Raw genomic sequence first — 72089 nt, forward strand, 5'->3', positions numbered from 1 at the left:
AATACCAGAATTGGCCCTTCCATGGCAATTAAACATTCTTAAATTATATCAAATAATATTGCTATCACCATCCAAATTCCAATGTTTGGTCACCTAAAACCTCCTCATTGCTCAGGATTAAGTATAGCAATTTCTGGTTGCTTTATCAACCATCTGAGAGACAAACTCTACATCAAGAAAAGCTGATAATCATATATATATATATATATATATACACACACACACACACACACACACACACACACACACGCACGCATCATATACATATAGATATACATCATATACATATAGATATATATATATCTATACCCAGAACTAAAGTATACATCTTTCAATGTCAAAGATACTATCATACTCAATTGTAAATTCTATAATCTTATTGAAGAAGAAACAAGATAAGATGCTCTTCTTCATCACCAGTTTTATCATTCTTCTGAAGTTTTTTTTAATCAGTGCCATCCCTAAATAGAAAGATAGAAAAATAGAGTTGGAGGATAACACAGTCAGTGACAGATGATTTGACTGATTTATCTGAAAAACCCAAGACAATTAAGTGAAAAGCTTAATTGTAGCTGGGAACATAGATAATACACAGAACTCAATAGTTTTTATTTCTCCTTTACTTTTGAAGATTAATTTTACTGAATATAGAATTCTTTGCTGGTGATCTTTTTCTTTCAGTGCTTTCAAATATTTTACTCAATTCTCTTCTTCCTTGCTTGCTTTCTGATGAAAAAAAAGTCCTCTGAAATTCCTACCCTTCTTCCTCTATACATAAGATGATTTCCCCTCTTTAGCTTCTTTCAAGATCTTCTCTTTGTCTGGTTTTCTGCAACTTGAATATGATAGGCTTAGATGTAGGTTTTGGTTTGTATTATCATACTGTGCGCTTTCTGAATTTCACGGATCTCTTGTTTGGTGTCTGTCATTCCTCTTTGAAATGTCTTTTTCATTATTATTTCAAATATTTCTTCTGCTTCATTCACTTTTTCTTCTTCTGGTATTCCAATTATATTTTTTTGCAGTTTCCCCACAGTTTTTGGATATTCTGTTATGCATGAGCTTTTTTTTTTCCATTCTTTTTTTTCCTCTGTGCATTTCAACTTGGCAAGTTTCCAATGACCTATCTTCAAGCTCACTGATAAGGTCCTTGGCCATGTTCAGTCTACTGATGAGCCCATAAGAGTCGTTCTTCATTTCTGTTGTAGTTTTTTATTTCTAGTACTTCCTTTGGATTCCTTCTTAGTATCTCCATGTCCCTACTTATATTACACATCTATTCTTGCATGTGGTCTACTTTTTTCATTAAGGCACTTAGCAAATTAATCATTAAATTATATTAATAATTATTAGTTATCTTATATTTCATGTCTGATAATTCTAACAGTGATCTTTTCTCTGAGTCTTCCGCTGTTGCATACTTTCTCTCTTCATATTGTTTTTCTTCTCTTTGGCATGCCTTGTAATTAAAAAAAAATGTTTATTTTATATTGGAGTATAGTTGATTTACAATGTTATGTTAGTTTCAGGTGTACAGCAACATGATTTAGTTATACATATACATATATCTATTCTTCTTCAGATCCTTTTCCCATACAGGGTATTATAGACTATTGAGTATATTTCCCTGTGCTATACAGTAGATCCATGTTGATTATCTATTTTATATATAGTAGTGTATATATATTAATTCCAAACTCCTAATTTATCCCCCCCCCACATTTCCCCTATGGTAACCATAAGTTTGTTTTCTGTCTTTGAGTCTATTTCTGTTTTGTAAATAAGTTCATTTATATCATTTTTTTTAGATTACACATATAAGTGATATATGATATTTGTTTTTCTCTGTCTGACCTACTTCACTCAGTATGATATCTCTAGGTCCATCCATGTTGCTGCATTATTTCATTCTTTTTAATGGCTGAGTAATATTCCATTGTATTTATGTACCACATCTTTATCCATTCCTCTGTCGATGGATATTTAGGTTGCTTCCATGTCTTGGCTATTGTAAATAGTGCTGCTATGAACATTGGGGTGCCTGTAGCTTTTTGAATTATGGTTTTCTCCAGATAAATGCCCAGGAGTGGGATCGCTGGATCATATGGTAGCTCTATTTTTAGTTTTTTGAGGAACCTCCATACTGTTCTCCATAGTGGCTGTGCCAATCTACATTCCCACCAACAGTGCAAGAGGGTTCCCTTTTCTCTACACCCTCTCCAGCATTTATTGTTTGTACACTTTTTGATGATGGCCATTCTGACCAGTGTGAGATGATACCTCATTGTAGTTTTGATTTTCATTTCTCTAATACTTGAGCATGTGCTTTTTGGCCATCTATATTTCTTCTTTGGAGAAATGTCTATTTAGATCTTCTGTCCAGTTTTTGATTGGTTTGTTTGCTTTTTTGATATTGAGCTGCAAGAGCTGTTTGTATATTTTGGAGATGAATCCCTTGTCAGTCGCATCATTTGCAAATATTTTCTCCTATTCTGTGGGTTGTCTTTTCAGTTTGTGTATGGTTTCCTTTGCTATGCAAAAGCTTTTAAATTTAATTAGGTCCCATTTGTTTATTTTTATTTTTGTTACTCTAGGACAGGGGTCCCCAACCCCTGGGCCGTGGACCGGTACTAGTCTGCAGCCCATTAGGAACTGGGCTGCACAGCAGGAGAGTGGTGGGTGAGTGAGCGAAGCTTCACCTGCCACTCCCCATCACTCACATTACCACCTGAACCATCCTCCACCCCCAGTCCGTGGAAATACTGTCTTCCACGAAACTGGTCCCTGGTGCCAAAAAGGTTGGGGACTGCTGCTCTAGGAGGTGGATCCAAAAAGATAGTGCTGCGATTTATGTCAAAAGAGTGTTCTGCCTATGTTTTCCACTAAGAGTTTTATAGCATCTGGTCTTATATTTAGGTCTTTAATCCATTTTGAGCTTATTCTCTACGGTGTTAGAGAATGTTCTAATTTCATTCTTTTACACGTAGCTGTCCAGTTTTTCCAGCACCACTTATTGAAGAGACTGTCTTTTCTCCAATGTATTGATATATTCTTGCCTCCTTTATCATACATTAATTGACCGTAGGTATGTGGGTTTATTTCTGGGCTTTCTCTCCTGTTCCACTCATCTATACGCCTGCCTTTGTGTCAGTACCATACTGTTTTGATTACTGTAGCTTTATAGTATAGTCTGAAGGCAGGGAGTCTGATTCCTCCAGCTCCAAGCTCATTTTATGAGGCCACCATCACCCTGATAGCAAAACCAGACAAAGATATCACAAAAAAGAAAATTACAGGCTGATATCACTGATGAACATCAACTCAAAAATGCCCAACAAAATACCAGCAGACAGAGTCCAACAATACATTTATCCAAATCCAGTTGATCCAATGATGGATTTATCCCAGGGATACAAGTATTTTTCAAGATCTGCAAATCAATCAGTGTGGTACACCACATTAACATATTGAAGAATAAAAATCATATGATCATCTCAATAGATGCAGAAAATGCTTTTGACAAAATTCAACACTCATTTATGATAAAAACTCTCCAGAAAGTGAGCATAGAGGGAACATAACTCAACATAATAATGGCCTTATATGACAAATCCACAGCTAACATCATACTCAACAGTGAAAAGCTGAAAGCATTTTCTCCAAGTTCAGGACAAGGATGTCCACTCTCACCACTATTTTTCAAAATAGTTTTGGAAGTCTAGCCATGGCAGTCAGAGAAGAAAAAGAAATAAAAGGAGTCCAAAGTGCAAAAGAAGTAAAACTGTCACTCTTTTCAAATGACATGATACTATACATAGAAAATCCTCAAGATGCTACCAGAAATCTACTAGAGCTCATCAATGAATTCAGTAAGGCTGCAGGATACAAAATTAATACACAGAAATCTGTTGCACTTCTATACACTAACAATGAAAGATCAGAAAGGGAAATTAAGGAAACAACCCCATTTACCATTGTATCAAAAAGGACAAAATACCTAGAAATAAACCTACCTAAGGAGGCAAAAGACCTCTACTCCAAAAACTATAAGACACTAGTGAAAGAAATCAAAGATGACACAAACAGATGGAAAGATATACCATGTTCTTGAATTGGAAGAATCAATATTGTCAACCTGACTACACTACCCAAGGTAATCTACAGATTCAATGCAATCCTTATCAAACTGCCAATGGCATTTTTTCAGAACTAGAACAAAAAATCTTAAAATTTGTATGGAAACACCAAAAACCCTGAATAGCCAAAGCAATGTTAAGATGTAATTTTTTAAAAGTCATATGTGTTGTACTGGGTAATAGGAACATTATTAATAGGACTTTGGTGTGGGTATTTAGTTAATTTTGCTAAGAGTTTAGCTGTGAGTTTGCTAAGAGTTTATATTTGCTGTAGTTGTTAAGTATCAGAGACTTCATATTCCTCTCGCATATTTGGTTTTGTCTCCTTAGTTGACTTTGGGCTCCACTAAGTACTCCTCCTGAGAGAGTGTTCATTGCAGATCTTTCAGCAGAAATCTACTGTTCTGTGCTAGAGCCCTGTCAGTACAGTTCTAAGGTGTGTGGAGGGGGAGGGGGAGATGTCTTAAAATCTTATGATTATACCTCAGTCTTTTACTGTACCTATGTCCCTGGGCTCTGACCTTCAAAGTATCCCTTAATTTTTCCCACCTTAGACAAGCCTGGAAAATTAGAGAGGACTAGACTGGGAGAAATGCCACCTGCAGCAGATAAGACTCCAGTAAAGTCTGTTTACCTGAAGACTAGGATTTTGTTAAGGTGGATGCTCTATGAGTATTTCAAAGATTTCTCTTCCTCTCCTCCTTCCAGAGCCCAGACGGGGTCTTTTTGACTCTTCGCCATGAGAACTGGGTAGAGTTCCTGAAGGTAAAAATACCTGAAAGGGTGGGTGTCCCCCTAAGACTGAGGCTTTTAGAAGTTTCTCACTCACTCCAGTTCCCAATCAGTCTCCAACAATTTATCAAAATAACCATTTAAGTTCACTTATCACTTTATGGGTCCAGAGGCTTATTCCACATAAACACAGCTCAGCTGTGACACCCTAGATTTGCATATCTCTACAGGAAAACTCAACTTTCTGAGAAATCCATGAAAAGTTGCTGACTTTCAGGTTTTTTCAGCTTTTTCTTTCAGGACAAGAGTGACAACTTATAAGCTCTTTATATGTCAGGGCTAAATCTGAAAGTAACTATATATATACACACACATATATATATACTTCCGTGTGTGTGTGTATGTGCAATTAGAAGATATTATTATGGGAAAAATACTTTTTAATAACATCATAAAACTACCTAGGATTGAGCTTAAGAAGAAATGTGCAAATTATATTATATTTAAAAAGCATCAAATGCATACAAGGAAGATCAAACACTCATTAATCAGATGCCAGTTCTCCTAAATGAATCTCTAAGTTTAATGTAATTGCAACAAAAACACCAAAAGAGTTTTTTGGGAGTGAATAAGCATATTCTAAAATTTTTATGAAAAATAAACCAAAAAGAATACCTGGCAAAATTCTGAAGCAAACGCATAATGCAGATGAATCAAGTTCTACCATATTTTAAAATATCATAATAAAATACAGTAAATAAAAGTGATAGAATACAGAATTATCTTTTCATTCAATAAATATTTAATGTGTATCTACAGTAAGTCAGACACAGTTCTAAGCATTTGGGATAGAGTAGTAAAGAAATCAGGAAAAAATTTTTTTGCCCTCATGGAGCTTACATTCTAGGTGTTGAAGACAGATGAAAAAAATTAAAATGCAAAATACCAAATATGTGAAACAATGATAAGTGCAATGGAAAAAAATAATAAGTCAGGAAGGGGAATGAGAAATGCTAGAGAGGGGATGTTAAATATTAAATAGTGTGGTTAAGAAAAGCCTTACTGATGAAGTACTTTCTGAGGAAAGATGTGAAGCAAGTCATGGAGTGTGACACGTAGATACTTGTGGGAAATTTGCCAAGTACTGAAAACGCTAAATGAAACGTTTCTGAGGCAGAAGCATACTCAGTGATTCATAGTAGCTTGAAGGAGAACTAGGAGTTAAGAGAACCACAGTGAGAGTACTAGGCAATGAGGTCAGAGAATTAAGAAGTCAAGGTCATCTGTAAAATTCTAGGTCATTATAAGGATTTTGGCTTTCCATCTGAGTTTGAGGAGAACCCACTGGAGGGTTCTGAGCAGAGCAGTGACATAATCTAACATGAATGAAAAGGACTGCTCTGACCTTTGTGTTGTTGTGATGTGAATAAACTGTTGAAGAGGAAAGGCAGAAGCAAAGAAGTGAGTTAGGATAATAGTACAGGTGAAATATGATTTTATGTAGACAAGGACAGTAGCAAGAGAAGCAGAGCGAAGAGGAGGTATTGTGAGAGCAAGGAGAGTAAATTCATGGAGAAAAGATCCGAAGTTAAATTTGGGGCTTGTAAAATTTGAGATGCCTATTAAATGTCCATGAAATGTCATGTAGGCACTTTCATGTATGATTCTAGATTTGAAGGAGGAAGTTTGGGCTGCATATATCAATTTGGGTATGTTTCAGCATATAGATGATATTTGAAGATATAAAATTGATGAGATCATCAAGACTGTACAGAAATGGGACAAAATTCTGGGATAGCCCAGTGTTAGCAACTGCAGAGATTAGAAAGAACCAGGAGAGGGCACAAAGAAGGACTTGCCAGTGACATAAGAGGAAAACCAACATAGTGTGGAAAGCTGAGTAACACAGAATTTGGCTGGCCTGTATCTCCAGTTCCTAGGAGGTAACCCCTAAATCCTTGGAATTTCCTGAGTGATAGGAGTGTCTTTGTTATTCATAAAGGGTCGCTTGATAGTTTATTCTAATGAGATGACTCAGGATGGGGACTAGTCACACCAGAAACACTAACCACGTGATTAGAAGGTGGGTGAGTTTTGAGTCATGTGATTATCAGCCTGACCTCTGGTGAGGGGAGGAGGGTTGAACGTTGAATTCAACTGAGTAGCCAGTGATTCAGCCAAGCGTGGCTACTGAAACCCCAATAAAAGTTCTGGACACCAAAGCTCAAGTGAATGTCCCTAGTTTACAATACTCTGCCTTACTCTCTCTGCACATCAATGTGCTGGTAGAGTAATGGGTCCTGAAGACAAGGAAGCTCCATGACTGGGACCCTCCCAGACCTCAACCTATGCACCTTGCCCTTTAACTGGTACTGATTTGTATCCTTTTGCTATTAAAATTGTAAGTATAACACTTTCCTGTGTTCTGTGAGTAATTCTGAAACCGGAGGTCCCTGTGGGCCTTCTGGGCCTTCTTTGGTCACCAATTTCTTGTAGGCAAGACTCCAGCCTCCATGACCTTCCCTGAGTTCCAAAGGGTGGATTCAAGCAGCTGCTAATCAAGGGAGGAGCAGCCAAGAAACCACCTGAGGCCAGATTAAAGGAACCAGAGAAGCTCATCGAGATTAGGAGACTGCTGTGGCCCCCTCTGCCTGGCAAAGCAATAAAGCTATAAAGATTCCACTCAGCACTGGTGCAGAAAGGCTGAGCTTTTGGCATCAATTCTAGCAACTTATTGAACCTAAGGGAATAGTGGGAACCCATAAAATTGTAGACAGCAGATGGAAGTGAAGGTGGCCTGGAAAACTTCACACTAGCACTGGTGCCTGAATTGAAAACACACTTATGAAACAGGAGGGAAGAGGGCAGGGCACAACCTTTAAAAGAATGACAGAGCCTGAGGACACAACATAAACTGATTAGAACCAAATAGGTCCAAGATGGCAGACGAGTCAACCTGCACTAGACCTTGCGCCTCAGTATAAGCTCATTGTAACATCAGCAAGCTAAACGACACACCCACAGGTGCCATGACAGTTCCAAGCCCAACCATAAAGGTCAAAAAGTGGGCGGTGATCCAGTTCCTGGATGTCCCCACCCCTCCCCCAAAGAGCTGGAGTACTCCTCCCACTCATTAGCCTATGAAATTACCCACCCCTATGAAAACTGATTATCCCGTACCCTGGTGTTGCTCTCGCTTTCTGAGATAGCCCACCCTCTGTCTGCAGAGTGTGTTTCTCTCTAAATAAATCTACTTCTTACCTATCACTTTGTCTCCCACTGAATTCTTTCTGTGACGAGACATCAAGACCCTGAGTTTCATTAAGTCCTGAGATCAGGTGTGTGATCTCAATTAAAAGACCGTGGTTTCCAGTCCCAAGCTGAGATGCACGGTTTCACTTACAGAGAACTGTGCCTTTAACCTGGGGAGCCTGGTCTAACTCTGTTGGTGTCAGTCACTGCAGAGACCAAGGAAAGCACATATTTCAGGAAGCAGGTAATGGTCATCTGAATCAGATTACATGAGGTCTAAGAACTACTCTATCTATTCAACAATGTGGACATCACGGGTCACTTTGAAAAGAGAACGTTCCAGAGTTAAGAGAGTGAAATCTTGATTTGCAAAGCATTCTATCTAGACTAGGAGGAGAGGAACTGTAGGCAGAAAGTGTAGACTACCCTTTGAGGAGTTTTGCTGTCAATAGAAGTGAACAGCACTGGAGATAAATGCGAAACCAAGGAGTATTTTTTTTTTCTTTTTTAAGATGGGAGATTTGATAGAATGCTTATGCTGATGGAAATAATCCATTGGGAGGAAAATATAGATGAGGTAGGAGATAGTAGCAATAATGTCTGGACAATGTCCTTGAGTGTGCGGGAAGGCACTGGATTAGATAGGGGTTGGCCTGGGAAAAGAACACAGATAGTGCTTCCATAGTAGCAGAAGAGAAGGGAGGGCATAGACATAGATGCCTTCAAAAGGATAGATATGATAGTGTGAACTTGCAGAGACATCCTCTTTTGATTGCTTCTATTTTTTGTGGAATACAAAACATGGAGTGAGAGTGAAGATAGTGTAGGAATTACTGGAGGCTTGAGGAGAGAAAAGCAGGTATGAACCCCTGGCAGCACTAATGGCTTATGAGAAGAAAGTGGTCATGAATTTAAGTGAAATCAGTTTGCGTGGTGGCAGGCGTAGCAATGAGGAGCATGGAGCACGCCTGTCCCACAGAGTTAGAAGTCGTGGTAGGAATAAAAACTATTATCACTTGAGAGCATTCCCAGGGAAGATATTCATTTATGGTACTGTTGGGTTTCTCTTAGATTAAAAAGGTGAAGTGAACACTTAGAAAAGAAAGTGGGGATATAAGCATGTTTGCTCATAATAGATCAGCAGAACAGAATAGAAAATCCATAAATAAGTCTGTGTGGTGTGTGTTTAACAATGGTAGAATTTCACATCAATTCAGGAAAAAAAATGGATGATTTAACATGCATTGTTATAACTGGAGGAAAAAAGGTGGATTTCTATATTACATTTTGCAACAAAAAATTAGAGCAATCAAATATTTAAATATGAAAAAGTAAATAATAAATTTGCTGTAAAATACATGAAAATTGAAAACTAATTTTGAAATGGGTAAAGCTTTTCTAAATATGACACAAAATACAGAAATTATTATAAACTGTATTGATCAATTTTACTACTTAAAGTTTAAAAAAATTCATTACAAAGCATGTATAAGCAAAGGCCAAAGACAAATGTTAAAATGAAAAATAACATTTCTACTTCTATTACAGAAAATGGCTAATTTCTCTCATTATTAGTCAATAACCACCATTCACATTCAACAAGACCATCACCCAGTATAAAACTGGACAAAGAATATGAACAGACAATTTATTTTAAAAAAATACAGAGGTTCTTAGGCATATTCCAAGATAATATTAGCCATATTAAAAATGCAAAGTAAAACTATGAACCTACAAATTTCACTTATCAAACTGTCAAAGATCAAAAAGTTTGACAGAATACTGTCAAGGAATAGAGATTATGCACTGCAGAATAAGAGTGTAAGATGGGAAACACATGAAATATCCATTAATAGGGTGCTTTGTTAAATAAAATAGGGTCTATCATTTCAATGAAACACTAAGTAGCCAATCAAAAGAATGAGATAGTTTTATATGCTGCTTTGAAATGTGCTAAAAGAAAATTTTGTCATAATAATTTAAAGAGGAAGTAATATTACAAATACTGTAAAGCAATACTTTGAAAAAGGCAGCTCAAGACTCAGAACATTGTACATAATAGTCTCTCTGAATCAAAGTAAAAGAGCAAGTATAAATCAGGTCATACAACTCAATAACAAAACAACAAACCACCCAATCGAAAAATGGGCAGAAGACCTAAATAGACATTTCTCCGAAGAAGACATGCAGATGGCCAGGAGGCACATGAAAAGATGCTCATCATCACTAATTATCAGAGAAATGCAAATCAAAATTACAATGAGGTACCACTTCACACCAGTCAGAATGGCCATCATTAAAAAGTATACAAACAAATGCTGGAGAGGGTGTGGAGAAAAGGGAACCCTCCTACACTGCTGGTGGGAATGTAAATTGGTGCAGCCATTATGGAAAACAGTATGGAGGTTTCTCAAAAAACTAAAAATAGAGCTACTAGATGATCCAGCAGTCCCACTACTGGGCATATACTCAGACAAAACTATAATTTGAAAAGATACATGCACCCCTATGTTCATAGCAGCACTATTTACAACAGCCAAGACATGGAAACAACCTAAATGTCCATCAACAGAGGAGTGGATAAAGAAGATGTGTTACACATATACAATGGAATATTACTCAGCCATAAAATGAATGAAATAATGCCGTTTGCAGCAACATGGATGGACCTAGAGATTATCATACTAAGCTAAGTAAGTCAGAAAGAGAAAGACAAATACCTCATAATATCACTTATATATGGAATCTAAATATGACACAAATGAACACATCAACAAAACAGAAACAGACTCACAGACACAGAGAACAGATGCATGGTTGTCAAGGAGGAGGGGAGTGGGGGAGGGACGGATTGGGAGTTTGGGATTAGCAGATGGAAACTATTATATATAGAATGGATAAACAAGGTCCTACTGTATAGCACAGGGAGCTATATTCAATATTCTGTGATAAAACATAATGGAAAAGAATATATATATAATATGTATAACTGAATCACTTTGCTGCACAGCAAAAATTAACACAACATTGTAAATCAACTATACATCAATTTTAAAAAAGCAAGCATACATATACCCAAGCGCACACACACACAAACAAATATGTATGTATACTTGATTTGCATAAAATAGGTAGGAATATATAAAAGTGCTAATTGCATCTGAAATGAGCTTGGTTTTCATGGCACAATGGGATGAAGGACAGCCTTTTTACTATACACCTTCTTGGAACCTTTTGAGTTTTATACCATAATCATGTTATCCACTTTAAAAATTTTAAAGACATATTTAAAATTCATAATACATTTTCGAAACGCTTTAAACAGGTGAGTTTTAAAAATATAAATTGGGCTTCCCTGGTAGCGCAGTGGTTGAGAGTCCGCCTGCCAATGCAGGGGACACAGGTTCGTGCCCTGGTCCGGGAAGATCCCACATGCCGCGGAGCAGCTGGGCCCATGAGCCATGGCCGCTGAGCCTGCGCGTCCGGAGCCTGTGCTCCGCAACGGGAGAGGCCACAGTAGTGAGAGGCCAGTGTACCGCAAAAAAGAAAAAAAGTAACCCAGTACTGACTGAGAATAAACACTTTTGGAATTTTAAAACCATAGTATTAAATGTTAGTAAATAAAAGTAATAAGACTGTGTGGGTGAATTCATGAGGAAGCTGAAAAATATTGAAGTGGACTTAAGAAGAAAAATGTGGTTTGTTTAATTCTATCTTGGTTAAAATATTAAGTTAAGAATGACTGCTAAAATTTTTCAGGCAGTTGGTAGAAGAAAGTAAATAGAATGTATACCTTCCAAACTTGAGACAGAAAAAAATAGAAAATATTAGAATGTTGATTAAGAAAGAGAAAACAGGTAACAAAAATGTGGGACAGTGGGACTTCCTAGGTGGCCTAGTAGGCAGGACTCCGAGCTCCCAATGCAGGAGGCCCAGATTCGATCCCTGGTCAGGGAACTAGATCCCACATCCATGCCATGACTAAGAGTCCACATGCTGCAACTAAAAGCTCCCGCATGCCTCAGCTAAAGATCCTGCATGCCTCAACTAAAGGTCCTGCATGTCGCAATGAAGATCCCGAGCGCAGCCAAAATAAATAAATAATAAAATAAATATTTTTTAAAAATGTGGGACAGTAAATAAAAGTCAGAATATACAATAGAAAAAAAGTCCAAATATGTCACTAACCACAATAAATGTAAATGCAGCTAATTCAGTTAAATTCAGAGCTACTCAGCCCCCCTCGCTTTCTCTAAGAAAAAAGCAAAAAGTAATTACAGTGCCCCTGCTATTAGAACCAATGTGGTTTTGGAGATTGTATCTTGTATTTAGTGAAATTCTTTGGTTGCATATTTCCCCCCTAAATATGTGTGTTCTGCTGCTTTTTTTTTTTTAATTTCTTTCTTTTTTTTTTTTTTGTCCTCAGCAGAAACCTAAAATGTACAGACAAAGGTCATGTGGCAGGTTACAATTAATGACTCAGATTCCTCCCCTCCTCTGAATACATGTCCTTGCCATGTATCTGTGCAGAGCCCTCTGCTCTGGTGCTGGTCACATGACTGCCTTTGGCCAATGAAATATTAACAAACATGACACAAGCCAACTTGAGAAGTGCTTGTATAACAGGGTTTTCCTGCTCCTGCAGTCTGCCTTCACTGTCACAGCAAGGCTGCTTGAGGACGAAAGACATGAGGACAGAGCAAAATCACAGCAGTCATCCCAAGCAAGGCCATCTTAGTTCATCCAAAAGCCAGCCATCCCCCACAATATATGAACGATTCCCACAAGAGAAGCAAAATCAACCAGTTAACCCACAGATGTGTGAACTAAATACATGCTTATTGTTTTAAGTCACTGAGTGTTAAGGTAGTTGGTTATGTAGGGTTATGGCGATAAAAGATTCCTGGTGGAGTTGACAAGACTTTTTGGACTGGCTTTTTCAGTGAATGTAGAATAAGTGCAGTGGTGCAATGCCACGTGATAATGTTAAAAGGCCTCATACTTCAATGTAAACCAATGCTCTCCAGCAAGTCAGACACAACCCACTCACAAAGTCATTGAAAGACCATTTTACAACAGTTCTCTCCACCATATAATCAAAATACTATTGACTTTTAAAAAGCACCAAAGGTCTAATAACCCTTGCTTGTCTATACTTCCTATTAGCATCAATTTATGTTCTTTCGACTGTTTCTTTTGAACTGCAGTGTAATTCTCATTTGCCAGTCTTACCCGGCTTCTGTCAGTTGCCTTCTCTTTTCTGGCTCTCTTGCCTCTGTTTAACCTGCCACAGTCTCTTGTTTCCCCTCCCCCCTCCCCCCCCCCCCACCCCAGGCTTCAGGAAAAGGAAGATAACTTGGCATACCTGCCAAAGACTTCTGACAGTAATATATGAGCAGGGTGCTCCCCTGATGTCTTAGAATAAAACAGTACCCTCAAGAAGACAAACCCTCTGTCATTTGGTTTCCAGGGATACAAACATATCTAAAAATGCAGAGCTAAATACATTTTAAAGTAAGAAATTCTTTTTAAAATGGAAGTGAAGAGCATGATCTAGAGGAAAGAACATGGGCTTTGGAGTCAGAAAATCCTGGGACTGAATCATGACAGCCATTTACCTCTAGCAAGTTACTTAGCTGCTTGAGCATCCTTTTTTTTCTTCTGCAAGATGTGAGGATTATATGAGATAGAATAACTAAATTCCTAGCACAACTACATGTTTCTTCCCCCAAATTTCTCTGGCCTCACCAACAACTAAGATTTTTTTTTTAACCTCACTCCTAAATATGCCCCAAATCCTTTAGCAATTCTGCTCTGTCTCAGCCCCTCCAAACTGGTACTCTTTCTGAGCCACCACTCTTTCTGAGCAAAAGCCCTATGGTGACTGGGATCCAACTGCTAAAGATATGGAGAAGAGAAAGCTTTAAATAACATTTAAATTTTTTATTTGGATGTAATTTCAAACTGGAATCTTTTATTCTTCTTATATAAACAATGCTTCCATTGTTTATTAACAAAATGATATTTTAAATTCCACAGAACTTGCAGAACTCATCTGGAAGTTTACTTTAGTAGAGCAATTGTGAAAACATTGTTAGATGAAATTATGTGTCACAATAGGATATAACGAGTCAATTTTATTTATGGATCTATCAAATGATGACCATTTCCTGAAGCACCTTTTCATGCAACAGGTATTTGACAAAGTATAAAATTCACATCTTGGTTGCTGATAATAGCTTTTTTTCAGTTGTTGATTTCACTGGATTACCATTCATTTAAATATCTTCTTAAACTTCACAGGCATTAAATTGTAGATGATGAAGTGTGCAACTCTTACTTTTACCCAATAAGGTCACTTTCTTGTTGTTACACTATTCTATAATAGGCCAACTACAAAAAGCAACAAAATCCTGATAGACGAGGTACCAAGCACTTATCCTATGGCTCAGAGATAAAAATAGAAGCTACCATTTATTGAATGCTTCAAGTGTGCTAAGTAATTTGTGCATGTTATCTTATTTAATTCTAGTAAAACTCTTCAGGATAAATATTTTTAGCCCCATCTTCTAGGCTAAATTCTCTATCAATGCTTAGAGAATAAGTAGTTTTCTCAAGTTAAAAACAGCCACTTTAATATATATTTGGATGCAATACTAATAAACCAACAACAAAATAACTATAACAACCACCACCCAGGTTCCTCTTTTGCTGCATCCATCTGAAAACAATGCCTGTAAAAATTCCTCTCTCCCACTATATAGTGGGATCCTTTTATATCTTAGCCAATTCCAGATGTTGAATTTCTCCTCATGTTTCTTCCTCTCAGGATTCACCTGCCACCTTGCCTTACTCATTTAACTTGCTACTTTTGCTTTTCAAGTGAACCACCTGTGGTATTCTTGAAGGATTTTAGAGAAGGATATTTTCATGTCAATGACCAGGTGAAGAGTTGAATTTTAAAATGAAGATGGGGGGCTTCCCTGGTGGCACAGTGGTTGAGAGTCCGCCTGCCGATGCAGGGGACACGGGTTTGTGCCCCGGTCCAGGAGGATCCTACATGCCGTGGAGCGGCTGGGCCCGTGAGCCATGGCCGCTGAGCCTGCATGTCCGGAGGCCATGCTCCGCAACGGGAGAGGCCACAGCAGTGAGAGGCCCGCGTACCCCAAAAAAAAAAAAAAAAAAAAAAAGAATAATAAAAAATGAAGATGGGAAGAAGTTAAAATGGGGGAGAGATTCTTCTCAACTTTTCAAAGTTGAAATACAACACAAATGTAAGGATAATGGGTTAAAAATCAGATTTGGGGATAAATTCAGTGAATAGGGGCTTGAGTTGCCATCATGAGGCATATAAGTACGTCGTTCTCTGTTAGTTATTTTGTCCTTGGCTGTAATAGTCAGGAAAGCGTCTAACAGTCCAATGTAACTAATCAAGGAATCATTTTAAAGTGTAGTTTTGGTACAAAGAAGCTATTAAAAAGTGAAGAATAGTTTACTGTAGCCATTCTTGAATCATATATCAGGAAAGAGAAAAATGTGGGAAATCAGACTAGCTTTTTATGGAATTAATCTTAAATTCCTTAGAATTTGGACACCAGATTTTCATGTCTATAGGGAACAAAAGAAGATTAACATACAAAACGCTACTTTCATTTGCTGTCTGATGCTATATATTTCTTCTTTGACACTATGCAGAACTAAACAGAGCACACTGGGTTCTCAGGAATTCTACAGTGATGTTGACATCTTGCTCTTATCCAATAATGATGATCCAAGTAGGAAGCTGCCATCAGAATATAATTCCTGCAGAATGATGATAAGCTACATCTTAGTGAGAAAATACAATCTCCAGGCATCCCCCAAGTTGAAGACTTCTTCATTTGTCCTGGGAAAGAACTATTTTTTTTAAGGAAATACTTTTTTTTTTTTTTTTCTGGTACGTGGGCCTCTCACTGCTGTGGCCTCTCCCGTTGCGGAGCGCAGGATCCGGACGCACAGGCTCAGTGGCCATGGCTCACGGGCCCAGCCACTCCGCGGCATGTGGGCGCTTCCCGGACTGGGGCACGAACCCGTGTCCCCTACATCGGCAGGCGGACTCGCAATCACTGTGCCACCAGGGAAGCCCACGAAATACATTTTTTCTTCTGTGTCACTCCTCTATTGGATTTCCCTGCCACTGCATTCTCAAACATGGCCTGAATCTCTACTTGAGATATTGATCCTTGATATTGCATCCTTTTTGACTTCCTTCTCTTCGTAGCCCTACTTTTTCATTTTCCCACCAGTTTTTCCAGGGAACACTTCTAATAAATCATTTTCACGGGAATCCTCATCTCAGCATCTGCTTTTGAGGCACCCAAACTGAGATAAGTATACAATAAAAATGTGAACGCTTCTGCTCATCAGGACAACCTAATTAGACCCTATGAAGCACCTGTTGTTTTGGCACTATCAAGATGTATTATTACATAGTTAACACTTAATGTTCTCTACATTGACATTTTTCTGGGGCTGATATCTCTGGGGTATCTCTCATTTGCTCATTTCAACTTTAGGTTCTAAGATTACAATCTTATACAATTTAGTGCCCCAAAGAACTTTTCAGACTATCTGACTAGTCCCAGCCTTTTATAGACACTTTAAGAGAAATTAAACAGCTTAGCCATAATTGTACAACTGGCTAGAGGTAAAAGCTGGATTGAGGAGCTTCTTCAGTGCTTTTTCTAGCCAGTACACAGTAGTGTCTTCGTGCTACAATATGAATACTTTTTTCCCTTTATCTGCCTTTAGTAGACACACAAAACAGCTGGTCACCATCTTCCTTATTTGGATAAAAAGTGCAAAAGCGGACTATTATAGAAATCACCTCCTTCCCTCCAGTCAAGTGGATGATGAGTCCACTTAAAGGAAGGAGGAATAGAGGGGGAAAGCGCAACGCTGCTGGCCTGCTTCCATATAGTCTGCGGATAATAGAGCTCTTTGATGTCTGGTACATTCATAACCACCAAACTCAGCTTTCCAGTCAACAGAAAAGCTATTTTACACTACTTTTGATGTGATGAAATAACTTAACTAGACATGGTTAATCACACTGCTGGTGATTATGCCATGCAACGAAAAGCCATTAAAATAAGCCAAGTGCCTCTAAAAAGAACAAAGGAGAACTCCCTAGCAGGCATACACATAGCTGACTCAAGTGCTCTGACATGACTCGGCTTTTCAACATCCAGATTCATTCCCACTATTTTCATAACATGAAACATAAGCATCACTGCTTCCACAAGAATTCTGCATTACCTGCCTAACTTGCTTACTGCTTATTCTGTGAGGCAGTCATAATTTGTCTTTACTCTGTTCCAGACATATCTGGCTTTGATCACACCGCCCGGCGGAACACCGACAGATTCTGGGACTAAAGCAGAGAAAGCTCTTTTGTAAAAATTTAATCCCACTTAGGTCATCTGTTTATTGCTTTGTCCAAAACATCTAGGTTTTCAGATGATTTGACCAGTATCACAAATGCAAATCCTATAATAAATCAGAGTACCTACAGGCTAGCAGCATCAAAGGAAAAATTGCTCTGGGGAAAACAGCCCTGACAAGTTGGTTTATTAGTTCAGCTGGTTTTAAAGACCAGCCAAGGTCCTGTTTTCAACTAGATTGTTTATTATTTGCTCAGCTATTTCATGAAAATAAGCAAACTAGATCTACTTAAGCAGACTTCTTTCTATGAAAAGGAAATACTAATTTTTGTAAATCTAAATGAAATGAAAGCTAATGAAATATGATATTTAATCCACATTCAAACATTTCCAAAAGCCTGGAAACTAAATGAATCAGTGGCCTTGAAATTAAGCTATTGATTGTAGTGTATGATTACATTTTTTTACTTAACCGTAGGCTAAATAAAACAATGAACTGTCTTTAAATAACCTAAGAAGTGTTTGGTGGACTATCTAATATTGGTTGAACATAGAGGGCACTGTTGTATAAAAACCATCCAAGGATGAATATGGATCTAACAACGTACAATTTTCAAAACTATGACTTCAAAGTAACTTGAGAACAAGTTAACCAGTGCTGTAAAAAGAATCTAGGCTTTGTGCTTAGACAATTAACCTTTTCAGGACTGAGTATGACAAATCACTGAAAAACTCATTCAATACCAAAAAAAGTATTTTTCAATAATGGACAAATTTGTTAACTGTATTCAAAAATAAATATCTACAGGTGATTGAAAGTTTAATTGCAGACGTTTTCAGTGCCTGTATCACTGTATGAATGACAAGGAAACGAATTCTGTTCCTTAGTTTCCTCTTCAATAAAATGATGAGGCTCTTTCACTCAAAAATATTTATAGGGTTCCCATTATGTACCACAGGATTTAAAGTGGTGAGCCAGACAAAGTCTTTGCATTCTTGGAACTTACACTCTGGTAAAGGAAAAACAGATAATAAAACGTGAATAAATGTTAATAAGGTGATTTCAGATAGCAATAACCACACTCTGAAGCAAATACAGGGGATGATGTGACAGGGACTTGAGGAGGAAAGCATGATTTTAGTCAGGAATAATCTTAAAGGGTGATACTTGAGCTAAGATCTGATGGGGGAGTAAAAGCCTTGCTAAGAGGTGATGTGGGTGAGGAGATGGAGGAAAGAATTCCAAAGAGCCAGACCAAACCAAAGGCCTTAGGCAGGCTTGAACTTGGTATGATAGAACAGAAAGAAAGTCCGCATGATAGAGCATGGTGAGTATGAGTAAAGGAAAGTGTGAGAAGCTAGGTCAAGAGAAAACTGGAAGAAACTAGATACATGGTATTTAGACCAGGGTATGGAATCTGGATTTGAGTCTAAATGTTTTGGGAAAGCATTAGAGGGTTTTGAGCAGGAGAGTGAGAGGGCATTTACGTATTCTAAGGATACTCCTTGTGTTTGATTGTAGATTAGATCTCAGAGTAGTGAGAACAGAGGGAGTGAGACAAGTTAGGAGGATAACAGTTATCCAGGAGTGAGATTAGATGGTTTGGATTAGCGCACTTAGACAAGATTAGAAGTTCTCGATTTCTTGTGCAGTGGATCATTTTGCCCATCTGTGGACACCTCTCAAATTTAATATTTTTAAATGTATAAAATACAACATAGAGAATTAAGAAGGAAAACTCCTATATTAAAATACAGTTATCAAAACACTTTTGAAATATATGATTAATACATTAAATAACAAAATTGAGTGTAAATAGTCTTTTGAAATATATGCACAAATCTTAATATGATATGAAAATATCTCAGATAATATTGATGACAAGCTCCTAAATATCTAACAGAATCAACCTAAAGAGAATCAGTTCTTGTAAACCTACCGTTAACCATTTCAATTAGCAATTTTAGTATCACAAAATTTGAAGGAAGTAGTGATTAAAGATATAAGTTAGCTAATACGGCTAGTGTAATACGATTTGGGCATTAAAAGGTAAATTTCTGTGATAGATAAAGAGCCACATGGCATTTACCAGAAAGATGCAGTCAAAGTGTTTAGGTGTGATGTGGACTTTTAACATTTACTCACATGTTGGAAACCGATAGGACTGGGTTACTGTGGAGAGCACTTCAATTTTTACTTCTTGGCCAAACTCAACAGGCATTCCCTCATCAGGGAAGTGAGCCCAGAACCAAAGCCAAGACTGTTAATAAGCAAGTAGTCTTATCAATCTAGATAAGAACCCTATTAATTTCTGCAGGAATGTGAGGCAAGAGGACAGGTATTACAAAGAGTAAATATAGCAGATTTATTATGTAAAGAATTTGAGAGAATTCATGGCAAGGAAGCTTGGCTATATGAATGTTATCTACGATAACATATATAGGATAAAAAAATAGGGTAAGACCAAAATGGCATAACTGAACCATGATCTTTGAGTACAGTTATATATTAATCCAATTCCTCATTCTACCAGGCTAACATCTTGGGCCAGTTACTTAAAATGGCTCAGTTTTCTAATCTATGAACGTAGCCATGAAAGCAGTGACTAACCAGATCCCCATAAGGAGCAATGGGATAATCCATGTGAGACAGTTCCTTGCAATTGAGTAGGCGGTCTGAGTTTTGATCTTATCAAAATAAGTGCTGCTATTTGTCAATGTGGACTAATAAAGATTAGAGTTAATTCTTAACTTTTAGGTATTATAACATAATAGGATATTCTGGATAAGATTCCATTTTTCCTTGGTTTGGACCTTTCATATTTTTATTTCCTCTTTTTCACACCATTGTCCTTCTGCTTTCTTCTTTCCCTTCTTGATGTTTCCTTTCCTGTTCTTCATCCTGGTCTATCTTATACCCATCATGCCTCAACCCTCCTTTCCCTCCTTTCCTGTTGATATTTTTTCTTCCTCCTGCTGCCCTTCCTCTTGCCTGCTCATCACTGCTCTCCTTCTCCTCTTCAGCTCAGCTTCAATGCTGATTTGCCCTGTGACCCTACAGGATGGAGTGTGCTTAGTTGCATGCTTTTCTTTCCAATCAATTCCAGAACACTTTGATTTTACAGAGACCTGCCCAACCAGGAAATTTCTTTGAACTCAGTGCCTTTGGCTTTTCTCAAAAGCTCTTCTTAACTTCTGCCTAGAATTCCATTTGTTGAAAGGTGCCAGTTGTATAGGAGCCAAATATTTGAGGTCTTGTTATGTAATCAGAAACTTGGATATTTTAAATCAGGGAATTTTAGCAGTGCTCTAGTGCTTAAATGAGTCTTAATGAATACATCTTCAAGACTTAAAGCAAAAAAACAAAACGTTCATATGAAAAAATTAACAACAAACTATGGCAGATATGAAATGGATGTTTATAGATGCTCATATTAAATTGCTTCTTATCAGAGCAATGTAAACAACTTTCTTAGCTCTGCGAAATTCCACTGTAGCCCCTTCCCTCAAATTGTAAAGTAAAGCAGCTTAATGATTTTATAAAATCCATCTTTACCATTCTCATGTGTTTATTTAAACCGGATTATAATTAAAATGGAGAAGTGGTGGTATAAAGGAGATTAGAAGATTACAACAAGCAAAAATATAGAAAAGCTATATAATAGCAAGTCCTAAAAAGGAATATTGAAGTAATTAGTAACACTGACTCAGAAAAGTTAATAATAGATTTGCATGTTACATTAGTCAAGATTTTTTTAATTTGCAAACTAGAAAAAATTTAACTCAATTGTTATTAATTCTCTCTCCCAATTATACTTAAAGAGCTGATTTAAAGATTTTATCTGGAGAAGGATTTAAAAAAAAATCTGATTGAACCCCCTACATAACCACAATATGAAATGATTTGTGACTCTGCATGGTTACCACACTGATTGCTGATGTGAAAAACAGTGGGATGGTGCTTAATGAAATGTAGGTGGAGACTCTCTGGATCGCCTTTCCTTACTGAAAAAAGGATGGGGGTGGTGGGGGGGGAAGGAAGCAAATTACATTTTTAATGTGTGTGGAAATTTCTCAAGAAAGGAAGAAAGGAAGGAAGCGGGGGGAAGCCAGACAGGCAAGAAAAGACAAGATTTTCCTCTCCCTTTCATTGACAGTTGAACCTAAAAGATACTCTAATAAGATTCAGTCTTTGGAACGTACTTGCTAAAATTGTACTGAGTTTGGTTATGTCTGAGGTCTGGACTCTATTGCTCCTAGAGAAGGAAGAATGAATATGTGTGTGGGAAAGTTCTGATAAGCTGAAAACTGTCCTTTGCAAATCACCCCATCTTTGGCATTGGCTGGAACCTGAAATTCCATGTGTTAAAAGTTACCCTTTTATTTGAAGCTGTTGCTCCTTTGTAAAACGTAACTTCTCCCATGATGGAAATCACTTATACCGTTTCAGTCACTTATAATGATTGCAAGAAAGAAAAGAAGGGCTCCAGAAGACAGGGTGCTACCAAAAGAATAAATATTGGAAAATTAAAAAAGGTATTCATAACAAACTTCACCCCCCCCTTTTTTTTTTTTTTTACAATTTGCCCATGGGTTAGATCTATTGAATCCATATCATACTGCGCTAAGATCTATATTCCTGCATATTTTTTTACTGAATAAATATCTATTGAGATATTTGATATCTATTGAGTTTTTACTATGTGCAAGCAATTGTTCTAGGGTCTGGTGAGACCAAGCATGGACACACACCTACATACCTACATACATACAAAAACTCACTGAGCTACGGTGTTCATTCCTCCAACCTTCTTTCAGTAAGTAGTTATGGAGTTTCTAATATGTTCCCAGTACTGATCTGCGTGCTAAGAATGCTGAGATGAATACTAGAGAAAATTTCTCTTCTTTCATGGAGTTTATTTTCTCTTGGGGGTGAGAGAAATAAGGAAAAAATGTCATAGTGTTGTCATATAAAAAATGGGATTTAAGATCAGGAAATAACTGAAGGAGAGTGGGCATTTCAGATGTAAACTGAATGAAAAAAATAGCCAATCACAGAAATCTGGAGATAGAGCATTCCAGCTAGAGCTTAAAAACTCAGAGACAGAAAGAAGTCTAGTATATTGAAATAAGGGCTACCTATGCTATAAGGACTCATCAGAGTGAGCTGGAGGCACATGGTATGAGTTCAGTGTAGCGAGGGAGGCGGTAGCCCGAGGACAAAGGGAATGGGTTGTGGGATGACATTTGGGTTTTAAGTGTGCTGAGAAACCACTGTAGAGGTTTTAAGCGGAAAAGTGACACGATAAAATATGTGCTTTCAAATTCTTATTCTGCCTGAAAAATAAACTATGCTACTGCTCACCAAATGCCCAAAAGGTCGTTGCCAGTTTCACTTCTGTTTAAGTGTAGAAAGCCACAACTGAACATCACTGTCACCCTAAGAACAAGAAAATCGATAATCTACAAAATCATGACTTTCTTGAACCCATCAGAGATCTGAGGTTGCAAAAGAATAAAGCAAAGGGAATTCCAAGGAGTTACAAACACCTCTGAAGAGAGATGAGACCCGTGGATTGTTTTACCTTTGGCAGAGTATGGAAGAGACGACTGCCATAGAAATTAATAAATAACCAGCTAAAATTGTAATACAACACAAAAGGCTGAATGTAGGCTAGCACATCAGTTTAGCATACCTGAGAGCTCCAAACACAACGGAAGTTCTTACATTTTCTTCATGGGCCTCCACCAGGTGATCATAAGAAAAATGGGTACAGAGGAACAGAGTGAGCTCCCTTTAGTGGCACACATGTGAAAGAGGTGACTGCCTGTCACTGAGGGACAAGCACACAACACTTATTCCCTGGACCCTGTCTTCATGCCATTGAGAAGGGGGCAGCAAATCTTCCTGCACCTAGGACTGCTGGGGAGGGGTACAAGCCAAGCCACTAGAGGAAGGGTAGGAAACCATCCTTTCCGCTTGAGCAACGAGGCAAAGGTTCACTGCCTCTGGGGGAAGGGTAGATACAAAAGCTGCTTGCCCCCTTGGGAAAGGGCAGGGAAATCCTCCCCAGGCTCAGAATCCTGACTATAAAGCAGAGCCTTAGGCAGAGCTGAGGCAGCAGCAGAAAACTCTTTCCTTCCTGAGACCTGTCAGAGATAGGTGACGTTGTCTAACTGTCATAGAAGGAATAGGCAGATATGGTGAAGAGATACCATTTCCTAAGCTCAGACACAAAGACTCTGCTTAAAACTAAATCTGGGGCTTCCCTGGTGGTGCAGTGGTTAAGAATATACCTGCCAATGCAGGGGACGTGGGTTCCAGCCCTGCTCCAGGAAGCTCCTACATGCCGCGGAGCAACTAAGTCCCTGTGCCACAGCTACTAAGCCTGCACTCTAGAGCCCGCGAGTCACAACTACTGAGCCCACACGCCACAACTACTGAAGCCCGTGCACCTAGAAGCTGTGCGCCTCAACAAGCGAAGCCGCTGCAATGAGAAGCCCATGCACCGCAATGAAGAGTAGCCCTCGCTCACCACAACTAGAGAAAGCCCGCGCACAGCAATGAAGACCCAACACAGCCAAAAATTAAAATAAATAAATTTAAAAAAGAAAACCTAAATCTGGACCAGGAGAATAGAGAGATGCATTGCTCCAATCACAAGCTTAGCAGGGCTACCAAGCAATAACAACACAAACAAGTGTTTGTTGAAGAGGTGCCAGTAATTAGGAAGCTAGAGAAAGCCCCTCAGTGTTGTTCAGGTATCTAGGATCTACTGAAAACTGTAGGTGGAACAGAGGAAAAAAAACCACCTCTAGCACCCTCAGTCCCACACTAAGCACAAGATGATAGAAACCTATCATGGGAAGAATTTTAAGTTTATGGTGCATTGAAGGTAAAAGTAGTAACCACAAAATCTATAGCTAGCTAAACTACTGAATAGAATGGCTCAAACTTCCACACTAGCAGTCTGACAGAGAAAGAGACATGTCCACTTCCAGGCATAAATACAATCTATTCACTTTCATCTGATTTCCATACACATGATGTTTAGCATTCAACTAAAACTAGGAGACATTAAAAAAAAAAAGCTAGGGGAAAAATAAAGATCCATTCTCAAAAGAAAAAGCAGGACTTCCCTGGTGACACAGTGGTTAAGAATCTGCCTGACAATGCAGGGGACACAGGTTCAAGCCCTGGTCTGGGAAGATCCCACATGCCGCAGAGCAACTAAGCCCATGCACCACAACTACTGAGCCTGCACTCTAGAGCCTGCGAGCCACAACTACTGAGCCCGCGTGCCACAACTACTGAAGCCCGTGCGCCTAGAGCCCGTGCTCCGCAACAAGAGAAGCCACCGCAATGAGAAGCCCGTGCACCTCAACGAAGAGTAGCCCCCACTTGCCGCAACTAGAGAAAAGCCCACGCGCGGCAAAGACCCAATGCAGCCAAAAATAAATAATTAAAACACACACACACACAAACACACACACACACACACACAGAAGAGCTATTAAAAAAAAGAGAAAAAGCAATTAACAGAAGCAGACTCAGGAATGACTCACCTTAAAATAACTATAAGTAATATATTAAAGAGTCTAATGGAAAAGATGGCTCTCATGCAGGAACAAATAGGGAATTTCAGCAGAGATGGATACAACAAAAAATGTCAAATACGAAAGTGTGAAATTAAAAAAATCTAACTAGTTATCAAGAATTCCTTTGATAGCCTTATCAACAAACTGTGCAATGGACAGAAACAATGGACTTGGACTTGAAGAGAGGTAAAGAGAAATTACCCAAAATGAAACAAAAATGAAAAAACAGTGCACCAGAGTTATGGGACAATATCAAAGAGTTTAATGTATAAGTAAGTCAAGTTCCAGAAGAAAAAACTTAGGAGATTGGAAGAAATCTGAAGAAATTTAGGCTAAGAATTTTCTAAAACTAATGAAATACTACAAACCACACATCCAAAAAGGTCAGAGAACAGCAAGCAGGATAAATACAAATGGAAAAAATATATACACAAGTAAAGAAAAATGTAAGCACATCAGAGTTGAACTTTGGAAAGCCAAATATAAGGGAAAATCTTGGAGAATAGCATACACACACACACACACACACACACACACACACACACACGGAAGAAAGATAAGAAGTACAGAAGACTTCTCATTAATTACAACAGCCAGATGAAGTACATCTTTAAACTACTGACAAGACTACAACAAAACTATCAACTCAGAATTTTATGCCCAGCAAAATGTTTTATAGAAAGGAAGGCAAAGTAAAGACTCCTTCAGACAGAGAAAAGCTGAAAAAGTTCATTGCTAGCAGATCTGAATCAAAAAAAATATATTAAAGGAAGTTTTTAGGCAGAAAGAGTATAATACAAATAGAAATTTTGACCTATAAAGAAGAGTACCAGAAATAGTAAATTGCAAGTAAATATAAAAGATATCTTTTCTCTTATTTTTAAATAGGCAAATATAAAAGATAACTGAGTGTTTAATGAAAATAGTAACAAAATGTTGTGAGGTTTATAACATAGGGAGAAGTGAAATGCACAATCAAAGCAAAAAGAACAGGAAGGAGGAAAAGGATTTACAATTTTTACTGCAAAGTTCTTGTACTGTAAAGTGGTAAAATACTATCTGAAGTTAGACTTTTACAAATTATTTATATTAATTATTTATTTCACCAATTATTTATATTATGTATTTATAAATGATAAAAATATCATTTATATTATTTATTTAGAAATAAACTTAAGAGCAAACACACACACACACAGTATGAACCTGTGAATGTCACCTTATGTAGCAAAAGGGACTTTGAAGATGTCAGTAAGTTTAAAATAAAAGGATAGAAGATATATGATGAAAATAGTAATCAATAGAAAGATGAAATGGCTATAGTAATGCTAAACAAAGTAGTCTTAAAAACAAAGAGTTTTAGTAGGAGTTCTAAAAAAACTCTTTCACAAAATAGAAAACAAGATAGCATTTCCAAACTCATTCTGAGGTCAGTATTACTGATAACAAACCACACACACACAAAAAGAAAATATAGAAGGAAAAAAAACTGTAAACCAATATCTATCCATCATAAACACAAAAATTCTTACCAAAATATTCAATAAGTAAAAATATAACTTATCATGACCAAGTTAGAGCTACCATAAGAATGTACAGTTGATTTACATAAAAAGTCAATCAATGTAATTCACCATATCAACAGAGTAAAAAAGAAAAACTTTATGATATTTTCAATAGATGCAAAAAAATCTTTTGATAAAACCCAATCTCCATTCATAATAAAAAAAACTTCAGAAAACTGTAAGTTAACGAGAACTTTCTCAACCTGATAAACGGCATCTGTAAAATATCTACACCTGCCATCATACTTAATGGTGAAAGATTGAATGCTTTTCCTATAAAATCAGAAAAAAGCAAGAATGGCGGCTTTCACTACTTCTACTTAACATTGTACTGTGCAATAAGAAAGGAAAATATTAAAGTTATGCAGTTTGGAAAGAAAGAAAACTGTCTTAATTGAGACAACATGATTATCTATACTGAAAATGCTAAAAAAAAAAAATACCAGAATTAATAAATGGGTTTAGCCAGTTCTCAAAATACAAGGTCAATATAAAAATTGTACTTTTATACACTAGTAATGAACAATTGGAAATTTAAATTAAAATTTAAATACTACTTACAATATCATCAAAAAACAGAATACTTAGAGATAAAGCTAACAAAATATGTGCAAAAAAAAAAAATATATATATATATATATATATATACTAAAAAGTACAAACCACTGATGAGAGAAATTAAAGAAGACCTAAATAAATGGGAACATAAACCATGCTCATGGATTCAAAACCTCAATACTATTCACATATCAGTTCTTCCCTAATTGACCTATAGATTCAAGACAATTTCAATCAAAACTCCTACAGGCTTTTTGTACAACCAGTTGATCTGCTTCTAAAATTTTTATGAAAAAGTGAAAGAACTGGAAGGGTCAAAGCAATTTTGAAGTAGAAAAGCAAATGTGGAAGACTCACACTACCTAATTTCAAGACTAAGTATCAAAAGCTACAGTAATCAACATAGTATGGTACTGGCATGATGGTAGATGTAGAGTTCACTTTAAAAGAATAGAGTCCAGATATATACCCACACTTATTTAGTTAATAAATTTCTTAACAAAGTTTTCAAAGTAATTCAATATAGAAAAAGTAGTATTCCAACAAATAGTGCAGAAGCAATCAGATATCCACAAACAACAATAACAAAAAATAAACTTCAACTTGTACCATATGTGAAACTCAACTTGAAATGGATCCTAGACCTAAATGTCTAAAATGACAAAACTTATGGTTAGAAAACATAGGAGAATTGTTTTCATTCTTGGGATAGGCAAAGATTGTTTTTATACAGGACACAATATGCAAATTATAAAAGAAAAAACTGATATATTAGCCTGTATAAAAATTAAAGATGTCTGCTCTTTGAAAGATCTTGTTTAAAAGATCTTGTTTAAAAAGTTGAAAGAGGGGCTTCCCTGGTGGCGCAGTGGTTGAGAGTCCGCCTGCCGATGCAGGGGACATGGGTTCGTGCCCCGGTCCGGGAAGATCCCACATGCCGCGGGGCGGCTGGGCCCATGAGCCATGGCCGCTGAGCCTGAGCGTCCGGAGCCTGTGCTCTACAACGGGAGAGGCCACAGCAGTGAGAGGCCCGCGTACCGCAAAAAAAAAAAAAAAAAAAAAAAAAAAGTTGAAAGATAGCTAGAGATTGGGAGAAAATACTTGCAAAACACATACCTGATAAAGAACTTATATCCAGAATATATATATAAAATGCTTACAACTCAACAATGAGAAGAAAAACAACCCAATATAAAAGTGGGCAAAATTCTGAGCAAACACTTATCCAAGAGAAGAGAAATGGTTGGGAAATATGCACATGATAGGACATTCTGCATCCTTAGTTGTTGGGAAAATGCAAATTACATTAAAAATACCACAACACACCAACTAGACTGACTAAAGTAATAGTAACAACAGCAATAATAATAATAATAATACTGCAATACAAAATACCAGCCAAGAATATGAAAGAGCTACAACTCTCAAACATTGCTAGTAGGAATGGTACAGACATTTTGTAAAACAGTTCAGCACTTTTGTATAAAGTTAAATTCACACTTACCATATGACCCAGCAATCCTATTCTTTGGTATTTATTCAAGAGAAATGAAAACATATGCCCCCTTATGTGAATGCTTCATGACAGATTTGAGAATTATAGTAAGTCCCTTACATAAGAACCTTCAAGTTGCGAACTTTCAAAGATGCGAACCTGAGTTCTCATGTCCAATCACGTAAGTGAGTTCAAGTGTCTGGCGTACATTGTCACGTGCTTGCATCCTCTACAAGTGGTTGTGCTTTTGTGTACTTTACTGTACAGTACTGTATAGAGTACAGTAGTACAGTATCTTTATTTCAAGCCCAGGATGTCTGGAAGCAAGTGTAAAAGCAGCGGTGATGTAGCTGGTACTGCTAAGTGCCAAGCAATAACGATGGAAGCAGAAGTGAGAATAATTGGGAGAGTGGAGTGAGGTGAAAAGATGGTAGATGTTTCTCGTTCTTTTTTTTTTGCATAGGCTCAGCGGCCATGGCTTATGGGCCCAGCCGCTCCGCGGCATGTGGGATCTTCCCGGACCGGGGCACGAACCCATGTCCCCTGCATCGGCAGGCGGACTCTCCATCACTGCGCCACCAGGGAAGCCCGTTTTTCGTTCTTATAACATTGAACTTCTTGCTGTGCAACATGAGGAGCTTACTAATGAAACCCTGATGGAACTGGAGGCACAGAGAAAGGACAAAGAGAGACAAGAGGAAAAGGAAGTAACTGAAAACCGAAGAGATTCACGACGCAGGAAATGGCAAGGTGGTTCTCTTTATTTGAGGAGGCACTGTTAGTTTTTGAGGCACAGGACCTGAACGTAGAAGGGTATAGGAAGGTTGCAGCAGCCATTTAGAACGCAATCCAGTGCTACCATGTCATCTATGGCGAGAAAAAAAGAGCTACTACCCAGACATCACTGGATCTTTTTTTCAAGAGGGTAGATAGAATTGAAGCCAGCAAGGAACCAGAACCTGTGCCATCAACATCAAGCGTGAGTGAAACTGCAGCTTGCCCTCCGTCTCCTATTGCTGACGATCCTTCAGCTCTACCATCTCCCACCTCCTCTCCCTCCTCCAGTAACTCCAGTAACTCTTCCTGCCTGTTCACTCGATGCCAGCCCCTGTATGCCAGCTCTTGTACTGTACTGCTGTACTTAGCAAGGTACTGTCCTGTAAGATTTTAAATGGTTTTTTTCTGTTTGTTTCTTATGTATTATTTGTGTGAAAAGTATTATAAACCTATAGTACACTACAGTACTATATAGCCAATTGTGTTAGTTGGATACCTAGGCTAACTTTGTTGCACTTACGAGCAAACTGTACTTACAAACGCCCTCTAGGAATGGAAATCGGTCGTATGTAGGGGACTTACTGTACTGCCTTGCAGAATTCTTTATTTGTATCAGTTTTCTATTTCTGTGGTTAACAAATTACCACAAATTCATCGGTTTTAAACAATACCCATTTATTTCCTCACAGTTTGTAGGTCAGAAGTCTGGGTTCTCTGTTCAGAGTCTCAACCAGGTCAAATCAAGGTACTAACTGGGCTGGGCTCTTAACTGAAGGTTCTGGAGTAAAATTTGCTTCCAGGTTTATTCAGGTTGTTGGCAGAATCCAGTACCTTATGATTGCAGGTTTGAATTCCCAGTTCTCTTCATAGCTGTCAGGTGGCTGCTCTCTGCTCACAGAGGCCTCCCACCTTCCTTCTCGTGTGACGCCCTCTGCATTCAAAGCCATCAGTGGTGCATGCAGTCCTCCTATGAGGGATTCTCTGTATTTCCCTTCTGCTACCAGCATGACAAAATGTTCTATTTTAAAGGGTTCATGTGATCAGATTAGGTACATGGGTAATCTGCCTATTATCTTATTATCCCTATTGTCAGCTGTGCCATATAACATAATATAATCACAGGCATGATATTTCATCATACTCACAGGTTCTATTCACACCCAAAAGGGAGGCAATTACTTAAGGGTGAGGGTCACTGGGGTCATTCTTAGAATTCTGCCTACTAATATTCAAGAAGCAACAACTATGTTAGGATACTTGTTAAGGAGCACGGATCCGACTTACATAACGAATTTTGTGCTTCTCTTTGTGATGTTTTAATACTGTACACACAGAGCTATGGGGGCAGATGTCTAGAGTGATCCAGTGGTACGCTGTAACTGTGGGTGTTCAGTATCATATTAATGGCAAGATTTGCTTTCCAGGCTTTATTCCCCAAACATTGTTGATTGGATTTATAGTAAGTGATAATTTCTACCTGAGAAGTACTGGCCATAATTGCTTTAGAAATGGAAGGAAGGAAGGAAACACAGCCATGAACCCAAGGACTCAAGAAGTGGTTCAGGAAGAAAGTTAAGTCTTGAGTTGAATCACCAGGAGTACATCTGACTTGGAAATGTGGTGAGGAGGGGGAAGCAGATGATATCAACTGCCACAACATAACTGAGTATTCAATTTAATGTCCTATCCTCTCAGGTAGATCAATTCCGCATAGCGCGATAAGTGATTTAAATAAATGACAGTAAACGTACACAGTGTGAAGCAAGTATGTATGCCTGGAGGAATCGGAAAAGTCTTTAATGTGGAAAGATCATTTCAACTAGATTTTCAAGAAAGAAGCAATGTAATTTCATTGTGATATGTTTAATTTTCTGTATTCTAGGAATATACTCTACAAGAGACTGTTAAGAAGAACTTGGGCATTGATGATGCTCACCATATATTATGTTTAGAATTGTGGTAGCTGTATTGATAACATTAATGAATGCACAAGTGAGGCAAAATGTGGAACTAGTTATCACTGTATTCAATAAAAATGCGGAAGAAGCGGTGTCTATCAAAGAATCATCCATACATGTGCCAAAAGACTTCAAAACTTACTCGATTTCTTCAAGAAAAATAGGTTAGAATTCTCAAATAAAAAGGATGATATCCCAAGGAAAGTAATGAAACTCTGCAAAGTCTGACAAAAGTGAGATGAGATAGGTAACAGCCTGGCAACAGCAGAAGATGGTTAGAACTACCATAAAACCACATCAAACTGGATCCATTTAGCAGAGGGGCAAAGCTCAGTTTTGCAGCTCCATACATACAATTATCCTTATAATTCTGAATTATAAAAATTTCATATCTTTATTTAAGGAAAAGTATATTTGTCAAACAAAAAGAAAATTTAAAGCTTTGTTATATAAAAGGATGATGAAATTTAATTTAACTATATTCACCAAATACTTCTAGATGGAAATCATTCCTTATTTTTGTTAGAAAGCCTAAAATATACGAGAGCTGATGGGTATATGCTATTTTGATGGGAACGTGCATATTCCAGGCACACATTTGTGGGAAAGATAATACAATACTGGGAAAAGTAAAAACTTTAAAAATTAAAGTGTTCTTGATAGGTAGAACTGCTGGAAACTATACAGTCCACAAATTTTTGTGGAATTGTTATATGACAAAGGAATGCTTTAGTTATTACTTCATGTTAGTTCATCTTAGGGGTAATAACATGAACTAACATGTGTGAGCAAATATTTATTTTTTAATATCTTTATTGGAGTATAATTGCTTTACAATGGTGTGTTAGTTTCTGCTTTATAACAAAGTGAATCAGCTATACATATACATAAAGGTAATATTTTATTGTGGTTTTGATTTGCATTTTCCTGTTGATTTGTGATACTGATGTTGAACATCTTTTCATATACTTGTTGGCCATTTGTATGTCTTCTTTGGAGAAATGTCTATTCAAGTCTTTTACCCATATTTTTCTATTTACATATTAAAACACACTTTGGAAGACCCTGGACACATCCTGGAAAGGAATAATATGTATATATAATTCTGGGTGGCATGCTATTAATTTAGATAATCCAATCTGCTTTCTATTCTCCTTGTCACCATAGTGCAGTGGGTTAGGATTGTGTTTATCTAAATGTAACAGAAAACCCTACTACAGTGGCTTAAAAAAGTAAAATGCTTAATTATATAATGCAAAAAGAAGACCAAGGGGCTATCTAGATATCTTGGTTTAAATGAAGTCATCAATGACCCATACTCATCTTTTCCTTCTACTCTGTGGCTTTTGCCCTCATGGTGGCAGGATCCTGGACCCTGGATTTCTTTTTTTTTTTTTTTTTTTTTTGCGATACGTGGGCCTCTCACTGTTGTGGCCTCTCCCGCTGCGGAGCACAGGCTCCGGACGCGCAGGCCCAGCGGCCATAGTTCACGGACCCAGCCGCTCCGTGGCATGTGGGATCTTCCTGGACCGGGGCACGAACCCGTGTCCCCTGCATCGGCAGGCGGACTCTCAACCACTGCGCCACCAGGGAAGCCCTGGATTTCTTTTTAATGAGTCTAATTCTTTCAGATGGATTACTCATAACATTTGAAGGTATATTACCTTTCAATCTGCCTTCTTAATTTTCTAGACTTTTTTGGAAATTCCCCTTATATTATTTGCCTGTATTTTATTATCTAGCCCTTTTTTTTCTGAAAACTACAAAGTTTCTAAAATGTCCTTTAGAAATATATTGTGTAGAAATGATAGATAGATTTTGATCCATTTATTATTGCTCTTGATGTAAATGCTATGATAAAATATTATAGTTATATATTTGAATAATGCATAATACCAAATAATGTGTAATATATACACATACAATTTGTTGAGAACTTTCGATGTGGCAGCTTTCATCAAGTAACTGCCTGACATAGAATAATCCAGTTAACCTCAATTTAAACCTCAGATATAAATATTAGTAATATCTTCGTCTACAAAAGAAGAAATTGAGACTCAGAGAGGGCAAACACTTGACACAGCTAGTGAGTGGCTCATTTGAGATTTGAATTGGTAACCTGGCTCCAGAGTCATGTTCTTCTTAAACACCAGGCTATACTGCTTTGCTTCTACAAATCAAGTTTGTTTCCATATGACAGTGTTTGCCAAGTTGTATTATATGACTATTTTACACTCAGCTACTCAGCTTGTAGTCACTAAATCCCCAGATATTTTCTCATATAACATTTAAAAAATATATGTGTTTGTGGTGTGTGTATGTGTGTGTGTGTGTGTTATTAAGTCAATTTTATTACATACTAAGTGGTTCAGTAGAGGACCTTGAATGCACATGGGTCTAGGTTTTTGCCAAGTTTTACAATTATATTTTTTCTCTTTAATTAATCTAACCTCATTCATTTCACTTTTGGTTCACTTTTGGCAGGATAAGTAAAGGCCTTGCTACAAAGAAAGTAGAAGTCAGATGAAGACTTTGATTACTGTTCACTTCCATAAAATGTACAGATGCGGCCTTAACGTATACTAGAAATTCCAGTTTTTGTAAACCAAAAAATTGGAGACAACCCCAGTAACCTTGTTAGGGGTAATTTCAACTGTCACAATACCAGTTAGACAGCTCTCAAGTCTGCACCGATCAGCTTTAAAAAGTTCAAACCCACGTATATACTAAAGTCGTTCAAAAAGCTGTTGATATGTGGGCTTATATTTTCAGTGTTGGTGGAGAGAAGATTAAAAAAAAAGAAAGTTTTAGTTCCTATAACTTATGCAAAGTATTCTATTTATAATTTTCATGAACGTGCTGGCCAGCCCATAAGTTGACAGCAATTTGACCAAAGAATAACAATAAACCCCATGCAAATTAATCATTCTTGAAAACCTGAAAAATGATCAATTTTAGTACTAGCTTTATTTGTAATCAAAAAGGAAATTAGATTATCCCTTAGCAGAAGAGGTTACAATTTGTTATAGACCATTGACAACCTCTAAAATACACAAACCTTTTGTCTAACAAAGATAGCATGTCTTGAGGAGAAATAAAATTACTTAATTCATTTTATGAACCAATGGATGTCATATCAGGGTTAGACAACATAAAATATTGTACTTCTGCTCTTGATTGGTGAAGTAGCTATAGTTGAGAACCCTGGATGAGTAATGAGAGATCTTCGCCTACTGGCAGGCAACCAGAGTCAGAGCCCCTCACTCGGTGGCAATTGCTTAGGAAGGACATTCTGTTAAAAAAGGCTAGCTATTCAGCCATAAAAAGGAACGAAACTGGGTCATTTGTTGCGATGTGGGTGGACCCAGAGACTGTCATACAGAGTGAAGTAAGTCAGAAAGAGAAAAACAAATATCGTACATTAACACATGTATGTGGAATCTGAAATAATTGGTATAGACGATCTTATTTACAAAGCAGAAATATAGAGACACAGATGTAGAAAACAAACGTATGGATACCAAGGGGGAAGGAGGGGTGGGATGAATTGGGAGACTGGGTTTGACATATATACACTATTGATACTATGTATAAAATAGATAACTAATGAGAACCTATTGTATAGCACAGGGAACTCTACTCAGTGCTCTGTGTTGACCTAAATGGAAATCCAAACAGAGGGGATGTATGTGTATGTATAGCTGATTCACTTTGCTGTACAGCATAAACTAAAACAACATTGTAAAGCAACTATACTCCAATGAAGTTTTTTAAAAGAGATTAGATATGCAATAAATACATAGAAACAAAAATTTCAAGTTGGAAAGAGTCGTACAGACTGTTTACCACAGAAATTTCCTTTTTCAAGAAAAAAATCTTTTTTAAAAGTACATTGGTATATATTTCCCTACATGTAAGACATAGTCATGAGAGATCCAGTGGGACTTCTCACAGAGAGTTCCCTAAGGTCCACCTCACGAGAGCCCCACTTTCCTGTTGTAGCTCCTACCTTATTAAGTGGCATTGGAATATAATCTTAAATAGTCAGTAATTCCACTATTTGATAGAAATAAGAAAATGGAGGCACAATGATGTTAGTGTCAGTAAGGATTCAAATTTACTTTCCCCGACTCCTGGATGAGTGTTCCATCATCTGAAATGTTGCATTGAAGGTTACTGCTCAAGGATAGATGTTAGTACAGAGTAATTCTAGGCCAAATGGAAAAGATCTTTGTATTACCTGTATTTTGGAATTATTGATGCTACTGTTCTGCTCCATTAGCAGGAAGAATTGCTATATGACTGCACTGAGTCATTTTGAAAGCTATTAGATTCAAGTGAATGCTAAACGCATTTTTGCTACAAGTAATAGGTTTATTTGGCACTGAAAGAGTTAAACAGCAAGTTCTGGGATCTTCAGAAATCATAAAACCAAACAAGCATCCTCTTCACATGCCTGGGATAGCTTAAGAAAAGTATAAGTGGAGAGCCTGGATTCAGAGTAGATAGTTTTCTTAGGGATAATGAGATTAAGATTGTTGTTATTTTTTATTCCCAATTGTGAGAGGCCATCTGATTAGCAAGTGTCACAGGCAAGTGGCTAGTCTCTTCACACATTACTCTCACTCCCTCCTGTTCATTAAAAATATGAAAGAAAATTTTATCTGCGTTGTGGCAATCCTATAATAATTTGTGTAAATTTGAAACCCACATACAACATTAAACCCAGCTAAAACAATGTAACTCTGTTAACATTTAAAAACTCAGTGACAATATGCTTCTCCCAGGTTTCATTAATTCTCCTTTTGCCAATATTTCTATGGAAGCAAATTTCTTTTCATCTGGAAATGTTATTATACTTGAATGTTAGTCCAGATGAAAGGAGCTCTGGTGTCTGTAGTGCACTATTTCTTTTCTCTCTCTTGGGTTACCATCTTTTTTCTGCCCCTGTTCACTTGGTCAAACTTTCATTTTCTCCAGATTTGGAATCTTGGTCTCAAAGCCATCACCCAGCTTTCTAGGGGTGACCTGAAGCCCTGCCAATCTTACCAAAAGCATGGAAAAGTCTTTACTTAGCTCAGCCAAAAATGAATGAATTTAAATTCAAGGTGAAGTACAGAATATATGCAAATGCAGAGAAACAGATTAGTTCCTAAGGTGAAGGTCTCTGCTTCTATTTTAGTCAAAGTCTGGCCTGAGTGTGGAAGTGACAAATACAGTTTGGAAGCCACCTGATTTTATTTCTTTCCTTTTGAAATATATTCCTGTTACTGGCTATGGGGCCAAAGGCCTTTATGATGGCATAACTTCTTCAGCAACTTAAGACGTTTTCTTTTCCTGTTTTAAAGTCTCTAATTCCTGGTGGGCTACCGATTCAGTACCAATTTCTCATATGATTATCTGCTTCAAATTGTTGGAACATTTAACAGAGGAGAGATGATTGATGTGCTCTGAGCCCACTGAATGATCAGACCGGATCAGGTTGTCTGTCTCCATTCACTTCTTCAAGTTCTTTACGATAACTTTTTCCCTCATCTCCTCCAGAGAAGGATTCTCAAAAATAGTGCGATTAAAGCTTTATTTATCCTCCCAAATTAGTAAGATTTACCACTCGTTCATGTCAGTATCCCTGGACTTGGGGGCTGGGACAAGAAGAGCTGTCACTGAGACTTTCAGATGATTAAAAAAAATTCCCACTAAGTGAAAGAAAAATATTTCATCTTCTTCTCTCCAAAGCCACGATCCTATTAGTTCAATGATAATATTATTTTCAGATAAAGAGAGGTCAATTTCCTAGAAATATCCATAAATGGAAAACACTGAAGAAAGAAGGGTGTGCCATTGAGATTTTTCCTGTTAATGAATTTCATTGCTTTAGGACTAGGAATATTTTGGATGGAAGTTTCAAATTTGTAAAGCCTATCAGAAAACTCAAGTTTCTATACGGATTGAACAATGTCTCTATTTTAATTTGAATATCCTTGATAGAATTCACTTGTCTATTTTAAAAAATTCAATTTATTTAAACTAAAAAAAACCCATTGAGACAATTCACTCATTCCCTCCCCTCCCCAGACAAGCACCAATTTGTTCTTTGTATCTACGAACTTGGTTTACATATACCTACATATGTATCTTAATTCCACATATAGGAGCGCTCATACAGTATTTGTCTTTCTCTGTCTGACTTATTTATATTTCTCTGTTTCATGTGTTATCTTTTAATAAGATTAGAGCAGCGGTCTGCCAAGTGTTCGGCTAGTCCCTGGTTTCTCCCTCCTCCAAACCATTCTCTATATGGTAACCAGAGTGATCTTGCTAAAACAAGAATCTCATCAGGTGCCTCTCCTATTTAAATCATTAAATTACTCTTAAATGACTCAAATTAGGAGGCATATCTGGCTCTACCCTCTCCTTCCTCTTGCTTTTCATTCTGGGGCCTAGTCTTCTTCTACTTCCTCAGTTACACCATGCTACTCTTCTCCAGGACTTTACGTGGGCACTTCACTCTTCCTAGAATGATCTTATCCACCTACCTCTTCCAAATAATCCCTCAACCCCTACATAATTAAATCCTCACCACGCTTGTAAGTAAACACTTCTCCTCCTCTGCTCTCTGCCCACCTGGCCCAAGTGCACCACCACTCAGTTCCTCAGTGGAGCTACTGAGCAACTCTGTCCCTGGAACTGCACTGGGAAAGGAGAGGGGACAGGACACTATGCATGTGGAACTCCAAATTCAAACCACCTCTCTTTGATTCTGAGGCAAAGAAGAAATCTTTAAAGGTCAACATATGCCTGTAAATTACTGATAAATACCTGTGGTAGGAATCTATGAATATGCAGCAATGTTAATAGCACCAAGCACGGGAAATAGTTTCATTAGCTAACCCTGCCTCAAAGGCAAAGCCTCATCCTAAGGCAAGAAACTAGATACAACGTTTACTGGAAATGAGCACATTTTCGATATGATTTTTCTTTAAAAAATCCAGATGGATTTGGAATTGGAATTACAGATAATGCCACATAAGCATTCCTAACGTTGTCAGCTCCACTGGGATGAAGCGTCTCACCCCAACCCCTCAGACGGTCAATTAGGACTTAAATCCTCTTGAAAGTTCCCTTAAGACTCCATCATTACTTAATGTCAATTGTTCAATTACCAATCAGGTTTCAAATGTCTCCAAATTCTGCACATTGAAGAGGTAAGTGGAAAAAAATTTCAGAGATGGAGAAGGACCAGATCAATCTGGACTTTCATTAAACTACACATAATTAACACAGAACAGATGCTTCCCAATTAACTGTGATGGCTTCAGACCCAGGAAAATCTTTACTGATTTTTCTTGGGCAGAACTTAGCGGGGGAAAGATCCAGTAGAACCAACATATATTCTATGATAATTTATAATAATATTACCATTATCTTAAAATACTTATATGCCTCTGTGCGTATGGTAGAATTAAATGCTACATAAAGTTATTTAAACAGAGGCTGACACTTTATTCTAAGAGTTCAAGATTTAAAACATGCAATATTGATAAGGACATAAGAAAAGTGAACACGTTAGATACGAAGCAACATCTATCTATCTATCTAAAGTAATAACACTATATATTTGTGTGTATATATTTATATATATATATAAATCTTGCAAATACTTTATATATAAATCTTTACTATTTACCCGTAAATCTAAGTGCAAATGCTTCAGGGTATTCACAAAAATACTAGTACAGGAATATAACCTTAACACCTTAGGAAATACCACATACACACTTTCTCATTGTGAATAGAAAGAGTCCTATATAGACCCTGAAAGAATAGCATATACCAGAAAAAGAGACCAAATCTTTGTCTAAATAACAACTTCAAAGGGAATACAAGTTGTAAAAGAGCAATACAATTATGAGTATGTGGGCATTAAGATGCCCAATATATTAAGTTTCTAGTTTAAAAAAATCTAAAGGATTCATCCTTTCTACCCTTTCAAATTTAGAATTTTTATGTCTGTATATTCATAAATGCCAAAAGTGATATTAATTACTTTGTAATAAGGATATAACCACAGTTTTTTTATTTTTTGGTTGCACCGCATGGTGTGTGAGATCTTAGGTCCTCGACGAGGGATCTAACCAGCGCCCCCTGCACTGGAAGCACAGAGTCTTAACCACTGGACCGCCAGGGAAGTCCAACCATAGTTTGTTTTTAAACACAACGGTAGTTTCATTTCCTGGATTAGTATGCATTCATTAGAGATGATGCAAATATTTTCCGTATGAAGAAAGCAGAAAAATGGTAAGAATTGAAATTTAATTGGAAAAGTGGATAAAAGACGTACAATCTGTCCATCTATACAAACATACCCTCACACAAACTAGTCTAATATATGAGAACATATCATAGTAGATACATCAAGATGGTAGGAATTAAGGCTTATTTTCATTTTTTATATTTTCAGACTTTCCTACAATTTAGGTCTAGCGTAGCACTTAAGATCTATAGTTACAGTCTGTAATTTTATTTTTAGTTCTGTCATTCATTTTATAAATAGTGATAATAGCCCAGCCTACACCATAGTACTATTGTAGGAGTCCAAATATATGAGAAAATACAAGGAAAATAACTTACCAAAGTGCTTAGCAGTAAACACCAAGTATTTATGATGATGATAAATTACATCACAATGAATACATAATTAACCTTATAAAGATAATAGGTATGATATAAAGAGGATTTGACTACTTTAACAACCAACAAAATTAACTTTAAAAAAACTAGACTTAGATGACTTCTGCTTGATCAATTTGTCTATTGGACATAAATATTTAATTTAATTATTCAATCATTCAAACCACTAACATAATGCCACTAAAAGAACTTTAGCAAAATACCAATGTAAAATGTGTACCTCTAAAGTAGCAACGTAACAAGAACTTGATTCTTGTACATTGCTAAGTTTTAAGAGCTTTCATCTCTCTGGCTCTTCAATTCCTTAACAACTATCAAGGCTGAACCATGAACTTCTCTACATTAAGAGAGAAGAATATATAGAAATGTTGAATCCCAGATAAACCAATTTCTTCCTAGAAACGTTCACACTGAAGCTGGAGACTGAATTCTTTTTTTCATTAAGTGTATCATTAAAGTAAGCTAATTGGAAATAGCACTCACTCATTATTTATTCAATAATTCTTTATTAAGCATTAACTATGTACCAGCTATTATGCTGGGCAGAGCAAAGAAGGCAGACATAAACCATACTATCAGATATTAGATTTAAGGTGGGATACATAGCAGAAAAGAGAAAATTAGAGCATAGTGTGATAAGGGGAGGTGCGGGCTGCTGTATGGGGAGCCCCTGGAACTGGGAAGGGGACACAGACGGTTTTCCTAAAGGAACTGATTTTTAAGTAGAGACCTACAGAATTATATGAAATTAACTAAGTGAAGAAAGAGTGAAAAATATAAAACAATATGAGCACATGCCTGGAGTAAAGACGTTGTCCCACTGTCTGAACCCAAGGAGAAGCCAGCTGGCAAGGGAACCTGGGAGATGCAATGGACAGAGGACAGCATCCTGGGACACAGGTCAGGGAGGGACGGAAGATATGGACATCGGGTAGAGGTGGGGGCAATAAGCAAATAATTGTCACATATATATAGTAAATTAGTTTTGCTTTTTTAAGATCTTTATTGGAACATAATTGCTTTCCAATGTTGTGTTATACTTTCTGCTGTAAAACAAAGTGAATCAGCTATATGTATACATATATCACCATATTCCCTTTCTCTTGCGTCTCCCTCCCACCCTCCCTATCCCACCCCTCTAGGTGGTCACAAAGCACCGAGCTGAACTACCTGTGCTATGCAGCTGCTTCCCACTAGCTATCTATTTTACCTTTGGTAGTATATATATGTACATACCACTCTCTCACTTCACCCCAGCTTACCCTTCCCCCCTCCCCATGTCCTCAAGTCCATTCTCTACATCTACATATTTATTCCTGTCCTGCCCCTAGGTTCATCAGAACCTTTTTTGTTGTTTTTTTTTTACAGTCCATATATATGTGTTAGCATATGGTATTTGTTTTTCTCTTACTGACTTACTTCACTCCGTATGACAGACTCTAGGTCCATCCACCTCACTACAAATAACTCAATTTCGTTTCTTTTTATGGCTAATATTCCATTGTATATATGTGCCACATCTTCTTTATCCATTCATCTGTTGATGGACACTTAGCTTGCTTCCATGTCCTGGCTATTGTAAATAGAGCTGCAATGTACACTGGGGTACATGACTCCTTTTGAATGATGGTTTTCTCAGGGTATATGCCCAGTAGTGGGATTGCTGGGTCATATGGTAGTTCTATTTTTAGGTTTTTAAGGACCTCAATACTGTTCTCCATACTGGCTGCATCAATTTACATTCCCACCAACAGTGCAAGAGGGTTCCCTCTTCCCCACACCCTCTCCAGCATTTATTGTTTGTAGTTTTTGATGATGGCCATTCTGACCGGTGTGAAATGATGCCTCATTGTAGTTTTGATTTGCATTTTTCTAATGACTAGTGATGTTGAGCATCCTTTCATGTGTTTGCTGGAAATCTGTTTATCTGCTTTGGAGAAATGTGTATTTAGGTCTTCTGTCCATTTTTGGATTGGGTTGTTATTTTGATATTGAGCTGCATGAGCTGCTTATATATTTTGGAGATTAATCCTTTGTCAGTTGCTGGGTTTGCAAATATTTTCTCCCATTCTGAGGGTTGTCTTTTTGTCCTGTTTATGGCTTCCTTTGCTGTGCAAAAGCTTTTAAGTTTCATAAGGTCCCGTTTATTTATTTATTTATTTTTTGCGGTACGTGGGACTCACTGTTGTGGCCTCTCCCATTGCGGAGCACAGGCTTCGGACGCGCAGGCTCAGCGGCCATGGCTCACGGGCCCAGCTGCTCCGTGGCACGTGGGATCTTCCCGGACCAGGGCACGAACCCGCGTCCCCTGCATCGGCAGGTGGACTCTCAACTACTGCGCCACCAGGGAAGCCCCCATTTGTTTATTTTTGATTTTATTTCCATTTCTCTAGGATGTGGGTCAAAGAGGACCTTGCTGTGATTTATGTCAAAGAGTGTTCTGCCTATGTTTTCCTCTAAGGGTTTTATAGTGTCTGGCCTTACATTTAGGTCTTTAATCCATTTTGAGTTTATTTTTGTGTATGGTATTAGGAAGTGTTCTAATTTCATTCTTTTACATGTAGCAGTCCAGTTTCCCCAGCACCACTTATTGAAGAGGCTGTCTTTTCTCCAGTGTATATTCTTGCCTCTTTTATAAAGATAAGGTGACTGTATGTACGTGGGTTTATCTCTGGGCTTTCTATCCTGTTCCATTAATCTATATTTCTGGTTTTGTGCCAGTACCATACTGTCTTGATTACTGTAGCTTTGTAGTATAGCCTGAAATCAGAGAGCCTGATTCCTTCAGCTCCGTTTTTCTTTCTCAAGGTTGCTTTGGCTATTCGGTGTCTTTTGTGTTTCCATACAAATTTTAAGATGTTTTTGTTACAGTTCTGTGAAATATGCCATTGGTAGTTTGATAGGGATTGCATTAAATCTGTAGATTGCTTTGGGTAGTATAGTCATTTTCACAATGTTGATTCTTCCAATCCAAGATCATGGCATATCTCTCCATCTGTTTGTATCATCTTTCATTTCTTTCATCAGTATCTTATAGTTTTCTGCATACAGGTCTTTTGTCTCCTTTGGTAGGTTTATTCCTAGGCATTTTATTCTTTTTGTTGCAATGGTAAATGGGAATGTTTCCTTAATTTCTCTTTCAGATTTTTCATCATTAGTGTATAGGAATGCATGAGATTTCTGTGCATTAATTTTGTATCCTGCTACTTTACCGAATTCATTGATTAGCTCTATTAGTTTTCTGGTAGCATCTTTAGGTTTCTCTATGTACAGTATCATGTCATCTGCAAACAGTGACAATTTTACTTCTTTTCTGATCTGTATTCCTTTTATTTCTTTTTCTTCTCTGATTGCTGTGGCTAAAACATCCAAAACTATGTTGAATAATAGTGGTGAGAGTGGGCATCCTTGTCTTGTTCCTGATTTTAGAGGAAATGGTTTGATTTTTTCACCATTGAGAATGATGTTGACTGTGGGTTTGTCATATATGGCCTTTTTTATGTTGAGGTAAGTTCCCTCTATGCCTACTTTCTGGAGAGATTTTATCATAGATGCATGTTGAATTGTGTTGAAAGCTTTTTCTGCATCTATTGAGATGATCATATGGTTTTTATCCTTCAATTTGTTAATATGGTATATCACATTGATTGATTTGGTATACTGAAGAATCCCTGCATTCCTGGGATAAACCCCACTTGATCATGGTGTATGATCCTTTTAATGTGCTGTTGGATTCTGTTTGCTAGTATTTTGTTGAGGATTTTTGCATCTGTGTTCATCAGTAATATTGGCCTGTAGTGTTTTTTTGTGACATGTTTGTCTGGTTTTGGTATCAGGGTGATGGCGGCCTTATAGAATGAGTTTGGGAGTGTTCCTCCCTCTGCTGTATTTTGGAAGAGTTTGAGAAGGATAGGTGTTAGCTCTTCTCTAAATGTTTGATAGAATTTGCCTGTGAAACCACCTGGTCCTGGGCTTTTGTTTGTTGGAAGATTTTTAATCACAGTTTAGCAAGTTACCTTTAAAAATGGATGTTAACCCTTGCAAACCAGCTTTAGAAAGATATTACCTTTGGAGAACTAGGAAAAAGACTGGCTTGTTGAGCAAGGAAAAGAGATCCAGCTCTACCACCATCCACAGATAAGATGGTCACACAGAGGGACGAATGAAGTACTATTTATCTCTTTGCTCTTTGAAATGAATTTTGATGAGAATCTCTTATGGTTCAGCTTTCTATGGCTGACTCTAATGTATTACTTTTTAAGAAATTTTGGGGGAAAATATGGGGAAATGTTAGCATTTGTTAAATCTAGGTGGTAAAAAATTTGGTGCCTGGGGCTTCCTTCGTGGCGCAGTGGTTGAGAGTCCGCCTGCCGATGCAGGGGACGCGGGTTCGTGCCCCGGTCTCAGAAGATCCCACATGCCGCGGAGCGGCTGGGCCCGTGGGCCATGGCTGCTAAGCCTGCGCGTCCGGAGCCTGTGCTCCACAACGGGAGAGGCCACAACAGTGAGAGGCCTGCGTACCGCAAAAAAAAAAAAAAAAAAAATTTGGTGCTTGTTTTTTGTAATTTTGTACTTTCCTGTATGAATATAGTAGCCTGTATTTGTTAAAACATTCTGCCAATTTAGTATGCTTGCACTCCCTCTAGACTAGTGTATTCCAAATTTTAATGGATCACAGATCCCTTTGAGAAACTGAAGAAAAGTACATTTTTTTTCTCTACACCACCTCCCCTCAACCCAACAAAAAGTCACACATACATTGAACACATAAATTCACAGATGTTTATATAATTTCAGAGAGTTCACTGACCAACCCATTTATAAACAGCCTTCGGGTCCATGTATCCCAGAAATAGTGGGTAGGGCCTCAGTAGACAATATACATCTTTAAAGCAAGGCTAAATAAAGATCTTCAACATATAATGTTTGACAGAAGGATGGCTGCACATTTGCTGAACTGACTGAAATACTCAAATACACCTTGCAATATAAAAAGCATGATTTCACTATGTCCATTCATATACTAAGGAGACAAATATATGGCAAAACTTTCTATGATCTAATACAATAAAGAAATCTTAAAAGAAATTATATTTTTATAGATATGAAATACATAAGTATGCTCTAATTTTTTTCTCTCTCAGAGCAGTGAAACAATATCACTGCTTTTTCTACCTCAGCATAGAGCTGACCAAAGAAAAAAGGGTATGGATCTTCTTGTCTATTGTGGGTGAAATTAGATAAAGACCTAAAATATTATGAGTCTGTGTCTGAACAAGAGTTGGAAATATGAGATGTGTGACAGGAGAAGACAATAGATAAAAATATAGTACTTAGACAAATAGACAATAAAAAGTAAAACAGTTAATGGTAAAAAGGTCATAGATTTAGCTGTATTAAAAGGGCATACTTGAGAATGAATGGCTAAAGATAGATCTCAGACTATACCAGTCAATGTAGTGCATGGAACATAGGAAGCAGATAAGGAACAAACACCATGAAAAAAAGTTCAGAGCAATGCTAGGAATCGGGTTTATGTGACAGTAACTATCTCCAGCCTCATCCTGCACCACTGCAACTTCTGAGCCCGTGAAAGGATGGCTGCTACATCATGAATGAAATTTATTTTCATGTTGTATTATCTTACTCAAGGTACAATTGTAGATTTTTTCTCCTGTTTTCTTCTAAACAATTTTTAGTTTATTTTCACATTTGCATCATTTTGAGTTAATTTTGTATAATGTGTGAGGTATAGGTCAACAATTTTTTTGTTTGCATATGAGTGTACAACTGTTCCAACAACATTTGTTGAAAGATTATCTCTTCTCTATTAAGTTGTGTTTGAATCTTTGTCATAAATCTGCTAAATATCTTTTTTCTGGGCTTTCTATTCTGGTCCATTGATTGGTATATCTATCTTTTCACCAACACCACACAGTTTTGATTACTGAAGTGTTATAGTAGATCTTGAAGTCAGGCAATATGGGTCTTTCATCTTTTCCAAAATGTTTTAGATATTCTCATTCTTTTACCTGTCCATATGCATTTTAGAATCAGCTTGTCAATATCTCAGAAAGATCATCTAAAATTTTGATTGGGATTATGTTGACTCTCTAGATCAAACTGGGGAGAATTTACATCTTAATGAAATTGAGTCTTTCAGTCCATAAATACAGTATATCTCTCCATTTATTTAGGGCTTCTTTGATTACTTTTATCAATATTTTATAGTCTTCAGCACACATATCCTGCACATATTTTGTTAGAATTATACTTAAGTATTTCATTTTTCTTGACACTATTGTAAATTATGATATGATACATATATTAATATGTAAAATATGATACATATATCACAGATGTATAATATATAATGTTGGATACAATATATATAATATATAAGTATACATTACGTTTTGTATTCCAGTGATTTAGCATTAGTGCATAGAAACAGAATTGATTTTTGTATGTTGACTTTGCATTCTGCAACACTGCCAAATTGATTTGTTAGTTCTAAGAACTTTTTTGTAGATACTTGGGGCTCTATGTAGATAATTAAGTCCTCTATGAATAAACTTTTATTTCTTATTTTCTAATATGTATACATTTATTTTTTTTTCTTACCTTGTTACACAGGCTAGAACTTCCAGTAGGATGCCAAACAGCAGCAGTGAAAGATGACATCATTGCCCTGTTTTCAGTATTAGGAGGAAAGCCTTCAGTCTTTCAACATTAAATATGATGTTATTTACTGTATGCTTGTAAATGCCTTTATCAGGTTAAGGAATTTTCTTTCTATTCCTAGTTTGCTAAGAGTTTTCATGGTGAAATGGATGTGCAGTCGTTTATCATAGCAGCAGCCTCTAGCATGTCCTGACTAATGCAGCATTTAAGCTAAGTCATCTGAGGTGATGGCAGAGGCACAAATAGTAGAAGAGAGGCAGAGATAAAGATGTGTGCGTAGCATATAGGAGGAAAGAAAACCCACAGGCCTAGAGAACTTTTGTTAGGGCCTTGGGATTCTGGGGAAGAAGGAGGAACATGATCATTAGAAACCAAATTATAAGGCAAAGACTAATAGAGTTAATGAAATAATTGTAGTATTATATTTATAGGATAGTATAGACATTTAGCTATAGTAAAACTGCAGGCAAGACCAAAATATATTGCCTTGAAAAAGGAAACAAGGTAAGAACAAGTCACTCAGCAAAACTGACTCAGTGTGGGTAGTGAATTATTGAGTTCCTCCTGATTCTCAGCATCTTGGACAGATCTTTTTCTAGAGTGGTTAACTGGCCCCAGCACCAAGGGCTACAAGGATATACCACAGAACACCAAAGAACCGTTATAACCCCAAACACATCTAAGAGCCTCTGTTGGAGGGAAAATCCCTTCAATGACAGAATATATCATCTTGATCAAAATGCCATTGTGAACTTCTCCTTCTGTGGCAAACACTTTCAATGCTAAGACACTACCACCCACATCTGTATGTCTCAGTGTATGCTCTGCCAAGATGTCTGCTTGCCATTTGCTGTGTCCATACAATGCCAAACACCCAGGTGAAAAGTGAGGGATTCACTAAGTGTTTCTAAACATCCAGGTGTTTGGTACCAAGTAAGTGCAATCTCCTGGTGCATGACGGTGTTTTTCATCTGGCTGTTTGGCATCACATAACACAAACTATTGTGTTGATGCTCAGGACTAAAAAAATATAGAACATTGTCACAAATTAGCACATTTTTCTTCCCAAAGTATAGGAGAATCTTAGCCTTGAAATGGGCTTCAGAGGACATTTAATGTAACTTTCCTCATAATGCATTTGTGGTATCTCTCTGTAAGTAAACCAAGGGAACTCCAAAAAACCTGTTTGGTGTCTGGAGAGATTAGCCTTCAATCTCTGGTTTTAGGTGACAAACATACATACAATTTCATTCAAAAAGCATTTCTTGGGTGATTCCTTTGATCCAGGCCCTGGGAGTGAAAAAGACAAATAAGATATGTCCTCAGGGACATATGAGGGGCTTATCTCCTCTAGACTGAATTGCTTACCTCAGTCTTGTAGAGGACAGTAATAAGGCAGGGGCAGGGGAAATGGAGAGAAAGGGACTACTAGGGGTGACAATTAAGACAGTGAATCAAGGGGACTTGATGAATGATAAAATACATCTTCCATGGTTTGAACCTCTCAGTATTAGGCATATGGCTGGAACAATATGAACCAATTTCGCCCATTTAATCTTCATAAAACTCTTAACACACAATTATCCTTATTTCTATTTCATGGCAGTTTAGGGGGACTGAGTGACATTTTCAACATCACACCACTCAAAAATTCAGAAGATGGTTTGTAAAACAGCATCTTCTGCCTCTGGTCTTCTTTCACTGAATTGCTTTGCCTCCCTTCAAACTTCTACAACGAAGCTCAAGTTCTCAGTATCTTGACCTTGTCATCCCAAGGGATGAGCAGACCCTGAAGAAGGCTGGGATCCCAAGACACTTGGAGATTTCTCCAGATGGAATATAGGTTACTCAAAAGTGTCAAACCAGCCAAAAAGAAAGTAATAATACAGAAAAAAGAATGACTGACACTGAAAGGTAGAAGAGAACTCAGGCACCGACCTTGGAAAGCTAGAGAAAATGGAATAGGCATAGATGTTACGAGCAATAGACAGATGAGATAGACCTGGGCTGTCTTCTAACCAAAAGAGCCCATTTCCCATCTTTTGAGCGTCAGGTAAAAACAAATCCAGACTTGGATAAGGAGAGATTTTATTCAAAGAGACTACTGCCATAGGAAAAGTGTTCAGATCTTGAGATCTTCAAGTGTCTTAAAAATCAACACATGTCAGTCATACCTCTATAAAGTCGTGTGAAAAAACAAAGAAATGCTTTTCTTTTACAGGGATGGCTAATCAGGGATAGCAGGAAATCTTAAAGGGAAATTAAACAGGTAAAGGAGTGAGCAGATAGCATGACAGAGGAGGTCTGATGAGAAATGTTTCTGCCTGTGGTCATTTGATTTTCAGGGGGGATGTTCAGCATTTTAGTGCTTCCTCAGACTTGGGGGCCAATGAAAGTTCTGGAGACCTCTGGTGAGGAGAGAAGTCTGACTCACGTTTGACCAAGCCAAGGCAGAGGGTAAGAAATAGGCAGTTATAAACACTTGGTGAAGAGCCATCTGTGGTATTGACCCCTGAGAGAATCATCTATTTTATCTGCCTATTTTTATTTTATCTCTAGTGCCTTTCTCTCTACATTGCAGGCTCAGTCATGTCTCTTTTTAATACTGTGATGACTAAAAACCCTATTTTTTAAAAAATTATAACACTTAGGATCCTAGTTGCCCAAACTTAACTTCACCCTCCTGCTGAACCAGGTTTCCCTAGATAGAGGCATAACAAATGCACCAAACTCTGAGTCCTTCTCTACCCCAGTACAGGAGGTTGGCCCAGGCTGGCTAGTGGATTTCCATGAAGTTGGGTTTTTTTGTTTGTTTGTTTGTTTTTGGTGACTAAACCCTTGGCACAGAAAGCCCTACTGGATTGCACTTCCTGGACTTCAGTTTGAACTGGAGCATTCCTCAGAGTTCTCATTTTGGTCCTGATGGAGCAAATTTTTCAAGTGGAAATTCTGAATCTCATTTTGGTCCTGATGGAGCAAATTTTTCAAGTGGAAATTCTGAATCTCATTTTGGTCCTGATGGAGCAAATTTTTCAAGTGGAAATTCTGAATCCTTACCTCTGGCCTGCTATGACATTCAATGAACTACTCCTGAATTCCTTGGAAAGCTCAATTTAGAATGTAAATGATTCCACAGTGGACAGTGGTTTATTGTCTCTTCATGTTTCTGGTAAGAAATATGTGGTTTCCTGGACCATGGGGAACCCTGCTTTAAGTACCCCCAGTTCGATGAAATCTATGATTTTTACAGCTGATAAAAATAAATCTCACCCCCATTATTAATTTTTAAAACTAAGATCATAGCTATTAAGTAAAAGTCTATTTCTAAAAATGCATATTTTATTCTATAATTTCAGTATGGAGAAAGATGCAATGAAGCTTATAGATTTCACTTACTTTGCTGTTTCTTTTTTTGTTGTTATTTTAGAGGAGTCATAAAAATACAATAAACTACCTGAAGAATAGTTTATGATCTCTTTAATTTACCTCCTTCTTTCCCTTACTGGGGATATTTCTTTATACTTTGTTCTTATTTCTAGTTTTACCATGGTAATTGCTAATTGTAATACAAAATTTCTCTTATAGGATTGAATTATACACCCAGAGAAGGTAAGACAGTCTCTGGGGACTGCAGAGGGTAAGTCATTTCAGATTAATGCTGGTCTTATAAGTGTAAAATGCAAGCTTTAATTTAACACATGGGCGTCTGGATAATTTACTGCAGTATACCAAAGGCCATCATATATGTCCCAGAGGTGAAGGCTTGGAATATTCAAAGTTCAAGAAGGCAAACCGAAGAAATATTTTTTATATCCAAAAAACTCTGGTTACAATGTGTGTCTGGATTACTGCCAGCAATTTTAATTTCCTGGGTTTGTTAAAAAATAAAAAGAGAAGAAAGTAAAGTGTCACAATGTGGTCATGGGTAAAGCTACTGGCAATGATTCAGGACTGATTAAAATCAAGGAGAAAAAATAAATAACATCTATAAATGGTATGGTGTTTTTCTTCTGTAAATGAGTAATTAGAAAACTATTGAAAAGTTCATTTCCTACAGTGCACCATATATTCCTCCTGAGACTGTGATGCCAAGTGCATCTCACTTATTGTTCTGTTAAAACCTATCATTTTATAAAAGAAAACCATGTCTGAAGTTGATCAAGAGTGAATAGTTGTTACCTAGGAAACAAATATAATTTTTATTACCACTATTGTGTACTTTATTTTAAATGAGGAATTGTATCCATTTCAATTGTTGGATGAGATGGGAACATAGTAAACAATGCTATAAATCTCTGGAATTCACTCTATGGTAAAAGTGCATTTAACAATTGGGCAACTGGAATTTACACAGCCAAACAGAACTGAGAGGATGAAGTACTATATAATTCTATAAGGATCATGAACACAACAGGGGAAGGAAATTGGCTACTCAGCACCAGTACTGCTCTGTGTCTTATCTAATTGTACATAACCTAGGTTAGCTGAACTAAGGACACCTCCTGCTGTGTCATAAATAGATCACAGTGTCTAAAGTTGATAATAATTGACAAAGAAAAAAATTGTGCTGCCAATGACAAGATGCCTCAGAGGATTATCTAATTTATTATCTTGAAAAGATTGGATTTTCACAAGACTATCAAATGGGAGGAGGGAACTGAGGGGAGTTAGAAAACTAAGAAGTTAATTGAATTCGCAAGACACATTGACTGTCAACAAGGAGAAAATCAAGGGAATTACATGGATAATTCAAGGAAAAAAGGACACCCTTCCTTAAAGCTTTGTATTTTCAGTTAATAGTTTTATGTAAGAGTGTGGTGTGTGTGTGTGCACGCAAACGTGTGTGAGAGTTTTGGAACCATCTTAATATTAATGGTAATGAAGCCAATACTATTTTCACCATGGCTTTGTTTAGATGAGAAAAATACTCAATATATTTGTGTAATGAAGTGGGAAGAATGTCTTTAGGAATTAGGGAACCTGGGCTTTGCTGCTCACTTAGTGTGTACCTTGGCCAAGTCTCTCACATTTAAAACTGTTTTTCTGCTTTGCACTTGTCCACGTTATCTTTTTATTATTTATTTGACCTGGAAGCCAGATATTCACATAGGTAGCATCTGGTATTGGGTTATAACCAAATCCTGCCAAGTACTTGTAAGTATCTTCAACTGTACGGTATAAAACTGCCCTTCTCTCTAACAATCTGGACTTTCATTAAAAAAGAGTTCAGAAGTGAGATTGCTAGATCATCCAGTAGTTCGGTTCTTGATTTTTTGAGGAACTTTCATACTGTTTTCCATAACGGCTATGCCAATTTACATTCCCACTAACAGTGCTTAAGGGTTCCCTTTCTCTGCGACCTTTTCAGCATTTGTTATCTTTTGAGTTTTTGGTAATAGTCTCCTGGTTTTGTGGTTTAGATTAGCATTTCCTGATGATTACGGATTTTGAGCATCTTTTCATATATCTGTTGGCCACTTACATGTCTTCTCTGGAAGAATGTCTATTCAGGTCCTTTGCCCACTTTTTTTAACCAGGTTATTTGGATATTTTTTTTTTTTTTTTTTTTTGCTATTGAGTCATACGAGTTCTTTATGTATTTTGGATATTAACCCTTTATCAAATATGTGGTTTGCAAATATTTTCTTTCATTCCATATGCTGCCTTTTTATTTTACTGATTACTTCCTTTGCTGTGAAGAAAGTTTTTAGTTTGATATAGTCACACTTGTTTATTTTTGCTTTTGGGGCTGTGCTTTTGGTGTAAAATCCAAAAATTAATTACCAAGACCAATGTCAAAGAGCTTTTCTCCTATTTTCTTCTAGGAGTTTTACAGTTTCAGGTCTTACATTTAATTTTTTATCCATTTTAAGTTTCATATCCAGTTTCATTCTTTTGCATGTGGATATTCAGTTTTCCCAACTACATTTATCAAAGAAACTATCCTTTCCATGAGCACTCTTGGTGTGTTTATCAAAAATTAGTTGACTGCATATGTGTGGGTTTATTTCTGGGTTCTCTATTCTATTCTATTGGTCTATGTGTCTGTTTTATGTCAGTATCATATTTTTGATTACTATAGCTTAATAATATAATTTGAAATCAGAAAGTGCGCTACCATATGATCCAGCAATCCCAGTTCTGGTTACACATCCAAAAGAAATAAAAATCACTGAAAGAAATGTTTGCATACCTATATTCATGCAATGACAACAACCTAAGTGTCTGTTGACAGATGAATAGAAAAAGGAAATGTAAGTTCCTAATACAACTCCCCCAACAATCCTTGTGATGAGACTTCTTTGCCTCCCAGGGTCTTCCTCTTGTGTGCCCCTTAGATAAGACCACGCTGAAAGCTTACCAAAATCCCACCCTTTTTGGTTTGAATTGACCAATCTGGCCTTAGACCTCAGGAACCCAAATGCACTCCATTCATGGACCCTAATAAAGACATCTGTCCCAGGTTCTAATGTGTTCTTTTTGTCTGTATCCTGCCTTGACCTCCCAACCATGGCCCCTTGAGGCATGTTGTGTACCTCGTCCAGGAACTGTGAGTAATAAACTCTATTTCATATTCTCTTGCAGCCTTTTTTTGAATCATGGCTCATCATCAATACCCCAGGGCTCTACTTAACAAATGTTAATTTAAGGAAGTCACAACAATATATAAAGAAATATTATTCAGCCTTGAAAAAGAAGGAAATCCTGCCATTTGTGACAACATGGAACATGAATGAACCTTGAGGAGACAAGTGAGATAAGCCAGACAGAAAAAGAAAGTTGAACTCATAGGAGCACAGAGTAGAATGGTAGTTACCAGAATCTGAGGCGGGGGGGGGGGGGGGGGGGGGGGCGGGAATGTTGGTCCAAAGGTACAAAGTTGCAATTATGTAGGATGAATAACTATAGAGATCTAATGTATAACATTATGACTACAGCTAATAATACAGTATTGAATATGGGAAATATGCTAATAGAAGTGCTCTCATCACACACAAAAGATGGTAACAGTGAGCAGATGATACGATAATTAGTTGGAGTGCAGTAATCATTTCATTGTATATATATATGTATATCAAGTCATCATGTACACATAAAATACATACAATTTTTATTTAAATAAACACAAAGAAAAGAGAAAAGCAAGCAAAATAATTTTGGGAATAGCTGCCTATTGATGTGAGTGATTAAAACTGTTATGATATTAATTGAAATGAAGAAAAGAATCTATTTTTCTTTCTATAATATCAGTGCATTATTATGTTTATATCCTGAATAATATTTTTTGGTGATAATTCTAGAAGTTACCTAGCCTGAGAATTTATCCTTCAAACTTAACACGACAAATCATGAAAGTCAGTCTTAATTTTCCTGAGCTATATATGGATCTAATAAAATAAAATCAACTCCAGTATCTTGCATTTGCCTATTTTGTAATAAGCTGGCCCTCATGGGAATGACAAAGACATCATGGAAATGGTCCTGAACCAGCTAATAATAAAAATCTTTTTCCCTGAAGAAATTAATATACCATTTTGGGTACAATTTATTATTATGTATTCATTTCAGACAGAACAGCAGGCAGTCTCAAGTAAAGATATTGTAAGAGTGTCCTCAAAGTCCCTGCCTGTTACTAGTGATCAGAAACCTACATACTTATTATTATTCATCAATTATCCACATATTTGGAAAGCTACATAATGTATCAGTTAATTAAATTTAATATCAGAATATAAATGGCTCGAAACATCATTTAAAAATTGTACTTATAGAAGTTTTCTTTACTTGATGAATCTTGAATTATTACAGATGAAAATAAAACTACCTTAAAGTAAAGCACATAATGTCCCATAAAGCACTGACATTAAGAACATACTATATAGAAATATCAGTCCTCATTATCTGTAATGACTCCTAATTGTTCAGCATAGAAAAACTGAGAAAACATCAGCTAATAGCAAAAAAGAATTGGACAGTACGCTCATACTAATCTGTAATTCTTAACAGGGTTTACTAGTTAGCAAAACTGAAATGTCACTCATCTGTATCCTTTACCTGGCCAAAAGGCCCGTCTATCCCAATTAAATAGGAAGGCAGTGAGCTTCCAGAGTGCATTTTTGAATCTCATCGTAAAACCCTGGTCTGATTTTGAGCTAAGAGGGCATTAAGAAAGGCCACAGCATGCAGCAGAGAAGCACTGCCGTGAGCGTGCAGGGTACTGAGCCTGCAGTGGAGCAAAATCAGGCACTTGGCCAGAATCCTGAGACAATTCCAGTCATGGGACCCAATGCTTTTGGCTCTAACAATGGGTGAGACCACGAGAATATTCTCTGACGTACTCCTAGGGAATGTTTCCTCAGGATCCATGAGAAAAGTGACATCATAAAAAGAAAACCAAACACGGTTCCTCACTGGGGGACTCAAGCAGCACTTGAGGTTGAGAGAAGAACTAGACTGCTGTCAACAAAGATGAGTATCAGGTGCTGAAGGAGCAACACTAACTTAATACCAGGTACTGATCAGACAACAGAATGGCCAGTAATGTATCAAATGTATGAAAGTGAAAAATCACTAAGGAGGGACTTCCCTGGCGGTCCAGCAGTTAAGACTTCACGCTTCCTCTGCAGGGGGCGCCAGTTCAATACCTGGTTGGGGAACTAAGATCCCACATGCCACACAGTGCAGCCAAAACAACAGCAACAGTAAAGTCACCAAGGAAAAGATGTGAGGCAGCAAGAACTCTAATAGGTGAGGAAGGAGGCTTGGGGATTCCATTGACTTTTCATGATGCAAAGTAGAGTCAAAGACATTTTAATTATATATACTTCTTTAGAGTACTTGTATACATTATTATATTTACTTATCTTGCTTCATTAGATTAAAACACCAGGAAGGCAGGACTGAATTTTAAGAATTATCTGAAATACTGAGTAAACACACTTTGTCAAATCAGGAGACCCTCAAAACTATCTCACTCCCTTAAAAAATTTAGCATGGCAACACTAACATATGGGAGCACCTGTCCTGGATGAAGATTCCAATTCTGGCTATCACTTCTCATGCTCTAGTTGCATTCCAATAAGCAAATGGAACTCTGAACAACCACCCCAAGAAGCAGAAGCTTTACAAACTTTCTCACTACTGTCCGAGCATTAAAAAGCTGCTCAGAGGGGCCCTGCCTCCAGAGAGACGCTCCTTCCTCAGAGTACCAAGCAAACCAAGAACCCATAAACTGGTTTGAAGTCCTTCTCTCTGTAAGTTAACATCAACTTACAGCCTGTGAAAGAAGCCAGAGGCCTGTGCCTTTGTTCTATGTAGGTTCCCAAATACCCTTTGGGTAAAATAATACTCTGTCAAGGAGGAAAGTTGAGGAATCCTAAGTCAGTTTCTTATTGCTTGTTTTTAAATTTCAAGCCCTAGGTAAAACTTTTCTGAGCTCTGTCACCTAGAACAATTTGACTTTTCCATAGAGAAGTATGTCATTTTCCTGAGGACCCAGTACCAGATCCTCTCTCTGGAAGAGAAGTTAAAGAAAAAATGTATTCACGATCCAGGCCTACTTTTCTGCCAGGGATCATCTTTGATTACGATCCCCATCCCGAGTCACACTGGGATGGAATAGCACAGCAGCCCCAGTGCCTGAGTCTTGATGGTAACTTGGAGATAGACATCTAAGCATCAACTACCTATCCATCAGGGGCCTAAATACAAGGGAATTAAAACCCATTCAGAGAATCCATTTAGAGGAGAAGTGGTTTTTTGTTTGTTTTCAAATTCACTGTATATATCCTAAATTCCCTCCTGGCATTTGGCTGAATGTTTATTTTTAATGTGCATTTAGTGATGGAACTATGTAATCTTTGTATACCTAAATTATACCTGAAAGGAGAATAACATTTGAACTGCGTAGGTTTATCAGATAGACAGTCCCAATTTAGGAATGCATCCTTTATATAAAATGTCTATTATCGATCATTTTTGTCAGATATCAAACTCACACATAAAATATACTGTATAGGTGTAATTTGTAGTGTGTTCAAATATCGTTTAAAATAATCTTCCTCTTTTTCTGCTCCCATCTTTTTCTGTTTTTTTCCAAGTATACTGGACACCCAACTTGTTTTCCATGAAATTACTCTCCAGACTCTTCAATGTATTCCTCTCAAGATGTTCTCTTGGAACATTCATTTAGTTCTAAAAGCAGGATTCACCTGATTTGTCTCTGCAGTCATTGTTTTAGATGAGCATATTCCCAAGGACAAATTTAAAAGCACTAATGCAGCTTTATCTGTCTGAAGTGGCCTACTCTGTCATCGGCATTCACGGAGCTCTCTGGTCCAGCTCTAGTGTTCTCAGTAAGTGCCTCCAAGGTTTATTCTGCTTTCAAAAGAGCCCTGCACTCTGTGCTCAGTATGTTATGGAAGGTGCTTCTCCAAGGAGGGTGGACGGTGGATCCCAGAAAGAAAAGAAATGGTTATAGCTGAAGCAGAGGGAAAAGCTTTGCCTGTTTTCCAGTCTTGGTGAAATCATTATTTCATGGAAGTGACTGCAAATCTTGCTGCTTACAAGGCTGAAAACCAACATGTAAACAGAGCTGTACGAGGTCAAGTTGATAAGATCAATATATCTTTGTATATGGGCGTGTGTGGGGGTGGGTGTGGGGGGGTGTGTGTATGTGTGGCGGGAGGGTAAATGTAAACGTGACTTTTGTTTCAAAATTAAGCAATTCCTAGTTAAAAGTGATTCAATTGTGTAGTACAGTACACCTGATTAGGAATAAGACTTGTTAAGTCTGCATGTGCTCAGAAGTGCTTCTTATCAACTCTGAGAAACATCATCTTGACTATAATTTTCAGGCAGCTCCATCCTGCTCATATTACCTTTCTTAACAGTCCCTGAAAAGGTTTTTACAACTCAAGATTTTATAATAAAAACAAAAAAGATTAGCTGAGAATGACTGAACCCACTCTATCACATGAACTCTAGTGCTTAGTAAACATTTAAGTTAATATCAAGCCAACAACTAGAATTTATACAGAGAGGATTTCGTTGTGATTCCTATAAAAGAGGAAAGACTCTTAGACACCTGAGGTTTAGGGATGTGTGTGTTCCTTTTTTTCACAAAACTTCTCTTTTGGCTGTGTCCTTTATTGGAACTTGTTTTCTATTTCCTCTGTTCCCTGATACAGAACTGTGACTTAGCGAAAAGTGTGACATTTGGAATCAACCACTCACTCTATCCCTTACTACTTGTTAGAATCTTTGACCTTTAATTTACTCATCTATAAAACAGGAATAGCAGCATGTCGGTTATTTAAAACTTAGAACAACATTGTTAGGCCACCAGGGTAATTCTCTCAAGGAACATGGACAGTTTCACTTGAACAGTGTATCCATAACACTATACAGGATGCTGCAATGCTGGAACAGAAGCTATTTACTTTCTCTGTAGCATGATTGCAAACTGTTCTGAACTGATGTACACCAATTTGATTCTGCACAACTTGGGGGGTTATTTTTGTAGAAAAAGCTGAAAATTGTGATGCGGATGGGTGTTTGCTGCTTCTTCATAAATTTCTTAAGAGTTGTAATAAAAGTAAATCTCAGACCAAAATCTATAATCATACAAACATTAATGAAACCTGTGTTAGAGGCAGACACAAAAGAGTTAATACAAATATTATTGACATTTGATAAAGACCTAGCTCACTCTTTTTAAAACAAATAGTACCTGACATGAACAATTCACTAGAAACAGACACAACAATATTTAAGAGGCATACTTTATTGCCTTTATAAATTAGCATCAGGTAGTAAGAAATTCTGTCACCCAAAGACTAGACTCAAGTTCACTTAGCAATCTTGCCTTAGATACTATCCTCTTATGGGCTGGGTGTTTGTGTCCCCACCAAAATTCACATATTGAAATCCTAATCCCCACTGTGGTGGTATTTGGAGGTGGGACCTTTGGGAGGTAATTAGGTTTAGATAGGTCATGAGGGTGGGTCCCTCATTAAGGGGTTAGTGCCTTATAAGAAGAGAAATACAGACAGATCTCTCTCTACCCAGGCACAGCCACTGAGGAAAGGCCATGTAGATGGCAAGAAGGCAGCTCTCTACAAACCAGGAAGAGAGCCCTCACCAAGAACAGAATCTGCTGGCACTTTGGTCTCAGACTTCTCAGCCTCCAGAACTGTGAGAAACGTCTGGTATTTAAGCCACTCATTCTGTGGTATTTTGTTAAAGCAGGTCATGCTGATTAAGACACATCCCAAAGGGTACAGATGACACATCTCATAGATTCTAATTCCCTATTTTATACAAGTGTTTTAAGTGTGTACCTAAAGTACTTTAACTGATCTACATATCTTGAGTTCTACTAATTTCAAATTTGAAAATCCATTTCTAACACCCATTATGCTGATTAACAAGCCACTAAATTCACCAATGAAAATCCATTTCTGACATTAATTATGCTAATTAGCCACTTATCTGGAGTTTCATTCCATACCGAGATAGAGGAACCTCATATTATAGAGGTCTCTGAAGTATGGCTTTTCTGATAATACAATGGCTGACCATCCATGGAATGTGGACTTTTTTATCAGCACAAATAACAACAGTCTGACAGTCCTAAAGTAAAATGAAAACCACTAGAACCACTCATATACCACTTCACGCTGAAGAATTTTAAAAATAAGGTACCAATATCATGACAGCAGGTGTCTCATTTTTCTGTCTCTCTCTGACCTATGCTTTCTATTTCTCTTTTCTATTGATGGTAGTCTGGGGGTTTTCATCAACCACTGTAGTTTTTTGGCAGGTTGATTCCTCCTTGAATCCACAACAGCAACTTATTCCCCTTCCCATCCCCACACAAACTTTGCAGAAGCATGGCATCCTGTTACTTCCTTCCATGGGGTACGGCCCTCTAGATTCAGCCCCCTGAGGTTTTTATAGTCTAACAATTCCATGATTACTATGTATGGTCTATAATGGTCTGGCATTGTTTTACACTACCTTTATCTTTTAGGATAAGAAAGCCACAAACAGGGGAGAAAAAGTGGAGTAGAACTTTCTAGGCCAAGGAATACAGTACAGTTTTCACACGTAGGCTACACAAGGGCTGCATATATTATTCTATCAAGTTCCTAAGTCTTTGTTGCTTTTTCCCAAATACTGGATGCATATTCCTTCAGCCCATTTGCAGAAACCCTAAACTATGAAGTGGAACAACCAAAAAAAAAAAAAAAAAAAAAAAATCAACCAGTGGCGGGGACTGCACTTGTAGAGAGAGCTAAAAATGTTAAAAGCCAGGTATAATAAAATCGAAATGTGCATACTGTGCCTGTTCTGTAGTTTTACATGAAAATATAAATTTGGACCAGTTAAGTGATGTGTGCAAATGGATGAGATATCTTTACTGTTGCCAACATAAAATATGTTGTTCTTTTAATTTGTGTCTGTGAGCAGAGGTCTAAGGAAATAAGTACAGGTGATGTGTGCTTACTTTAGCCTCCCTTCACCCTTCACACATTGGCAAGACTCACAGATCTTGGCTGGAGAATTACCCCTTTCTTGGCCTTTGTTTCTCTTTTCCTCACCTTACAATTTATATAGAAACTATTTCCTCTGGAGTTCACTCTTACACCCTAATTCAGTGGCTGGCCCAGTCTAGTTTATTTATTCCAGATGTTTATTATGCATAGCATAAAATACATAATGTATGACATACTTGTGGGTAGTCATGCTTTTTCATTGGCCCTTATATTGGATTTCTTGGCATCCTAAATTTTTTCAGATGATGAGATTTCATTTAACACAATAAAAATGTTTCATATTATCTGGCATTATATGCATTTCAAAGAACTTCAACTATTTTACAAATAGCACACTTACTCATTTTGTGTGGCTAAAAGGGTAAAATTTCAGTTGTCTATTTAAGTGGGATTTAGGAAAAGATTTTCCTGTGGCTCAGAAAACCTGATTGATTCTTTTAAACAACTAGGCTATGTGTATGTTGAAAGAAATGTGAAGAATTAATGAGAAGAGAAATCTATTGTATTAGGGGTCCAAAATATATTAGACAAAGCAATAATTATATAATTTATAATATATAATTATATATTATATAATATATAATTTGTTTAGAGAGGTTGTAAAGGTATAATCACATCAGTAAGTATGCTCAGAAATATTCCAAATGTTGTATGTGCATAATAAATGTTACAGATTACTGGTTTTGCAATAATTTGTTTCAATCAGAAAATTTACATTAAAAGATAGGAGACATAAATAAGAGAATGCTGTAGTGTTTATATTTTTGTGATCACAGTAGTGAGTTGATCCCAGAATACAGATGAATTTTGACTAAATTAGAGACTTAAAATATACATGAAAATATAGTATCTTGAAGAAATTCTACAATAAAAAACATTTTAACTCATTTAATAAGTGTTTCTCAAACATATTTGATCACAGAACCACATTGAAATACCTGGAACTTCCAATTTCAGCTCCAACATAAAAATAGGTTGGAAGTCATTATTCCCATCTGTACAATAGGAAAAAAAAAACTAAACAAATTGAAAATAAATTACTTTTCTTGGACCCATCAGAGAACTGAGGTTGCAAGACAAACCACTCTGAAATCTGGAGAGACTGATGGATACAGAGTTGCAACTAATATCTGCTTATCCAGAGCAGAGGTCACTGAGGCCATAGCTGGAAGGAATACTCAAACGGTAAATTTGATGAACTGCTGGAGGCTGTGTGAAATAAGATGAAAATGAGCAACTACTGGCTAGTGGGGTCCCCATACTTTCATGAGTGTTACCTCTGGAAACTCCACCAGGTTCTCACAGTGAACAGCTGAAAAAGATCCCCTCATGGTTCTGGCAGGAACAGGGGAATAATAATTATTATGAAATACACCCATATTATTTTCTATAACAAAGGCCTATTCTCTAGTGAAAAAATCTTTACCAGAGCTTCATCCCACCCAGGGAAAAGCATTTCTCTCACTCCAGCCCTCTCTAGCCCTCTTGTCTCACCTAAGAGGAGGTGGGGAGGAAAGAAAACTATGAAATACTTGTGAAGGTCATAGGCTAGGAACACAGTCCAACTAAAAATTAATGATAATATTGTAAAATACTTCTCTTCTCCCACACTTTACTATAATACCAACAGGTCTCCGATACAATGACAGTGGATGTCAGCTGAAAGAGCTGCCTGGTGCAGACTTCCTCTTACAGTGAGAACTAAGGGAAGCCCAGAGTTGATAGGGGACCAAAAACAAGGACAGTAGCAGAATTTGAAGCATCTGGCAGCTACAGAAAACAGTAAACACTGTTCCACTCCTAGCCATATGAACATAAAACTTTACACTAAAAAGTTTTTACTTCAATTCTTATTACCTGATACATCATGCACAACTTTCCATAAAAAGAAACATTACAAGGCATGCACAAAGGCAAGAAGAAGTACAGCCTGAAGAGTAAACATTAAACAAGACTCAGATATTTGTTCACAGATGTTGAAATTATCAGATAGGGAATTTAAAATAACTATGAATAAGATGTTAAGCGATCTAATGGAAAAAAATATAAGCAACGTGTGAGAAGAGATCAGTAGTATAAGCAAAGAGATGGAAACTCTAGGAAAGAATCAAAAGGAAATACTAGAAATAACACAGGAACAGAAATGAAGAATAATTTTTATGGCCTCATCAGTAGATCGGACACAGCTGAGTAAGCCTTAAGACAAATAGGAACTTCCCAAGCTAAAATGCACAGAGAAAAATGAAATAAAACAGAACATCCAAGAATTATGGGATAATTTCAAAATATGTAAAACATTCATAATTGGAGTGCCAGTGGGGAAACAGAGACCAGAGCAGAAGAAATATTTAAAGTAATAATGGCTAAGAATATTCCAAAATTAATGTCACCGAACCTCACATCTAGGAAACTTGGAGAACACTAAATAGGATTAATATAAGATACATATAAAAAAAAAACTACACCTAGGCATATCACATCCAAGCTGGATAAAATCAAAGGCAAAGAGAAAATCCTGAAAGTAGTCAGAAAACAAAAACAAAACCTTTCCTGGGACTTCGCTGGTGGTCCAGTGGTAAAGAATCTGCCTTCCAATGCAGGGGATGCGGGTGTGATCCCTGGTCGGGGAACTAAGATCCCACATACTGTGAGGCAACTAAGCCCATGCTCCACAACTACTGAGCCCGCATGCCTCAACTAGAGAGCCCGTGTGCCACAAACTACAGAGCCCACTAGCTGTGGAGCCTGGCGCCACAACTACAGAGCCCACGCACCACAACTAGAGAGAGAAAACCTGCATGCCACAACTAGAGAGAAGCCCACGGGGCAACGAAAGATCCTGCATGCCTTAACAAAGATCCCACATGCCGCAACTAAGACGTGACGGAGCCAAAAAAATAAAGAAAATAAATTTAAACAAAAAAACCTTTCCTGAGGGGAACAAAGATAAGAATTACAGCAGACTTCTCTTCAGAGACCATAAAAGCAAGAAAAAAGTGGAGTGAAATATTTAAGATGTTGAAAGAAAGAAAAACAAACACCAACCTGGAATTCAATATTCAATGAAATTGTCTGTCAAAAGAGAGGGATAAATGAAGACTTTCTCAGACAAACAAAAACTGAGGGAATTCATTACCAGCAAACATGACCTGTGAGAACAATTCAAAGGAGTTCTTCAGGAAAAAAGAAAACGATACAGACTAAAAACTCAGATCTACATTTAAAAAGGGAGAGAATTGGATAAGAAATAAATGAAGGGAAAATAGAATTACAATGAGTCTGGACTATCATATATTATTAAGAAGTAGGAAGTGCTCAAAAAATCCACAACAACAAGGAGTTGGGTCCAAGGGACACCAGAATCAACTAAAACAGTTTAGCAATGGTCAAAGCCAGAACAATTTGAGCCAAAAAAACTGCACTGGATCACCACCCAAAGTATAAAATTAACACTCATGAGTCTGTATTTATTTATTATATATATTAAATAGGAAAAGATAGATAAACCTATCATGCCAAAAAAGTAGCTACTTTTATGTAGATAATTTAGGTAGATACTCTGGTCTAAAGGAGATAGAGATAACTTCCTACTCCTGAAATGTGGTCTGTGCATTGTGACTTCCTTCCAAAGAGTACAGTGTGGAAAGGGGGTAAAAAAAAAGAGTGATTTGCTAGGGAAAAACCTGACAAACACTAATCCAGACAGTTGGCAGATAGTAACATCAACAATGAGAAGTCAATTTTGATAGTATGTAGCCTTCATAATGTAATGGGAATGGCACTTTACCTCTGAGGTTTTCTTCCCCTAAACCCATTATCCCAGTCTAATCATAAGAAAAACACCAGACAAGCCTTAATTGACAGACAGTCCACAAAATACTTGACCAATAATCTTCAAAACTGTCAAGGTTACTGAAAATATAGAAAGTCTGGGAAACTCACAGCACAGAGGACCCTAAGGAAACATGACGATTAAATGTAATGTGGCATCCTGGATGGGATTCTGGAGCAGAAAAAGAGCATTAGCAAAAAACTAAGAACATCTGAATAAGGTACTTGTTTCAGTTAATAATAATGTATCAATATTGCTTAATTACAAATATACTACAATGCATATAGGTCAATACTATACTAATGTATATAAGATGTTAGTAATATGAAAAACTGTGTTCAGGGTATATGGGAAATCTCTGCACCATCATCAAAACTTTTCTGTAAATCTAGAACTATTTAAAAATTACTTTAAAAAATCAAGGAGGACAACATTCCTGACAAATTTCAGATTACGGTTGAAGACAGATTGAAAATATTGTCTTTACCATACACATTTCTGCTGCTTAAAAAACAAAACAAAAGCCTGCTAAATTTTGCCCTTGTTTCTCAATAATGTTCCAGGATATCCCTAGGTAGAGTATCATTAGACTCGTGAAGGTAGAAATCACTTAGGCTGGAGTTTCTATGATTAGAAGTAGCAGTAGTGAGGCTGGAATAGCAAAGAGATTGAAGTTTTTAAATAAACAGGAAATGGAAAGTCAAGGTCCCTGAGAATGGATCAATGGGATTATTTGCTTTAGTCATAGAAAATAAACAAGCAAACTTTGACAACCCTTGGTTTTCATCTAGGAAATTAACTTCAATCTTTTTCTAAAATAGCAGTTCTTGACTTTTTCTAGTTATGTACACCTTGGAGAATCCAATGAAAGCTTTGGATATTTTTCTTAAAAATGATGTAATAATTTTCCATACTGCTTCAGAAATTTATTAACACTCCTTGAAGCCCCTTCATGAATCCTAGATTTTACACTCCTGTTCTAGGTATTTTATTGTGCTATAGAACCATATAATATAAATAATGGGCCTTAGTGGGACTACTCAGTCTTCAGAATAATGTTATTTTCCATTTTTGTTTCCATTATGCTGTGCTGCACTTACTAAAATCTAACAAAGTCCCACTTTAAATTTGCTTGGCATATATAAAATAACCAAATGCCTTCGTTTGGAGATTGACTATTTGAGTCTGTATTATAATGTTTGCTCTTGCCTTTTCAGATAGAGATATGAGAATCAAAGCTGTTTTAGTTAATGTTAGACCACCACACTGCGAGGGACAAATAAGTATCAGAAAATAGCCATGCTTTCACATTAAGAACAAATGGAAAATGGGATAAATTGTGCCAGATTTTCTCCAGAATAAAACTCTTTTTTGAGAACAAATTAAGAGTCTTGAAAACTGCATTAACTCTTTGGATAGTATGCTTACTAGCATTTAGTATTTCAGTAGCTTATTAAGCATTAGACAAATATAGCCCTTCTCTTTGTAATTTTTCTGATGCCATGATGAATTCTTTTGTTTCTAGTTTCTCTGGAAGTATGATGAGTTTCACTGAAATATACACATTAGTCATTTAATAATTTCAAGTGTTCTGTTGAATTCTGTTAAAAACCAACATCCTCTCTACCAGGAAGGATAAATTCAAGGAGAAACGTAAAAATGCAACTGGGAGTATAAGAGCAAGAGATTTTAGGCCCTATGAATGAATGACATAATAATTATTTTTAAAAATAATATATAAGCCAGAAATATTCTTTGAAGGAGTTTCTTAAACACTTTCCCCAAAACAGCTGTGTATGTGTATTTCCTGTGGGGAGTTGTACATGAATTTTGTATTGTTCAGAATAAAAGACTAAAACCAAAAGAATATTATCCGTCAATCTTATGAAATAACCCAGCGGCTACCAAGTGATGAGTCTCATCATTTACTATAATAAGGAAATGATGTACTGAGCTAAATTCATTCTTAAATCTGAAAGTCTCTAGCATTCTAGGGTACTAGCTTATGAATTAAATGTCTATAGAGATACTGATGACCTCTTCCATTAGGTTTGATTTTGAGAGTGGTTCCAACATTCATATGGGAGCACTCACGTTTCCAATCTCATCCGGTCTCAGTGTTTCTTGTTTATGAATTATAGTGAGGTAGGCAGCAGGAAGAGGATGACCCAGATAGTAAAAAAAAATGTGGTTATTGCACTCGTGGATGGTCATCAGTTGACTTGACTTTAGTCGAGTCCCTTAAGCCCTGTCATCTATAAACTGCAGCTATTAATTCTAGATTTCATTGAATGCCCTCTAGAGGTTAACAATCACATCCGGAAACAACTTAAACACTGGAAAGGAAGTTATGAATATAAATTCTCTCCCAAGGTGAATATAGATTAATTTTTTCCCAAGGTACAGCTCAATACTGGGCAATAAATATATTTGGCCATATTAGCAACACAAGCTCTTTCAGTGGTTTTTAACATGCTTGGCTCAAGAAGCACTCAAAAGAGGTAAATAGTCCTGTCAAACACAGAGAGATCACACACCTAGGTACACTTTTTTTTTTTCCCCACTCTTTATTTTTGCACTCTATTGTGAATGAATTTTCCTGGAAAGTTGAATTCTTTATCCTAAATAGGAATTATTTCACAATTATTTTGTAACTATTTTGTAAATTGGTTTTAAAAGCCATGTTTCTAGACTCAAAGACATAGAGAACAGACTTGTTGGTTGCCAAGGGGAAGGGGATGTGGAGGAGGGATGGAGTGGGAGTTTGGGATTAACAGATGCAAACTAGAATATAGGGAATGAATAAACAACAAGGTCTTACTGTATAGCACAGGGAACTATATTCAATATCCTGTGATAAGCCACAGTGGAAAAAAATATGAAAAGAACATGCATATATATTTATAACTGAATCACTTTGCTGTACAGCAGAAATTAACACATTCTACATCAACTATATTTCAATTAAAAAAATAGCCATGCTTCTTTAACTTTTAACATTCTTCTTTTGGTTGGCAGAAATATTTCACAAGTTATTAGACCATATTGTAGAGCTATTTAAATATGCAGGTAGCTCCCAATTCTTTAAGAATTTGTATTTCAAAAGTTTGTTTGTAAGCTGGCTTTAGATCCCAGGATAAAATTCCCTTCAAAAAGTGGTCTGTATTAATACAGGAAAAATAACACTCCCGTACAAACATAGAGGAATTCTGCATGAAATATTATATAAACAAAACAAAACCAAAAAATCATAAATATCAAAATTGATATCCACACATTCCAGAAAAGGAATAGTGATGTCAAAGTCAGAGCAGTGACGGAGAACCATTCTCTGGGGAAATGAAACAGATCTAGGTCTTCATAACAAGAGACTTGAGGAGAAGAACCTCAGTCTGCATGGGCTGCAAAGCTAGACACCAGACTTTAAAGACGAGCAAAGGTTCGGACATGACCTGCCCAATTATACAGAAGACCAGGACTTTCTTTGATGGTCCGAGACTGAAAAAGTTCTTCCTTGCTGAATAGAAAGGAGAAACATGCAGCCCAAGAGTCCCGGGCAGGCAGCATGGGACCACAGGAAGAGAAACCTTCCAGGAAAGGAGGCAATACCAAAAAAGTCAGACATAAGAAGTAAAGAATGTGCCCTGCTCACATGTTTGAGCCACCAGATCAGGCCAAAGAATAGTGAATCCTTCTGTTCCTCCTCCTCTTTCTAGTGCAGTCAAGTTTAGAGGACTGAGTTAAAAACACTCCCCAGTTCAGAGCACATTACCATCATCTTAAACAAGAGCCCTCCACTGTATATGAATTCTTTCCCTTCATGCTGGTCTCTACTCGCTTGCCCCTTGCTACTGTAAGCTTCCACTCTAAAAATCATTGCTCTGTCTCTATTGATACATGCATCCTTCTAGAATTAAGTTTTCTGTCTGTGTGTGTTTTTAATTTACATTAATGGTACTTTGCTATAAATTGTGTTCTGTGTCTTTCCACTGACTCAGCACAGTGCCCTTGAGGTCTATTTATGACACTATACATCTAGATGGTTCAAACTGCTGCAGAGATACAGACATCCCTGCTTCCACCCACATGCTGTGTTTGTGGAAACAGTGAGTTAGAGGCAAAACACTATTGTTAGTATAGTAAATAAACTTACACATGACCTCTTTTGGAACTCTGTAAATAATTCTTGTGATGTATATCTAAGAGTAGACTTTTTCTGTCAGAGAATGTATACATCCTACATTTAGCTAAATACTGCCAGCTTGCTTTTCTGAATGGCTTAACCAACTTACATTCCTCAAAAGTGAATAGGTAGCCTTCCAACATTCTGGCCAGCATTTTGTGTTATCTACTCTACAAACTGTTGCCATTCTTATGTGCATCTATTATCACACTTTCGTTTTGCTTTACATTTATATAATTATTGGTTTTAACCACCTCTTCAAATACTTGTTAGACATTTTGGTCCCTTTTTTTTGATTTGCCTATTCAAATTCTTTGCACATTTTTCTATTTGGTTTCCCAACTCTTTCTTCTTTTATTTACACGAGTTTTTTAATATACCATATGATATTTACTTGTCAATTGTAGACATTACAAATATTTTCTCTCACTCCGTTATTTGTCTGTTAATTTCATCTGTCAAACATTATTAATTTTGCTTAAATCAAATCTATCAATGCTTTGATTAATGATTGGCAGTTTATGGGGTCTAGTCTAAGAAGTTTTCCTATCCCAACTTTATAAAGCTATTTAACATTTGGAACTTCCCTACTGGTTTATTAAGACTCCACCCTTCCACTTCTGGGGGCATGGGTTTGATCCCCAGTCGGGGAAATAAGATCCTGCATGCCGTGTGGCTAAAAAAAATTTTTTTAAGTAAATTTAAAAAATAAAATAAAATTCAAAAAACAAAACCATTTATGTATTAGCTTTTTTGTTTTGTCTTTCACAATAGGTCATTAATCCTCCTTGAATATACCTTTGAATATAGTATCCATTAGGGTCCCAGCTTTGTATTTAATGAGCCAGTTATTCTGATACCATCACTAGATTTCCTTCCCCATTGCTTTCTGCTGCCTCCATTATCATATATCAAGTTCCTTTACACATACAGGTCTGCAGCCGAATTATCTGTTTTGATTCATCAGTCTATTTGTTCCTATGCTAGGCAATACTCTTGTTATTATATTTTCGTTGGATGCCTAAATAGCTGGTATAGTTAGTCACTGCCTTTTAATTTTCTTTATCAACACAGACTTGGCTACTATGAACTACATTCTTTTATCTGAATTTTAGAATTTGTTTGTTGAATACCCCAAATATCTTAACTGCAATTTGATTTGCATAGTATTGAATTTGTAGATTAATTTGGGAGATCTGTCTCCTTGCAAGTTAAAATTTCCCACCTTTAAACATGCTATATCTGCCCAATTATTCAAATACTATTTTATCTAATATGATAGAGATTAAAACGTTTCCCCATAAAATCTTGAATAATCTTGATGAGTTTGATTCCTTTTCTATCTTGGTCCCACCCTTCTCCAGCCTTTCCCCATCCCAAGCCCTGTATACATACACACGTTTCAGCATCACTGTCTCAGTGGCTTCTCATGAATTTTGCATTAGCTCTTCGGTTCTTCCCAGACTTTCCTTTTTATCCAGTGGTATCTCTGGAGCTAGGATGGCAAAGGCAACCTACAGCCTGTGCTGGCTTGCCCCCATGGTCCCATTGATTGTCTATGATGGTTTGAGCTGAACTTTGCGTTACTTGCAAGTGAACCTCCTAATAAAAATAGCATGTCAGTAAGTGGCACACATACTACACTGACATACAGGGTTGTTGGTGGGCATTCTTTTATATTTGTCATATGCTCTCTATCTCACATCATCCAGTCCTTCTTAATCCTCCAGTTCTCTCCAAGTCCTCCAGTAGCCAAGGTCATCCCATGGCTTGCTAATTCCTTCTCCTCTTTCTGTTCCTTCCACCAGCTCTACCCAACAAAGCTCTTCAACATCCAGAAGGGCTGGCTCTTCCTCTACCATCGGATCATGATTTCTTCTTCCTTTTTTTTAAGTGATCTAATTTTAAACATTTAGAAGAGACCATCTAATTGTTTACACCAAGGGAATTTTCATCCTAGAGATAGTCTCAATCCAACTCAATTTATAATTGGTGTAAAATTTCAGAGTGTAACAAATGAAAACAATTCAACAAATACAGTGGAGAATATTTCTGGGTTGTGCCATTACCAGGTAAGCAAACGAGTTCTCTGTAAGAGGCTGTTCCATGGGTGGTTAGTTCTTCAAAGTATTTTCTCCTTTTCTATAGCTTCTTCCTTTGTTTTCATTTTGCGTACAATTTGAGCATAGGATATAGGATTTATAAAAGTTCTGCATTTTTTTTTCTTGTGCAATGTTGTGGCATTGCAATGTGGGCCTGTACCACTCTGAGACAGAGATTTATTCAGTAAACTGTTTTAAGTGCAGGCCGGTCTTAAGGCTAAGCTACAAGGTATGTAAACTGTCACACCTGGGTCTCTTAAGTCTAGACATTAACCCAGCAAACCTCTAAATTCTAATTAGCTTTCTCTTTAACCTCATTTTACTTTCTCTTCCCATTTTCATTGTGTGAAATTTCAAGCTCTTAATAGGATAAAATTTCTTCTACCTTTGTTTGCGAGATATGTCATTTCAACATTTAATATCTGAAAAATGTCCAAAGGGGAATTTCAACAGATACACTCCACTCACTAGTACAAAGGTTACTGAGGTTCTCTATAGAGTATATGTGGAATATAAGGATCATTCTTTTGTGTGTCTTGCTTGTTTTATTCTTTCTCATTTTTGTCTCCTAACCTATCTATATTTACATATGTCTAATCAGGTATATTTGGTACATGCAGAAGTCCATTAGCATAATAAGCAAATGTTTTAAGTTAAAGTCTCTGGTAACTTATACTTGTGCTCTTGTATTGTTTACTACGATTTTAATAAATCACAGGAAAATAGATGGCTGTGCTAATTAACTTTTTCGGTAATTTTTAAACTTTCAGATTTACAAAATTTAATCATCATTGCAATTTTTAGTGTTTTCTATTTCTAAAACATGGCATAGTTATTTGTTTTATGATGATCAGATATCAGGTTGTATTAGAAACATACTCATTAGTAAAAACACTATTCCAAATTTTCGATATTCTCATTAGCTATACCTGGACAGTGTGAAGGCAACTATTATTTATTAATCAACATTGGTTGTGAATATTCTATTTTGCTTACTTACTTAGTACTAGAGGATAGCACCTAATGCTATACTTACTATTCTTTTGATATTATGAGCTCAGGGCAGTTGTAGAAAATGCTTTAATGGGTGTTATAGGCAGAGAAGAGACACTAGAATTTGGAAAGTGGTTTCATAGTTTAAGGGAAAAATTAATTTTTTTGTTTTAACTTTTGTTTGCTTTTCTCAAAAGTCTCTTCTTAACTAGTGAGCCCAAAATGTCAGGTCTGTAATCCCAGCAAGAGATTTACCAGGTGTGTGTACTTCCTGGATCACGTAGTTCAGTGAGCTGTATTATCTGCCTCCGAACAATCTCTTCTCAAGCCATTTACTGATGCTGTAATCACAACCCTTGAAATCTATGGGTAAATAAAGAGCTCTTTTATCAGAAATGTATAACTTCTCTCTCACTTTCTCAAGAGACTATTAATGGTAAAATTACGGTAAAATAAGCAATTTCTTTTTTCCTCTTTATTTGAAAACAATAAATTGTACTCATGATTTCAAGATTTCTTTCCAGTGCCTCATTAAATTGGCTCCCGTGCTA

Source organism: Phocoena sinus, chromosome 6 (assembly GCF_008692025.1).
Source record: "Phocoena sinus isolate mPhoSin1 chromosome 6, mPhoSin1.pri, whole genome shotgun sequence".
Lineage (NCBI taxonomy): Eukaryota > Metazoa > Chordata > Mammalia > Artiodactyla > Phocoenidae > Phocoena > Phocoena sinus.